This window comes from Cavia porcellus, unplaced genomic scaffold (assembly GCF_034190915.1).
Source record: "Cavia porcellus strain 051 isolate PalLab524CR breed Dunkin Hartley unplaced genomic scaffold, mCavPor4.1 scaffold_9, whole genome shotgun sequence".
Lineage (NCBI taxonomy): Eukaryota > Metazoa > Chordata > Mammalia > Rodentia > Caviidae > Cavia > Cavia porcellus.
In genome coordinates, this window is record NW_026947492.1 from 10,981,146 (window position 1) to 11,050,350 (window position 69,205).

General features: G+C 54.7%; 2 protein-coding genes and 1 long non-coding RNA gene across 7 annotated transcripts; 1 reads left to right on the forward strand and 2 right to left on the reverse strand.

Moving 5' to 3' along the window:
- The first annotated feature begins 8,208 nt into the window (after window positions 1–8,208).
- Window positions 8,209–23,710, forward strand: Cxcr5 (C-X-C motif chemokine receptor 5). Of its 3 annotated transcripts, none has more exons than XM_063255898.1 (3): window positions 8,209–8,541; window positions 9,536–9,682; window positions 19,202–23,710. In XM_063255898.1, exons 2-3 carry the CDS (start codon window positions 9,626–9,628, stop codon window positions 20,267–20,269), a joined length of 1,125 nt encoding a protein of 374 aa, XP_063111968.1. In that variant the 5' UTR covers window positions 8,209–8,541; window positions 9,536–9,625; the 3' UTR covers window positions 20,270–23,710. The 3 variants fall into 3 exon arrangements, with proteins under 3 accessions (XP_063111968.1, XP_063111969.1, XP_023421975.1); XM_063255899.1 differs by having other exon boundaries at window positions 9,560–9,682; XM_023566207.2 differs by lacking the exon at window positions 8,209–8,541 and adding an exon at window positions 8,890–9,057 and having other exon boundaries at window positions 9,560–9,682.
- On the reverse strand, window positions 21,718–50,688 carry Bcl9l (BCL9 like). 3 transcript variants are annotated; one of them, XM_005004950.3, is made up of 10 exons: window positions 50,181–50,688; window positions 44,172–44,229; window positions 35,095–35,196; window positions 33,476–33,861; window positions 32,745–32,864; window positions 28,593–28,803; window positions 28,362–28,446; window positions 25,990–28,276; window positions 25,369–25,650; window positions 21,718–25,004 (listed from the first exon to the last, which is right to left on the reverse strand). In XM_005004950.3, the coding sequence occupies exons 3-10, from the start codon at window positions 35,118–35,120 to the stop codon at window positions 23,911–23,913; spliced, it is 4,491 nt and encodes a 1,496-aa protein (XP_005005007.2). In that variant the 5' UTR covers window positions 35,121–35,196; window positions 44,172–44,229; window positions 50,181–50,688; the 3' UTR covers window positions 21,718–23,910. The 3 variants fall into 3 exon arrangements, with proteins under 3 accessions (XP_005005007.2, XP_003472836.2, XP_023421974.2); XM_003472788.5 differs by lacking the exon at window positions 44,172–44,229; XM_023566206.2 differs by lacking the exons at window positions 35,095–35,196; window positions 44,172–44,229.
- A 5,603-nt stretch (window positions 50,689–56,291) lies between these two features.
- Window positions 56,292–58,278, reverse strand: LOC134477623 (uncharacterized). Its single transcript, XR_010049665.1, has 2 exons — window positions 57,832–58,278; window positions 56,292–56,397 (listed from the first exon to the last, which is right to left on the reverse strand). It is a non-coding gene; the product is annotated as an uncharacterized LOC134477623 (long non-coding RNA).
- Window positions 58,279–69,205: the final 10,927 nt, after the last annotated feature.

Consider the following 69,205-nt stretch of genomic DNA (forward strand, 5'->3'; position numbering starts at 1 on the left):
TTGGAAAGGTTTAGAGATTTCACCTGAAAGTGTAGAGCTAGAACACGTTAGGCTGTTCTTATGGGAGACTCTAGTCAGAGCTCAGAAGACCAGAAAACCAGTAAAGACCAGGCTTGGGAGATTTCCGCTGGGAAGGACTCCATTGGGTGCTGGACTTCAGATGATGTGTGTTATAGTTTGGCAGAAAGTTTGTCTGAATTTGCAGATTGAGGGCTGCAGACTAATTAATCTGGCAGAAGAAATTTCAAGGCAGCCAAATGTCGAGGCTGTGGCATGGCTAATGTTGGGGACTTTTAGCCAGATTTATGTTGCAAATCAAGAGCAAAGAGCCCAGCAGGATGATTTAAAACATTGTGAGTTTGGTCAGAAAGGAAGCTCCAAGAAAGCTGTGGACTGCAAAGATGCAGCTCAGGAAATCTCTGTTGCTGAGAAGAAGCAGGAGAATAGAAAACATGGCCTGACTAGTATCTCTAACGGTACAAAGCATGTTTCTGTGTTTTCTCTAGCAGGACTCGGTAGACCTAAGGATGGCTTAGGTACACTGTCATCACATCACCAGGAGATCAACCAGCATCACAAGTCTCCCCTCTGTAGCCCGAAGCAAATGCATGAGAGCCATCAAAATGAGGTCCTTTAGGCATGTGGTCAAGGGGAGAGTGTGGTGACACACACTGTGATCCAGCACTCTGGGAGGCTGAGGCAGCACAGCAGCACAGCAAGTTGCCCAGCCTGGGTAAGTGAGGCTGAGGCCTGCGTTCAATCCCCTCCCTGCAAAAAAAAAAAAAACCTGGCGAGAACAGGGGAAAAATAATTCAAATTGCGGTTCTATGAGTGTGGAGTTCAGTTTGTTTGTTTGTTTTATTTTGTTTTGTTTATAGGTACCAGGAATTAAATTCATGACCTTGCATTTGCCAGGCAGGTGCTGTGCCACTGAGCTATACCCCCGGCTTGATGCTAGAGTCTGGGCCATGCCTTCCTATAGTTTGCCCTAGTTAGAGGCCATCTAGGCCATGAACCAGAAATCTTCCAAGAACAGGGTGACGAGGGACTCAGAAATCAAGTCTTTGGAGAATGGTTGAAGACATTGGAGATGTGTTGGGGAGCAGAGAAGTCCCATGGGCAGGTGACATGTGCCTGCCGAGGGCACTGACTAAAAGGGAAAACACAAGATATGGACAGAGGCCCAGCCAGGACCTGGGCCTGGGATAGAACCCAAGTAAAGTTCAAATAAAGAACTCAGAATGAATTAAGGCCTGAAAGTACATTCAAGCCATAGTCAGCCAAAGCTAAGACAGTGCCATAGAACTTAAAGATATGATCATTATTTATACTTGCTATGGTATCTGTGTTGGTGCCCCCTCAAAGCCTCATGCAGTCATGGGAGCAGGCTTCTACAGTTTGTGATTGATTCCTGGCCCAGTGCTGGGATTATGGGTGTGAGTGCTACACCCACCCTAGGGACAGTGACCTGCATACAATACGATGGCCTGACGGAGGCTTCCTCTCTCTCTTGTTGCTTTTGCTGTCTTCTGCTGCATGAACTGTTGATCCTCTGCCATGCACCACACTGCGCCGGAGCCAACTGACTATGGACTGAAACCTCCACAAACTTTGAACTAAATAAAGCTTTCCCCTTTTAACTTTAGATGTAGGGTATTTTGTCTCAGCAATGAAAAAAGTAACTGAGACAATGCTCATTAGAAGTTGATTATCTGTGGATTCTGTGGTTGTTTTTTCTCATTTATGTCACCCAAAGGAAGGCTCTGTATCAGTTCTAGGGTTCCCATGGAGGTATTCTAATTTGAGGAGCATGGTGGCACACTGCATCACTGGAGAGGGGAATTTATCATGTATGTACCCAACGGGTGAAATCATTATGGGTGCTGCTGTGGTCATTCCTCACTGCAAGAACTTCCCCTTGGCTGTGGCCAGCAACACAGAAACAAACGTTTAGAGGCACATCAGACCCATTTAAGAAAACAACAATAATGGCCTTCCATGCTAGGGCTTCCCTGGTCATAGATCCTGGCTTGCAGTACCAGTGTGACCTCCTTTCCTTGCAGCAGGTTTAAGGTCTCACTGAAAAGTGGCTGGTTGTAGCCAGGCCAGTCACACCACTTTTTCAAAATCTAATTCTGTGTCACCCTAGAAGGAGGCTTGGCCAATAGGCCTTTAAGTTAACCCTTTATTGGATCAACTTCGTATTGCTGCTAAAGCAGACTCAGGATGGCTTTTATTCATTGCATCAGTCGCTGCTTCTGCTTCCTGTAACTGGCTCCCACCCCTCTCCATGACTAGAACAAGATCCCTATCGGAAGTGTCTGTTTGGGTTGTTTCTGCTACCGCCTTCCACTGTGGCTCTCGGGGATCCTGGTAACATCTAGAACAAATGGACATTGGGGTACCAGGGAGCATAACTGTTTGACTTTTCCCAGAAGCATTAGCTGCCTCAGTAGCCTCCTGTCTCTTTTGGTCCAGTCTCCTGTGGTTCTCCTTGTCGGGTTGAATGGAGGGCAGGCAACTTGAGCAAGGGGGGGTATGAAATGTGCTGATACCCCAAGAGTCTCAGAACACCTGTGATTGCTTTGCATTTCATGGTGGCTTTGCCAGTATCACGCATGTCTTACCCAAGCATAAGACTCCCAAAACTTAACAGCAGATCCAGGCTCTCATACCTTACAGGGATTGATTTTTCCATCCCTTGTCTTTGAAGTGCCCTCGTATATCCTTCATGTGTTTTCTAAACCCATAAGACACTCAGAGGTTAGCGTGATATCACTTATGTGATGAAAATTTTTTTTTTGTTTTTTTCATTTTTATCAGTACTAGGGATCGAACTCATGACTGCCTGCTTGCAAGGCAGGCGCTTATGCCACTGAGCTAAATCCCCAGCCCCTGTGATGAAACATTTTTACAGTGGGTGGGCAAGATAACAGGTCAAGGTCCTGGGTCACCATCCACGGGCAAGTGGTGGGGCTGTGTGAGCAGCCCTAGCAGAGCACTTGAAGGTCCACTGCTGTTCATTTCAACCAAAAGCAAAATAGTCCCGAGTGCAAGATGGTTTCCAGCTAAGGGAACACTAAAGACAGAATTATCAGAGCCTAAACCAGCATATTCTAAAACTGGGCATGAGGGTGCACACTTGTAATTCCAGCACTGGAGAGGCTGAGGCAAGAGGATCATTGGGAGTTCAAGACCATCCTGGGGTACAAAGTGAGCTCAAGGCCAGCCTGAACTGCATAGCAAGACCCTGTCTCAAAGAGACAAAGAAAAAAAAAGATTCCCATATCCTGCATCAGTTGTGGACCATACGGCCACAAAGGAAGGATACCACCTAACTTAACTCTCTGAAACCCACAGTCATTCTCTACGATCCTTCTGGCTTTTTTTTTTTTTTTCTTTTCCAGCAACATAGTTCAGCTAAAAGGACTGAGCTGGGCAGATCATTTCTTCATGCCCCTCTGCAAGTCTTTATGGTGCTCGGTATTCAGCACCCTGCATGGAGCAGACAGATTTACTGGTTCCAGGTTGCTCCCCAGCACATCGCAGCCTTTGCAGTCTGCACTCTCGGGAAATTCTCTGATGGTAGTGTGCAGGGCGTGCAGGGCGCCCTCACCTACTGTAAGCTTCGTCTTCTTTACCTGTGAACATCTCAAGATCTGGGTTCACCAACGCTGTCTGTTAGGTGAGTCTCAAAGTGATTTGAGATAAACTTATGATTTCAGCAGTCTTTTTGGCAGTTTTAGTCAGACCCTTATGAAGAAGGACCTCTTTTTATAACTTCCTGCTCTCACTGGCTTTTGGTAGGACTAACACCAGTGATCCATCACAATACTCACAGCTCTCCTGATCATCTCACACTCCTCCCCTCTTGTGTTTGTGAGAGTTTCTCTGAAGGCAGTGCTGATCAATCACTATCCAGAATGGATTTCCACTATCCATTATTTCCACTATTCCAGAATGATGGTCCAGTTGTTGATCTGATCTGGTCCCATGGTGGAGAGGAGTAACTGACACTTACGTACTTGTCAGTGTCACTGGCTGTGGTGGTGCACACCTGTGATCCCAGCTTTCTGGAGGCTGAGGCAGGAGGATCATTGCAAGTTCAAGGCCAGCCTGAACTACATAGAGAGAAACTCTCTTAAAAAAAAAAAAATAGTTGAACTGGGCGTGGTGGCTCACGCCTGTAATCCCAGCACTCGAGAGGCTCAGGCAGAAGGATCATTTCGAGTTCGAGACCAGCCTGGGCTACAAAGTGAGCTCAGGTCAGCCTGAACTGCATAGGGAGACCCGGTCTCAAAAGGACAAAAAAAAAAAAAAGTCATTGTCACAGTTCCTATAGTCACACTTGAGCAACAAAGAGGTCTAGAAGTAATAGTTAGTTCTCAGGCCTAACAAAGCCAACAACAGCAAAAACTTAGAATCGCTGCACATTACAAATTCCCTTTTATTAGTCTCATCCTCTCCAAAACTTTTTTTGTGGTACCAGGAACTGAAGTCATGACCTCACGACCTCACACGAGCCAAGTGCTGCTGAACTAAATCCCTGGCCCAACAAAACTTTGTTAACTTACTTGAACTTTCTGGTTTTGTCTCTGTCCACCACCACCCCATCCTAGTGGGGCAAAAATCCGATCATATGAAATCCTTCCATACCAAAATATGTCATCATCACTACAATTTCCTCTTTGTCTTTTTCTCTGTTTACTAACTGGTTCCCTTCTCTAACAAGCCTGCTAGGGAAAATCTTACACAAAAGTTTTCCTTACTCAAAATATACCCTCACACCTTTAACTTTTGATAGGTGTTTTTTTCTATCCTACCCTCTCCCTTCTGTGACAAGCCTCCTAGCTACTTGGAATTTAAAGTGCTCTTGCTTGGCATAACCACCTGCCTGGCAAATGAAAGCTCCTGAGTTCAGTTCTCAGTACCAATGAAATGCTCCCGCCATATATTTTTCCCCTTCAGGCCCAGAGTTAACTCACAGATATTTATATTCCAATTAGGGCTGACTGGACAGCAAACTTTCAGGTAACCTTGAATAGCAAAATAATCTTAGTATGAGCAGAAAACAGAAACAAGAACAAGTTAACCCTGAAATTGTAGTTTAAGAACTATCCCAGAAAGCCAGGCGTGGTGGCACACTCCTGTAACTCCAGCACTCGGGAGGCTGAGGCAGGAGGATCCTTGCAAGTTCGAGACAAGCCCGAGCTACAAAGTGAGCCTAAGGCCAATCTGAACTGCATAGTGAGATCCTGTCTCAAAAAGACAAAATAAATAAATAAATATTTTAAAAGAATTGTCCCAAAGCCACTCACAAGAAATGTTTTAGATATGCCAGTTAGACAAAAATATCAGTTTCAGATTGGCTTTTTTTGAAGAACTGGCTGTGGGTAGGTTCCCAAGTCCCTTGGAGAAGGGTGGTTCTGACCTGAGGATTATGAGAAGTCCCAGTTGTGCAGGGTCCCAGTTGGTCCCCTGAGAGACATGCAGTGATGTAAATGGGGGGTGGGGGGACGGTCATCAACGCCATCAACATCTAGTTTGGGAGGCTTTCTAAAGTCAGTGTCTCTTGGGCCCTTACAGAGGGGTGGTTTTTAATAGCCATAAAACACTGCACATAGCCAGGTGTGGTGGTGCACGCCTGTAATCCCAGCACTTGGGAGGCTGAGGCAAGAGGATCACTGTGAGTTCAAGGCCAGCCTAGGCTACATATTGAATTGAGTCAGCCTGAACTGCACATAAGCAACTGCACCTAAGACCATTTTCCTTGCCTTGTGCAAAAGTGATCCAATTGGGCCAGGGATTTAGCTCAGCGGCATAAGCACCTACCTGGCAAGCGCGAGGTTGTGAGTTCAATCCTCGGTACCACAAAAAAAAAAAGTGATCTAATTGGAGAACAGTGCTATCACTAGGTTACTGTTTTCTGGCCATTGTCCCTTATCCCCTGGTTTATAATTGGACCCAACCCATACTGCAATAGCAAATAATCTGTTTCTTTCTTCGCTTATCAGGGTCAAATTGTTTCCATATTGTACAAAGGATACAGCCTAATTGTGAGGTCAGTGGGATCAACAAGGCATTTCTCATGGGGTTTTGTGGGTTCTATAAAAAGGAGAGAAAGAATTAAGTCTGGGGGCCCCCCTGAGGGTATCTGCATGAGGGGATGGGGACCTGCTGAGCTCTGGGATGTATTCGTAGATGTTCAAGTTTCCCACCCCTGAGCCCCGGGGTGTCCTCCTAATGGCTCCTACCAGAGGTCTCTGGTGAAGCATGTGGTCCCAGTACCTGCAACCAACCGGCCTCTCATGACCCAAGACCACAGATGATGCCCTTCAGTCCGAGGCCAAGAGCCCCAGCCGCTGCATCCCTCCAGTTTAGAAACTGGAGTTCATCTCAGCTTCCCTGAAAATATAAAACCTTTGCTATTTCTTGGCCAACCAAAGAAAGAAGACCAGGAAGGGCAGAGCCTGTGCTTCTGTGATAACTGGAAATCAGCCTCACGAGAACCCAGAAACAAAAGCCTTTATCTAAAAAAAGACCTTTGTCTGAAAAAAAAAAAAAAAAGTCTGCATGTACAAGAAGATAAGAGAGCAATTTGGCAGGCAGGATTCATAGAAGGAAAAGAGTTAAAACAACAGGAAAAAATGTGATGCATAAGATGTGATCAAGGTTGGGCATGTTGGCATTCATCTGTGATTCCAAAACTTGAGAGGCTGAGGCAGGAGGATTACCACAAGTTTGAGGCCAGCTAAGGCTATCCAGAGAGTTCAAGACCAACCTGAACTACTTAGTGAGACTCTGTTTCAAACACAAAATAAACAAACAAAAAAACAGTCACCGAGGATAGAAACCAAAAACATGCAAGGATATCTGAAAAAATATATTTATGTTTTTATCACCGATAACTATTCAGAAGGGAGACAAAAGATTACAAATGAGATACTCAAGACTGAGACCAGGCAAAATATTTGGAGCACAGGAAAAGATTATACCAGGACATGTATCTTTTTTTTTTTTCTTTTTTCTTTTTATCAGTACCGGGGATCGAACTCACGACCACCTGCTTGCAAGGCAGGTGCTTATGCTGCTGAGCTAAATCCCCAGTCCCTATTTACCTTTTTATTGCACAAATATAAAACATAAACCTGTCAGACACAGGAAAATCATCTTGCACCCCGCTGCATGCCAGGATCCACCCACTGGAGCCTTCGGGTTGTAGGGGCTCTGCTGACACCTAACTGTTCAACCCCTGCCTGGAGAGGGCAAGCAGACAGCTGAACCAATGGGACAACAGAGTATGGGGTCTCCTTACCTCCCGGCTGGCTCACCACTCCACAGCAAGCCTCAGATGGAGGGTCTTGGGGGAGCCTTTTCCAGGTTCCTGGCGTGCTGAACAAAGAAGGGATCCAGACATTCAGCCAGAGTCACAAAAGTAAGATTTATCGAAAACAAAAGAAACAAAAATATGCTCCCCAGGATGGAAGCAGGCCAGTGAGAAGTGCTCAAGACTCCGCCGGGGGCAGGGATTGGATCTCTCAAAGCAAGAGTCCCCAACCCCAGGCCACAGAGACCTTGGTCCTCGACCTGTTTAGCAATCGGGCTGCCTAGCAGGAGGTGAGCGGCAGGTGAGCCGCATTGCTTCATGGGTATTGATAGCCGCACCCCATCTGTTCTGAGCCAGCATCTTATCTGATCGGCAGCAGCATCCCGAGTATCCTAGGGGTGCAAACTACTGCAAACAGCGGGAGTTTAGCTCAGTGGTACAGGTGCCTGCCTTTGATCCCTGGTACCAATAAATAAATACATACACACATACAAACACACTACAGATTCAGTGTGCAAGGGATGGAGGTTGCATACTCCTTTGAATCATCTAAAAAAAACACCTTTCTCCTCCCCATCTCCTCCTCTCCCATGTCTTTGGCATCATTTTCTTCCATGAAACCAGTCCCTGGTACCAGAAAGTTTGGGGATCATTGTCTTAAGGTCCCGGGTTCATAGGACGTTCTATAGCTGGGGGTGGCCAGGAGTCATGGGTTGATGGGGTACCCGACTCAGCACACCCACGAGGAGGGGGAGTTTTTGACGTACAGGATTTTTAGAGGAAGTGTCATGGCGTCCAAAGGGGCCGTGGTCAAAACTGCAATGCAAATGAGGTCAGCTGCAGGCCAGGGTTCGGTGCGTGCCCGGGGTTCTGGGGGCACAGGATGACTTCTATCTGTCGATTTCGTGGTGTTTTGCTATAGTCATGGTCGCTGTCTTGTTTTTCAATACTTCCCCAGCAGCTTTCTGTTGGCTCACCATTTCTTCCTCTGCTACCTCCTCCTCTGATGGGAGAGAAAGATAAGACTTGGAGGGGAACTGGATCAACAGCAACAGGCTTCACAAAAGAAGCCCTCAGACAGGACAGAAGTAAGGGACCAGGGAGGCGTTCTGTGAGCCTGGGAGAGCGGCGGCCTGATACAGCGAAAGAACAAGATGTGAAATCAGACCCACGTGCAAGGATCAGCTCTCCTTGGCTTAGCTGCATGACCCTGGGTAAGTTGTCTCTTTCTCTACGCTACAATGAAAAAGCAAGGTTTGGAGCCAGATGTGAGGACTTACGTTTGCAATCCCAGCACTCTGGGCAGCTCAGGCAGGAGGATTCTAAATTCCCAGCCTTGATACCTTAGCAATGTACCAAGACTGTCTCAAAACAGAAAGCAAAAAAGGGTTAAGGGTGTACCCCCTGCCAAGGCCTTAGGTTCAGTCCCACCTCGATCCCAGGCACAAAAACAAAACAAAACACATTCAGAAATGATATCCAGCCTCCTCTCTAGCTGGGTAATCCATGATCATAATTTACATGTCAACAAAGTTCATTTGTAGGCGGAGCATTGTTGTTTTTGAGTCAGAAAGTGACTCTATGTTTATATCACGCTTTCCTTCAGCAATTTCATTTTTGTCTTCCAGTGCTATTTTAGGTTGTTCCCTTCAGTAAGTTCTAACCTCTCTCTTCCACACTTGAGCTGAAAAGGGAAGAGCTTTGACTCCTGCCTGAGCAAAAGGATGGCTGTAAGTAGGTTGAGCAATTGTCCCGGTTTGCCCAAGCTCGTGGGGCTTCCCAGGACAAGGGACTTTCAGTCCTGGGCAAACTGGGATGGTTTGATAACCCTAGCGGTGAGGAAGGTGAAGGTCTAGAGGCGGCTTGGAAGAGACATGGCTGGAAATGTGCTTATCTCGTCCCCTTTCTCCAGGGAGTTTCCCTTGTCAGGAGTGGTTTTTGTCCCAAGACATGGTCCCCTGAGGAGGCCTAAGTGAAGGGCTGCCTTCACACAAGGCTGGAGCCCCATTTGAGACTACAGTTGCCAGGAAAGGCACAGAAATGCTTGACTAGCTCTGATGCTATGGGGGATTTTCCCTTTTTCTTCAAAAAAAAAAAAAACAGAAAAGACCCAGTGGAAAAAAAAAAAAATGATGACTTGCGAGGTAGGCAGCAGGCTGTCCTCAGTGGCAGGAGACAGTTGCGCATCTCATTTGTTTAAATCGGCAGCTGACGCCTGCCGCCTCTCTATAGGTGCCAGTCGCACCACAGAAGCTCTCGGCACCACAGTGACCAGTCTGGGGACTCACAGCTGCAGTGATGAGCTACCCCCTCACCCTGGACATGGAACTCATGAACTACAACCTGGAGGATCTGGTGAGTAGGACCGTTGGCCCCCGTTGCCCTGGCCCTGCTTGGAATCTTTAATGCTCTACACCAGGGCCAAAGGGAGAGGGGACAGCCTGGGATCCAGACTTTTTCAGTAGGGAGCGGGTGACTTCTACCTCTTAGGGCTAAAGGGGACTAGACAGATCACTGTAGAGACTGCGCTGTCAGGAGGCTGCCACCGCTAACCAGGGGAGCACACGTAGCTGTTCATCTCTTGCTGTGTGAGCGTAGGGCTCTATTTGGATGGAGAGGTGGAAAGACTTCAACTTTGCCCTCAAATACCCGATGGTCCAACTGAGAAAAAGCTCAAGCAGGAGGAAGTGTGAGACCAGATCATAGTCAAGGAGAGGGTCCCAGTGCACCCAAGCTGGGGATCGGGGGTGCCCAGCTGTTGAGAGTGTCGTGTGTTGATACTGGAAATGTCTTAGCGCAAGTGGCAGCTCCGCAAAGAACTGAGTCTCTAGTGATAAGGAAGGGGGTTTCTTGGACTGACCAAAAACAGGCCTCAGCGCCACTCTCTGCCACCCAGCAAGGCTTTTGTGAAGCGTAGTGCTTCGGTTGACTTGGTTGTCACTGGACTCCCTAAGGGTACGTGTGGGGAGTGGCCGAACCAAGGAACCCCAGGTCTCCCTTGTGCAGGCAGCAGAGGGCTGCTAGGGAGCTTTTATTGAAAACTTTGTCATGGTCCTCTGTTCTCATCGGCGAAAGGACTTCTGTCTGAGCTGCATTCTGAGCTGTCTCGTGGAGGATCCACACCCTGGCTCCTAACAGCTCTCCCGAGGCTAAACTCACCCCGAGATGTCGTCCACCCCCCTGCAGCTCCCAGAGACAGGGTCTGCTTTATAACTCCAAAACCATCTTCCCACTTGCTTAGAGTAGCCTGGCCCCGACCCAGGCCCCAGCTGTGGAAGGGTCAGGGGAACACAGGCAGAAGCTGAGAAAGGGCTCATTTCACCGAATCTGGCCTCTTAGACTCAACCTCAGTTAAAATCAGACTGATGATCTTAGCAGTTGTTCATCAGAACCTGAGGCATGGTTTGTGGGTCCAGCCCAAAATGAAAATACAGAGTCCCTCGTTCACAAGAGTATTAAGAATTCCAAGATGGCCCTGGAAGAGCATCAAACCCAGTGTGAAGTCCTTGGAAATGCAGCCCTGGTGTGACTGTCCAAACAGCACATCCACCAAATCAGCCCTGGGTCTGATCACAGATTCTGCCCCGTACCCCAGATCAGATTAAAACCTCTCTGCCTTAAAAAGCAACACCTTCCCTCCCTGATCCCTTGTCCCTACCTCTGGCCACACCTGGCTAGGTTACTGGGCATCATCTGCCCCCAGCTTCAAACTGACCACGAGCCCTGACCCACTTGGATGTCTTAGTAACCACTGGGAGACCTGGCCATTCCTAGCTTCTGAGAAACCTCAAGAGTTTCCATTCAGTGCACACCTCGCCTAGCGGTGTGACCTACTAGAGACAGGTGGTGGCAGGGGTAGGGGGTAGCAGGACATGTTCTGTGTCATGAAGAAAACCTACATCCCAGAGAGACCTGCTAACTTGCTTCATGTCAAACCTCAAACCAGGGCCCCTGCTGGGCACCGAAATGTACCCAAGCTCCTCAGTCAGCCTCTCGCCAGGTGGCCAGAAGTGCTGGGACCTTCCTTTAACGGGCCATCAGTGTTATACCTACCTTCCATGCATCCTCTTCCCAGGCTATTCCCTTCCACCCTGCCCACTCCCCTTGGGGCCAGGAGCAGCTGGTAGACTGCCCTAGTGTCAACCCTGGGATGGCAGAAGAGTCCTCCCTGCAGTGGCTTCCTAATAAGTTTGTGTGTTCTTAGGGCATTTTGTTTCATTCTGTTTGGTGCCAGGGATGGAACCCAGGGCCTCGTGTGTGCTGGGCATTTTTTTTTTTTTTTACGTGCTGGGCAATTGCTCTGCCACTGAAATACATCTCCAGCCCCAAAAAGTGTTTCTTTGGCAGGAGGAATTTGAAACAGGGCTTCATTATGTGGTTCAGGCTGGCCTTGAACTTGAGGCTTGCCTCCTGCCTCAGCCTCCTGAGTGCTGGGATTACAGGCGTGCGCCCCCACACCTGGCTCTCCAGTAAGTATTTCTTGACTGGTGGTGCAGTTGAAATCAGCTCACCACTTATCTCTAGAGTCTGTCCAGTTTTTTCCATTCCTTTGGTTCCCTACGCTCCTCCCTGCCTTTATCTAAACCAAGCACTGGTCCCTTTCCCAGATCACCAGATTCTGTACTCCAGCGCTGGGTTTCACGGCTACAAGCCAAGTGTGGGCCATTCTGTGTTCCCTTCCTCCTCTTGAACTCTAAGATGAACTCTGGTGCCTTAAAATACATGCTTTCCTAACATGGGCTGCTAACTCTCGTGAGTAGAGAACTCAAGCAGAAAAATCCCAGATGGGTAAGAACCAGGAAAAAGGAGCCAGGTCCCCAAGTGGGCGCCAGGGAGCCACCCCGCAGGGAAACCAGGTCTGCATAGACCTAGAGAAAACTTGGCCTATGGGAACCATGCTTGGAGAGAGATTCTCTTCCAGACAGAACCGGGGACTAGAATGGGCCCCTACCCTACCCTGGCTTGTCACGCACTGCACCTGCAGTCCCGCTCCGCACACCAGCCTGGAGGAGAAGCTGCTAAAGAGCAGGAGCAAGCGGCACCAAGCTGGGGTAAACCCCAGGCCCAGCTTCCCTGATCCCTTCCCGTTGATGAAGACCTCGGGTGAACAGAGTATCACAGGCTACACAGCCCGGCTCCACGCACACGTTTCATTTCACCAGGGAAGTGTGAAGAAGAGGAAGCAAAACCGGCTCAGGCTGCTTCTGGGGTTCACCTAGGGGAAGGGGAGGATCCCCTCACCCCAGTCAGCTCAAATGTCCCGGAGGAGCCCACCAGAGGAGGAGCCAACTGGGATTTGGCTGCAAGGATCGGGAATGAGGGAGAGAGGCCAGGGTCAGGGGAGCGGGCGTGAGGGAGCCCAGGACATTCACCACAAAGACGCCCTCGGGAGCGCTTGCCTTCCATGGGGACCCAGGCGGCTTGCTCCCCCTCCTCTGGCAGGATGGCCTTTAAAAGTGGCCTTGTGTTTGGAACAGAGAATTAGGCCAGAAGAATGAGCATTCTTCTAGGAAGGATGAGGCAAAATATTTCAGATCAATACTATCCTAGGCGACAGGCTGAGCTAGAAAACATGTCTACACGAGCTTTACCTATTTATTTATCTATTTATTGGGTACTGGGAATTGAACTCAGGACCTCACGCTTGCCAGGCAGGTGCTGTGCCACTGAGCTAAATCCCCAGCCCTGACATGTGCTTTAGACTGCGTGACTGTGTCACCAAAGTGCAAACAAATGTTGGGGTACAAGGTGGGGAATCCCTGTACGCTTAAAAGACTCAGTGTAGAAACGGGGCTCCCTCCCCAAAACCACATGCAGAGTAGTATCATGCTCTTCATGGCCAAAATCCTCAGGCAGAAACAACAGAGGCCTGGCACACTTGCTCCTTGAAGGGATAGAGAGGGAAAGGACAGGACAGATGGCGGCCAGAGTCTCAGATGATCTCTGGGAGTGCAGGGCTTGGGGGGGGGGGGGATGGACACAAGGCACATATCCACGCCTTTGCCTGTAGTCCAATAGCCTTCCTAAAGACCCCACTGAAGGAGGACAGGACATGTCCAGAGGCCCCACCGCAAGCCCCTGCCTTATGGCTGGGAATCCCTACACAGGGATAGATAAGGAGATGGAGCCTGTGTGGCCAGAGCGACACCTGACATCTGTATGTAGCTGCATCACGTGGCCAGCATGACCTGGGCCTGGGGCCTGGGGGCCTGGGGGCCTGCGGTGGGGCCTGTGTGAGTCACTTACCCCCACCTCAGGGTGGGAAACAAGGTCAGGCCTCTGAATGCACTGCTTCCAGGGCAGCAAAGATTCTCAGCTGCTGCGCTAGACAAAGATCATAGACAGCCGGCTCGGCCCTGGAGGACAGGACAGACGGCGAATCAGGGTACTGGACAAGGAGCAAGAGGCATTTGCGGGCGAGCTCACCTCAGCCTTCCTGCTCCCTGGCCCACAGCTCCCATCCGTGAAGTCAGTCCCGTGGACTCCACTTCTCCTACAACCCTAGTACAGGAAAACTTCCTTCCAAATCTGGTTTCTCAAACCCCTCAGCCCAGCGGCCACCTTTGTCCAGTCACCCAAGGCGGGTTGGTGGGAGCGCCCTCTGCAGGCTTCTGCACAGAGAAAGGCACCCGGAGCCCTCCAGCGGCCACCTCACTCTGGTGACTCATCTCCTGCTTTCAGTCAACAAACTCTCAAGTCTTATTTCTCATGACTGCATCACCAGGTCTTTCCCATCTCGTCCCTGACCAGTTAGACTCCAGTCCAGGTCTCTATTTTTCCCTATGTGAATCTGTCTGGTTAGTTTGAGCCCCTAGTTCTAGCTGATAGAGAACTCTGTGTTGTCTTCACACTGAGCTACAGCCCCAGCCTTTTTTATATTTAATTTTGAGAGAGTCCCATGAAGTCACTGAGTTGTCCAGGCTGGGCTCAAACTTGTGATCCTCTTGTTTCAGCCTTCATCACCACACCAGGGTCAGCCCTGTTTGGTCTGAAAGTGTCTCCCAGGCACATCCCCCAGCCAAGGCAGGGCTGAGTGCTAAGAAGGAGGGACCCAGAGCGGATCCCTGAGGAATGCCCCAGACGCCCCCACACACACTTGCTGCCGCTCCATAGATGCCCCTGGAGCCTCCTCACTGGAGGAGTCCCATGGGGCGTGGTGACCTCAGTGGTCTAGGGAGGGGCTCCAGGCCTAAGTGGAGGGAAGGAAAAGAACCTTTGTAGAATACACTGTGGGCTGAGAACCTGGCTTCTCTGTCCCTCCTTTCCCTCCCCCTGCAAGGCCCAGGATGCTGAGCTCTGCCCTACCCCCTGCCCCAGGGCTGGAAGCTCTCTGCTCCTGCTTGGCTCCAGTTACATGTTTTCTGGCCTCTGGGACATGAATCCCTGGCCTATGCATTGGTGGTGGTCTGCTGGGTACCTGCTGATAGCACGTACTGGTGTGGCTCTTCTGGTGTATGCAGGTCCGTGTCTACAGGTGTCATTAGAGTTGTACACAGGAGGTCTTTGGGTTTACGTTTTGTGTGTGTGTGTGTGTGTGTGTGTGTGTGTGTGTGTGTGTGTCTGTGTGTGAACTGAACCCAGAGATGCCCTACCGCTGAGCTACATGCTCAGACCTTTTGTATTTTGGGTTTTTTGGGACAGGATCTTGCTAAATTGACGGAGCTGGGCTAGAACTTGTGGCCCTCCTGCCTCAGCCTCTTGTGTAGCTGGGATTACAGGCCTGTACCACCACATCCAGCTCAATTGCTTTTTGTGGCAAGGAGGAACGGCCCTCTCATTCCAGTGCCTGCAGCATGCTCCCTCTGGTGTGAGCCTCCGACCCTTCAGTGCCCCATGACCTGACTCCCCTCCGGCCCTCCAGGCCAGGACCAGTCTCATTGTATTACCTTTCACCCCATGGTTTGCAGGTGGAGAGAGCCAGAAACCCTAACCGTGGGAAGTGGCTTTGACATATGCCACTCCTGAACTAAGGTGTCTGTTTGACACCTCTTTTAATGTATATTGCAACTCCCAGCAACAGGCTTCCTCCCGTCCGCCCCTCTCTGAGCGCTGTGCTAACCCAATGCCTCTTGCCAGGAGGAAGAAACAACCCCCTCCCCTAAACCTGAGTTATAAGGGGAGAAAAGAAGCAGGATATACCAAGGACAGGCACAAATTCCCCGTGATGAATGTAATCATTATGTATAGCTAAAAAGTACCACTAACATTTTTTAAAATACAAAATAAAAAACCACCCTGCGTGTTGGGAGATGGGGTCCCCAGAGAGGTCCCACTATGATGGCTTTAAGTAGACAAGAAGCCAATCAGCATACATGCTTTGATTTTGGGTTTTTTGTTTTTCAGAATTTGATTTTATTGTTTGGTTTGGTTTTGGTTTTTTTTTGTCCTTTGGTGTTTTGGTTTTGGTTTGGTTTTTCAAGACAGGGTCTTGCTATGTGGATCAGATTAGCCCCAGACTCATGGCAGTCCTCCTCCCTCAGCCTCCTGGGTGCTGGGTTATAAGTGTTCAACATCATGCTCAGTCTGAGTGCTTCGGAGGATGACAACTTGAGCGGTCTTGTGGGAAGGCCTTTGGGCCACCGAAGGCTTCCCGTGGGCCGTGGAGCAGGAGGCTCCAGCCTCTGCCGGGCCCTGCACCCCTCCTCTTCTGTCTGAAGCCTGTGCTCTGCAGGGGGACTGCGTGCCTCAGTGGCTCCTTTATGTCCTGCTGAATGGCAGTAGAATCACATGGCGGGGCTGGATGGCTCTTAGAAGTAGCTCCCTTTTCAGAGCGTGATCACAAGATGAGCAACAGCGGTAGGAACTGCAGATACAAATGGGGTCTGTGTCCTGCTGAGCCCAGAAAAGCTGTGATTCTAAGTGGGAAGACGGTGGATTTGAGTTGGTCCTTGAAGGAAGGGCAGGACTGAAGAGGCACACTTGAGAAAAGTCTGGTGAGCCAAGGGAAGAGCTTGATCGAAGGCTGGGTGACAGGGATGTGTCCCGAGAAGCTGGCAGGATGGTACTCCTGGTCTACCTGGAGGACAGGGTGCCTCAAGCAATCACCTAAAAGACAACGCTGGACGTGGGGGCTCACACCTATAATCCCAGCACTCTGGGAGGCTGAGGCAGGGGAAATCACAAGTTGGAGTCCAGCCTGTACAACTTAGTGACTCAGCAAAACCTGGCCTCAAAAAATTAACAAGGAGCCGGGGATATAGCTCCGTGCAAAGGTCCTGTGTTCAGTCCCCAATACTGCAAAAGATAAAAAGAGAGCCGGGCGGGGTAGCTCATGCCTGTAATCCCAGCACTCGGGAGGCTGAGGCAGGAGGATCATTGTGAGTTTGAAACCAGCCTGGGCTACAAAGTGAGCTCAAGGCCAGCCTGAACTGCATAGAGAGGCCCTGTCTCAAAAATAAATAAATAAGAAAAATAATAAAAAAGAAAAAAGAAGGCATGATCTGATAGATCAAAGGAATATGCATTTTGGAGAAATTGAAATCTCCACTTAAGAGTTTACACTGTACCCTCCAGGTCCGTGGTTTTCACATGAAAACAGACCGTTTTATTAAACACAAGCCTGTGTATTTTTGACTACACAAAGTGAAGAGCTCTTGTTTTATTTTTTGTTTTGTTTTGTTTTTTTGGTACCGGAGGTTGAACTCACAACCTCACACTTGCCTGGCAAGCACTTGAGCCGCAGAGCTAAATCCCCGGCCAAGAGCTATTGTTTACAAGTGAGATGGGGAGCCTGTACCCTGGTCCTGGGGCCGCTGTGATGCAGACACGACTGTGGGCCCTCCTGAAGGCTGTAGAATTATGCTGCAAGGATGCCCCACAACTGGTTCTGAAATTCAGCGCTGTGCGTTAAACATCTCCCCTAAGAGGATGCGCAAAGACAGGCCCGTGAGCGAGAGAGAGAGAGAGAGAGAGAGAGAGAGAGAGAGAGAGAGAGAGAGGATGAGGATTTCAGGAAGAAGCTGGCGTGGTGGTGCACGCTTTTAATCCTGGTGCTTGGGAGGCTGTGAATTTGTGGCCACCCTGAGTTACAGAGTGAGCTCAAACTCAGCCTGAATGACACAGTGAGACTTTGTCTGAAAGCAAACAAAAAAGGATTAAAATAAAAGAAAATCGCCGTCTGCCAGTACTAGGAAGTAGTAAAGGACATTGTGCCGGACACTTACGTGATTCTGTGTTTTGGTTTTTTGCTTTTGTTTTTGAGATAGGTTCTCACTATGTTACCCAAGTTGGTCTCAAATTTGTGGGCTCACACAACTGGACCTCCTCCCTCAGCCTGCCAAGTAGCTGAACTCTAGGTGCTTGTCATCTGGGATTTGTGGCGAGAACTCTGGCCACCACACGCACAATTTTCCATGCAGGAAGTGGGCAGGAGTGGAACAGGTGCGAGGAAAGGGACCAATGGAGAGAGAGTCCTAAGCATTAAGGTGACAGCGGCCTGAAACAGACCATGGTGAGGGGACAATGCGGCAGAGTCGGTAAATGGCTTTGCCACTCACCAGTGCAACCTCCAAACCCTTCTGACCTCAGTCACCTGCTCTGGGGGCCGAAGGGAAGACCCCAGTGGGGAGTGGGTTTGCCCACTATTGAGAGTCAATGTGGGACCCGCACCTGGGGCCTCTGGTTGCAAAAAAGCCCTGTAGTAGCCAGTGAACCACCCACCTCCAGGTTCCCGAAAGGAGGGTTAGAGTACCCCACCCCATTCCCTGCCTCCTCGGGCTAGTCATTTACAGAGTTGCCTTTTGAACCACAGAGGTTGGGCACCCTCAGTTTTGCATTGCACGGGAAGGGGGCTGGCCAGGGGAGGGTGGGAAGAACAGAGCTGGGAGGAGAGGAGCAGGTGCAGGGCAGCTGTGAGTGAAAGGTATGAAAACAGGCACCATGTCTTCCTCTGTGGTTAGCGGTAAACAACCTGAGCTCTGGGGCGATGGTGGGAGGTGATGGAGAGGAGGGCAGGGGGGAGGAGGGAACTTCCGGGAGGCACCACAGGCCCGCCCCCTTTGCTCAGAGCTGCCTTCCTCCCTCCCCTCTGCCTGGTCTCCTTCACTTCCTCTGCCTCTCTTTTCTGTTTCTGGGCTTTCTGCTTCCTGTCCGCCTTGGCCTGGGGAAATCTGCAAAGGACGGGAAGTAGTCCTGGGAGCTGTGCCTGCAAAGCCTCCCCAAAGCCTTTAGAAGAATCCCAGGCACCCTGCTCTGTGGAGCAAGTGTTAGCTCTAGAGAGAGGCAAAAGTGATCTTTAACAAGACGCCTCGCTGTCCATCCCTTGAGCTGGTTGCATGGATCACAGCAGGTGGGAGAGATCATGACCACAGTGTCAGCATTAATGATGTCAGTGAGCACTAGGGGGACAAATTAAGAGGGAGCCTGCAGGCTATATCAGCACCCCCTGCCCCTTTCCTGCAGCCCAGTCCTAGGTTTGATGGATTGGTGCTCTGTTCAGAATTAGAGCAGATGGCCCTCGTCCCCACCAGATCCAGTCCCCAAGCCTGCAGTCGTCTGTGCCTGCAGACGGCGTAAGACACAGGCACACAGCCTGTCGGTTTGCAAGCATGCCCACGCCGCACACCTCCCTCCCGCCATCCTCATCACTGTGCTGTGAAGAATTAGTGCCTTTCACAAAGGCAAAGCTGAGGTTGCAGGCTGGGATGCAGAACACTTTTCTAGCCCACAAGAGGCCCTGGTTTGAGTCTCAGCATCCCACAAAAGAGAAGAGAAAGAAAATTAGAAAAGACAAAATGATTTATTCCAGGGAACACCACGGAAATTTCAAATACAGAGAGTGGAACACACTGGAGTGCTGTTAGCCTGGGGGATAGAAAAATCTAGATGGGAGGCGGGGTTCCTCAGTTCTCATACTCCTGTCTCCTGTCCGTGCAGTACAAGGAACTGGCCAGCTACAATGACAGCACAGAGAGCCCTTTCCTCGAGAGCCACTTCTGTTCCACAGCCGAAGGGCCCCTCCTGACCTCCTTCAAGGCCGTGTTCATGCCAGTGGCCTACAGCTTCATCTTCCTCCTGGGCATGATGGGCAACATCCTGGTGCTGGTGATCCTGGAGCGGCACCGGCAGACACGCAGCTCCACCGAGACCTTTCTGTTCCACTTGGCGGTGGCTGACCTCCTCCTGGTCTTCATCCTGCCCTTTGCTGTGGCTGAGGGCTCGGTGGGCTGGGTCCTGGGGACCTTCCTGTGCAAGACTGTGATTGCCCTGCACAAGATCAACTTCTACTGCAGCAGTCTGCTGCTGGCCTGCATCGCCGTGGACCGCTACCTGGCCATCGTCCATGCTGTCCACGCCTACCGCCACCGCCGCCTCCTCTCCATCCACATCACCTGCGCGGCCATCTGGCTGGCGGGCTTCCTCTTTGCATTGCCAGAGATCCTCTTCGCCAAGGTCAGCCAACCCCATCACAACGACTCTCTGCCACGCTGCACCTTCTCCCAAGAGAATCAAGCCGAAACCAATGCCTGGTTCACCTCCCGCTTCCTGTACCATGTTGGGGGCTTCCTGCTGCCGATGCTGGTGATGGGCTGGTGCTACGTAGGGGTGATTCACAGACTTTGCCAGGCCCAGCGGCGCCCTCAACGGCAGAAGGCAGTCAGGGTGGCCATCCTGGTGACCAGCATCTTCTTTCTCTGCTGGTCACCCTACCATATTGTCATCTTCCTGGACACCCTGGCAAGGCTGAAGGCCGTGGACAATAGCTGCGAGCTGAACGGCTACCTCCCCGTGGCTATCACCATGTGTGAGTTCCTGGGCCTGGCTCACTGCTGCCTCAATCCCATGCTCTACACCTTCGCTGGCGTGAAGTTTCGCAGTGACCTCTCTCGGCTTCTGACCAAGCTGGGCTGTGCTGGCCCTGCCACCCTGTGCCAGCTCCTCCCAAGCTGGCGCAGGAACAGTCTCTCCGAATCAGAGAATGCCACCTCTCTCACCACCTTCTAGACCCCGATGCCCCCCTTTATTTCTGCTTCCCTTGGGGCATTCGGGAATGCAGACCATGGAGGTCAGTGTCCCGTGGGGCAGTGAGATGAACCAGCTCCCCTTAAGGATGTCTCTGCAGCTCTTCTGATGGCCTTGGGGCTGGGCTGAAGCCCAACGAGGGAAAGGAGCCAAAAGGCAAAGCAAAGGCTGTCTGTACCCCATCTGCATCTCCCTGAGCCGAGAGGACCCCACCCACCTTCAGCCAGCCTCACCAGCCAAAGCACAAGAACCAACTTTTACTTCTACCTTGGCTAAGGAGGAAAGCCAGTCCCCCACCAGAACGCACGGCATCACCTTTGGGCTGTTCACTGCCACAGCTGCCCACCTTGCCTCCGATGCCATTTGCTGAACCAAGCCAGGAGAAGCTGGGCGCCACAGGATGAGCCAAGATGAAGGCCAAGGAACAGCCAGCTGGCAGCCGTGTGGTCTTAATGCATCTCGGGCCCTTAAACTCAGACATTCTGCCAGGACCCCAGCCCTTCAGCCATCTTAACCGAGTAGGAAGGTTGGATTGATTCACTTTAAGTAGCTGCCTTGGCTGTGACCAAGCACTAGGTCAGCCCAGTGTCACTACTGACCTAGTAACATGGGCTGCAGAGTGAGAACAGACTCTAAGTACCCACAGAGGGCTGCCAGTGCCCTGGTCGGGAAGAACTAGGAGAGGACTCCAGTGGAGGAGTGGAACATCTCCTTCCCCGGCCCCCAGAGGGAACACTCATCAAACTCTGCCCAGGGCCTAGGTGGAGGCGGTGGAGAGTTCCCAGGATGGATGTTAAGACGCGGAATCCAGGGCCCTGGTGGGTTCTGGGTACTGACAGAGGGGAGGATATACCTGGCACCTTTTCCACAGTCTACAAGGCCTATAAAAACTGAAGAGCAGAGGGGTGCAGGCCGCAGCAGAAGGCACACTTAGCTAAAAATCAGAATGGATTAAAACCCGCCAGGGAGAAAGACACAGTGAAGAGGTTCCTGTGGAAGGCCTCCCGTCCAGCCCCCCACCCCCCACGTCACCTGAGGTAGGACAGTGTGAAAACTAAACTGGGCAGGGAATTCCCCAGACCCCAGGAAGCCCGCCCGGCCCTAGAGGATACCACTCAGATGGAACCGGAGGAAGCTGCTCCATGCTTAGGGAGGCCTGTCAGTCACTTCCGGGCCCTCCTTCCCCATCTCAGCCTAGACCGGGGTGTGGGTCAGAGCCCCTGTACCTGCTGAGGGCCCATCTGGGCTCCCTACTCCTCAAGCCCATCAACCAAACTCCTTGGGGAGATCAGGGCTGTGACCCCAGAGGAGACCATGCCCTTACTGTGAAATGACGGGGAAGCCCTGTGATCCCCTTTTTTCCTCTCTGGCACTTTAATAAGCAAGCTGGGTAGTGGAGAAACCAGACACAGAAGCAAGAAAGCCACAGGTTGGATTTTGAATTTTCTTTTTAATAAAAAGGCACCTATAAAACAGGTCAATACAGTACAGGCAGCACAGAGACCCCCCGGAACAAGCCTAAAAATTGTTTCAAAATAAAAACCAAGATGTCTTCACATATTGTATTTATATATTTATATTTATATATATATATTTATATAATGGTACAAAATGGCTGGGGGTATGGCCGTGGATGGAGGAGAAAGGCTGGCCGGTAGAGCTCACCTGGGTAAACTAGTGGCGGCGATGGGAGCAGAGGGGACCAGGAGGCCGCAGGCCCTTTGTGGTCTAGGCCCGCTCCTGGGGCAGGGAACACTTAGACAGTTTGAGCAGTCTCGGGGCGGGGGCAGGGCTTGGGGGCACAGGACCCCGGGCAGAGGCGGGCAGCCTGGCAGGATGGAAGGCAAGTGCTCCCCCAACAGAGACCCTGCCACGGCCCCGAGGGCACTGGGGGAGTCAGGAGCCCACAGCCAGCCCAACAGGAGGAAGTGGCGCTTAGCCTGGCTGACTTGGACCAAGAGGTCAGCACCAGACTGGGAGAAGTGGGCACAAATTCCCTTTGTATCACAGCTGCCAAGGTGAGACCAGGCCCTGCAGACAGGAGGGCTGGGAACGGGATTCTGGTAGAAGACACCCTGTCTAGAGTGGCCCTTGGCCCTACAGGCGGGGCACAAGAGGGCTGGGGCAGCTGCCCCGCCACCTCACAGGGCAGGAAAGGAAGTGAGAAAAAAGAGGTTTCTTACTGCTAGGGCCAGTGGGGTCCAAACACCCAGTCCCTTATGGCTTCAGCTCTGGCCAGTGGCAGGTGAGGAGCCCTCCAGGGAAAGGAGGAGGGGCCTGAGGGGAAAGCAGTGGCTGCACCTGGGCGAGCACAGACAGATGGCACACAGCCCTGAGCCCTGGGCAGAGGGACCCAGCCAGCGAGGGGGCAGGCAGGGAAGAGCGGCCAGGAAGTTCCAGCCCCTTGGTGCTTCCTCGGCTCCATCCTGAGGGTTGCGGGCTGGAGGAGGTGGACTAACCCAGCCGAACCCTGCTCCTTCCTTCTTTGGTAAGAAGTAGGTGGCCGCCTCTGGAAGAGCCGGAGCCCCTGGCCATTTCCTGGTCCAGGGCTAGGGCAGCCGGGCTCCTGCACCATCAGGCCCTCCCTGGCTCCGCTCAGACTCTGCCTCTTCCTCTTTTCCTTCATCCCACACTGGAGACAAAGGGCTTCAAGTTCTGGCTAAGACATAGCAGCAGGGGCACCCAGACCTCTCCAGCGGGAAGCCACCACCCAGTGTGACTGGTGTGATGAACACGTGTACACGTTCCTCAGGAGTCACTCAGCAGCAGGCAGGCCACTGCCCTGGCGGGGGGGGGGGGTGGTGTCTCAGCCTTGCTGGGCTCACAGGTGGAAGCCTTGGTGGCCTGACCTCAGCTTAGGTGTGGGGCACCTATGTCATCTTACCACTTGGAGAGGGTACAGAAATGGTGTCCTCTATGGACTCAGAGACACTGCACAGTGGGTGGGTGGGTAAGACCGAATGTCCCTGGGTCCACGGGAATGAAGGGGGCAATCATCTGGAGAGAGGGAAGGGTTTCATTTATCTTTTTTTCTATGACTTCTATCAAAACACAGAAATACAGCACACGCACAAACCGGCACGAAAGCGCAGGGCTCTATTTACAGCTCTGGCTGGCACCTGCCCACCTGGCCAGCCGCCTGCAAGGGGTGTTGGGAGAGGGTCAGCCACGTCGGCAGCAAGAGGGAATGAGACAGGAGAAAACAGAAGGGAAAACGGGTAGGAGCACAGGAAGGAGAGAACAGGAGCTCGGAGTTCAAGCGATGGGGAGACAGCGGCAGGAAGGGTCTAGGGGACACCTTCTTCTCTCCCCCCAGGACCCAGAGCATAGCTAGAGAGAGGCGGGAGCTGCAGAGAAGAGAAAGGGGGAAAGAGTCTCCATAGGAACAGGGAGGGCAGGGAAGGGGTATACTGGTGGCCAAAATGGAACAAACCCCAACCCTGAACCCCCCACCCCACTCTGCCACTTCCCCCTAAGATGCCAGCACATCTGGTTTCCACAAATGCCACTTCCCACACCAGCCCTCCCACCCCTCCAACCCACCCCTGGACCCAGGCCGTCCCAAACTCTCGTAAGGTTAGCAGGTTTGCAGCGGTGCCCTGCTCGAGCCCCCTCAGAAGCTGCTAAAAGGGCAAGTTGGCCATGCTGCCCGGCGCCGGGAGGTAGCCCATCTGGCTGTCCAGAGACACGCTGCGCTGCCGCAGCGGGTGGGACACCATCAGGTTCTGCTGGGATGGGGGGCCCATGAGAGAGCCCTGTGGGGAGAGCATGTGGGGGGGCTGGCTGTAGACCTCACCCCCCACACCCCGCTGCTTCATCAGCATGAAATTCTGCTGGGTCATGAGGCCTTGTGGTGGGGACATGACTCCCTGGTGCAGGCCGTGGGGCACCATGCCCTGTTGTGGGGGCACACCTGTCCTGCCCAGCAAGGACATCTGTCCAGGGTGGCACATGGACATGTTGAGCCCCCGCTGGACGCCCTGCTGGCCTGGCAGGTTGGGGGGCCGAGAGGGGGTCTGCTCCGCCATCATGTTCTGCAGGTTCATGAGATGCAGGTTGGGGGGCTGGGCCTTGGGGGGCTGGTTCTCGCTCTTGGGGAAGTACTGGAGGGTGCTGCTTGGCTTCTCAGAGGGGATGATCCTTGATAAGTCAAACTCGGGGATCCCGGTCGGGGTAGGTCGGATCACCTCGCTCAGCTCTGGGTCGTTCAGCACTGATGCTACCCCAGGGAGCACCCCAGGCGGGTACGCGTCACCCATGCGCCCAGCCATGCCTTTGCCCATCAGGTGCTGCTGGGGGGGCATGGGGCCTGGGGGCTGGCTGGGCATGTCCTCTGGGGGCAGGGGTATGCCTGAAGGGTAGTGCTGCTGCAGGCCAGGCCCCCCACCACCACCTCCAGCAGGGGTCATGGCACCATGGGGCTGCTGCAGCCGAGGTGGGAAGGGCATCATCTGGGAAGAGCTGGGCACAGGGCCACAGGGGGCATTCAGGGAGTCTGGGCCCCCTGGGGCCAACATCATTGAGTTCTGAGGAGGCCCTCCTGCCCCCTGTGCATTAGGGTGTAGTGGAATGTTGGAGCCCAGGGGAGTAGGGGAGGGCAACATGGTAGGGGGGGGCTCATGGGACAGGGGCTGCTGGCCTGGAAGGTTCATGCCCATGGGACTCTGGGCAGCTGCGGAGTTCAGGTGCATCTGGTTGGGCTGGTTGTTGCTGATACCTGCGAGGAGAGGACAGAGGCATCAGGTGCTGGGTGCACTCAGCCTGGGAGGTGGGAACCATCCCCCCCACTCCCACCAGGTGGTGCTAGGGCGCCAGCTCTCACCACCACCACCCTTAGCTTTGAGGGCAGGGACTTTTGAGCCAGAAGCCAAGAACCCACATTCTGGCAGTTTGCTATGGGTGTGTAAGGGACCCTGAAAAGACCATTCAAGTGCTGACTGGGTTTTGTGGACACAGGTCCTAGACCTCACACCCCATTCCCGATGCCCTGGGGAAGCATGGAAAAGCTAGGGTGACCACAGGGCTGTTGTTGGCCGTGGGTGCCCCTTCCCATTTCCGGTGCCCCCTGCCTGTCCTCACACCTGGCCCTGAGCCCTGCGGTGGCGGTGGGGGAGGCAGCAGGGGCCGGTCAGGCAGCAGCTCGTCATCTGAGGTGGCGATGGTCTTGATGGCATTGTGGTAGAGCGGGGTAGAGCTGGGCATGGCGTACTTGGACATCTGGGACATCATCAGTGACAGGGGGTTCTGGGAAGGCGTGGGGTCAGGGGAGGAGGTGAACGGTAGGCTGGGGTTCATGAGGCTGCTGGGAGGATTGGCAGGAGGTGCTGAGGAGCTGTTCCGGGGACCGCTGGCTGGGAGGGCACCTACAGAAACCAAGGAGACAGAAAGAAAACAGGGGTGACTGGGGAGGGACAGTGTGGCTGCTCATATTGGGGCATCTAGAAAGGGGCCCAACCCAGATCTCCAACCAACTCAGATTCCTCCAGGAACACCCCATTCCCCCACCCCCATGTTCACCACAGCCGCCCTGCAGTCTCAGGACCGCAGGCAGAGGGGAGATCCCAAGTTCAAGTGTGGGATGCAGGCCGACACACCCACCAGCCCGAGCTACCCCTAAGGAAATCCAGCCAGCTGACCCCACCTGTCCCACCAGACACACCCAACCCCAGTCCAGCACCCACGTGCCCACCCAGCCTACTCACCCTGCTCCATGTTGCCCATAGTAGAAGAGTTCATACTGAGAGGCGGCTGCTTATTCTGGGAGACCCCAGGGCTGGGCATGGCTGTCTTGGGAGAGGCAGCCCAGCCCGGAGAGGGCACCGCCATGGAGGGAGACTTGAGTCTGCTGGGTGAACCGGTGGGTGAGCGCACATTGAGGGAGGAACTGAGAACCTGGGGTGACTTGAGAGGTCCTGGAGGGTTGGCAGAAGGCAAGGGAACCATCTGCGATGGAGTCTGGGGCGACTTGAGGTTGGCAGAGGGTGAGGTGACCAGGGGTGAGTGCACCTGGTTAAGGGTTGGTGACTTCAGGTGCCCCATGCCCGGTGAGCCCATCTGATTAATACTGATGGTGAGGTCTGAAGGCCGTCTGCCCAGTCCCCGGTTTGGGGCTGAATGCACAGACCCAGGAGGATTAGACGCAGCTGGCAGAGGCATGTGGCTGAGCCGGGTGGTGCCCACAGAACCCATGGGTATCGAGCCCTGGTCAGGGCTGAACATGTCTTGGGCATTGCCCATGTCCTGAGGCATGGCTTGGTAGGGTCCTTGGCCCCCCGAGAATCCCTGCTGGCCCTGGTTGGGAAACTGAGAAGGCATAAGCATCTTCTGAGGGCCACTCATCATGCCGCTGCTGTTCTGGGCCCGAACGCGTGCCATCTCCTCAGGACTGAGGCCCTGCGGTCCCATCATGTCGCCAGGGCCCCGCATCTTCTGTGACATCAGCATCTGCTGCTGCGGGGTCATCTGCACATTCAGGTTCATGTTCATGTTCATGTTCACATTCATGTTCATGTTGAGGTTGCCTGGCCCCATAGGTGCATCCACCTCCCTCAGCCCAGACTGCCCCATGGGAGGGCTCAGGAGGCCCCGGCCACCACCAAACTCCATGCCCATGGGAGTCCCTGCCAGGCCTTCGCCACCAGCCATCTGCCCAGGGAACATGGTGGGATCCATCTGTCGGTGTGCCTGCATCATCCGCTCCATCTCCATGCTCTGCCCCATGCTGCTGCCCGCCATGCCCAGGGGGCGCTGCATGCCCATGGATCGCTTCTCTAGCAGCTGGTGTCGCAGCAACTCCTCCCGGACCCGTGGGGTCATGAATCGCTCTGCCTCACCCTGCCCACCTGGGTAGGGCACAGCATTCTGGGCAAAATTGCTAGGGCCCCCCATGGGGGGCAAGTCTTCTGTCCAGCCCATGCCTGGCCTCACAGGCCTCTGCATGGCATTCATGGGCACCTCCATTGGCATACTCTGCATGCCCCCAAACCCAGGTACCCGCTGCATCTGGTTGCCTGGGAAGCGGGGGCCAGGGAAAGGAGGTCCACCCCGGAGCTGCATGGCATCTTGGACATCCATGGGCCCCCGCAACTGCGCGCCCATTCCGGGTGGCCACTGATCCCCAGGCTTGCTGTGGTAGGGAGGCGGGGGCCCCCTCACCATCATGCCACCCATGCCCATCATGTCCTGCAGAGGGCGGCCCCCGTGCAGCCCAATCTGCTCCTCTTTCCGGCGCTTCTCCTCATAGTACTCCTCCTGCAGCTTGCGCCAGGCCACCTGCTCGGGCGTCAGGCTGTCCTGGCCCAGCCTTTGCATCATCATATTCATCTGCTGCCCCATGTCCCCTCCCGGGGGGTGCCCAGGCACTTCATGCTCCAGCGGGGGCCCCCCTAGGCTCTGCGTCTGTGAAATCATGGACTGCAAGGGTTCCTCGTACTTCTTCAGCCCACCGGGAGGAGCCGTGGGAGGCTGCTGAGAGGCAGATGGAGCTTGTGCTGGTGGGCCCCCCTCGCCTGCTCCTCCAGGGGGCCCCTTGAGGAAGGGTTCCGTCTCCCCACTGCGAAGTAGCAGCCGTTCAATGTCTCGAAGCGTCTGGAGGGAACGCTCCCGGTGCTCCAGCTGCTCTTTGGACAGGCCTTCAGAGCCCACCAGGTTGCGCTGCCCATTTCCTGTAGGGGTGGCCTCCCCCAGCAGCCCAGGGCCAGAGGCACTACCAGGGTCTCCTCCAGGAGGCAGAGGGTTGTTAGCAGTGGCAGCCGTTGGGGTATTAGGGTGGGTGCCCCCAGTCCCACCACCTGTGCTGGCAGCGCCCACCGAGTTGGGGGCCAGGTCCTGACTGGTGTCCTCAGGAGGCCCTTCCGGGGGTAGTGCAGGGGGGGCACTGCCAGGGGCAGGGGCCGGTGGTGGAGGCAGTGGAGGTGGCTGGGACTGCGGCGTGCCTGCGGATGGTGTGCTCAGGGGTAGCGGTTCTGGGGTGGGTGGCACTTTGGGAGCCTGCAGGAAGACAAAGGCAGAACATGAGACTGCTAAGGGGACTTCCCAACCCAGCTCAGAGCCAGATGCGGACCACCCTACTCACCTGGTCCAGCTTGGCCCGGGGCACATTCTGCTGGTGATAGGCGAGGATGGAGTCCGCCCGGCCCTGCAGCACTGCATCCGCAGCCCTGCACCGAGGACCAGGCAAGGACAGCTCAGAGAGGCGGGCAGGAAGGAGCCCCAGCCTCACCCACCCTACCCTGTCCCCTGCTCATATTCACCCCTGAGGGGCACCGGGAAGACAGAGCCACCTAGCCTCTCCCAAGGCACTTACGTGTTGGCCAGGTGGGTGGTGAAGACATACACAAACTGTGAGGGGGGCTTTCCAGAGACACCTCCGGCCCCAGCCCCGGGGCCATCAGGCCGAAGCCCCGGCGGGGGCCCATGTTGGGCGCCTGGTGCACTGCTCTCATTGAGGGGCAGTTGGGCAGTTTGGCCAGGACCCAGCTGTGGGGCCGCCATAGCTGGGTCTGCTACATTACAATCTGCAGAAAGAGAGGGAAAGGGGGTGAGCAGCCCAGATGCAAGACAATCAGTGGGCACCTCCACCCAGGGGTGCTCACTGCCTCAGAGGCAGCACCCACAGGCCCTTCAATGGTACAGTCTGGTTTTCACACTGAGCTGCCCCAGCCCAGTCTTTGCCCAGAATGGCAAGAGTGACAGCCAGTGGAGGACAGAAACAAAAGTGTGGCCCTCACTACCGTGTTACAGTGTGCCTGGCACGCTGTGGGATTTTTGCAGGTCTGAGGGTGTGAAATCAACACCCCCCCCCCCAGGAGAAAAGCACACACTCATTTATAGAGGAACAAACACCTACATTTACAGAGGAAGTCAGTGCAGAGTCAGGATTTGAACCCACAGTGGTCAAACAAAGCCTGCTGGCTCTGCTCTGACCCCTCCCACTAAGGCCTGTCCATGCGCAGTGTCCAGTGACCCCAGCAGGGAGAGGCCAGAGGCTGCACAAATTGGTGATTCATACAACGGTTAGGTTTTTCACCCTAACCCCACCACTAAGGCGCTTTGTGATGAATAAGACACATCTCTCTAGCCTCCATTTCTTCATCTGAGAAATGGAAATGCTGGCTCCCTGCCTTGCATGGGAGGCAGGTCAAAAAAATACATTTACTAAGTCACAAAGTAAAAAATCAGTCTAAAAAGAGAGGGAGGGCATGGTGGTGCACACCTACAATCCCAGGTACTCAAGACTAAGGCAGGAAGGTCTCAACTTTAATGCCGGCCCATCTCCAAATAGTACAAACAGGCCTGGGATGTAACTTTGCCATCCCTGGGCTCGGTTCCCTGGTACCACCACCATCACCATCATCATCATCATCATCATCATCATCATCATCATCATCATCATCATCATCACCATCGAATCAGAAAATCTACAAAGGAAAAAATGGTTTTCATGGGCTCTCAAACAACCAACACAGAAGACTTCTTGGAGTTTGTTTTGAGACAAGGTCTCACTATGTAGTTCAGGCTGGCCTTATAATGACAGTCCTCCTGCCTCAGTCTCCCAGAGTGTGGGAATTACAGAGGTGTGCCAACATGTCTGGCAACTTCTTGGTTTTTTGTTTTGTTTTGTTCTTCCAATACAAAGGATTGAACTGAGGGTCTTCACATTGAGCTACAATTCAGTCTCATTTTTTATTTTGAAACAGTCTTGGGCTGGGGATATAGCTCAGCAGTACAGCATCTGCCTAGCAAATGCAAGGTCCTGAGTTTGATTTCTGACACCAAAGTTGGGGGTGGGGGCATCTTGTTAAATCACAAAGTCGCCCAAGCAGGCTCGAATTTGCAATCCTCCTGCCTCATTCTCTGAGCACTGGGGTTGCAGGTGTTTCCCTAACACAGACGTCAGTGACCCATGGCCACCAAGAAGTGCATGGGGATTTCTACCTGCCAGCAACCAATCAAACAAGTCTACAGCACAGAACTCCAGTTGAGTAACCTCCAATTTAACTCTGCCGTTATCTGCTGGAGAAGGTGCCTGGTCTCCCAGGTTAGGGACTAAACCCAATCACTGCCTCCCACTTCAAGGCTGACGGCAAATCCAGGCTGTTTTATCTGTGAATGACCCTCAATCGGGACTCCAGGGATCCACTCTTCAATTCTTCTCGCTTGCTGAAACAGTTCACAGACCCAAGAAATAATGCTAATTACCCGCTTTTCCTAAAGGATCTCCGCACGGGCAGAGGCGAAGAGATGCATAGGGACAGGCATTTGGGAAGGAGTTTGGGGCTCCCATGCCCTCTCTGGTCATCCTGCCCTCTAGGAGCCTTCACATGTTCGACTACCTGGAAATTCTAGAAAGCCGGGGCTTTTTAGGGGGTAGACCTCGCTAGGTATCACTGATTGAATCATTGGCCACACGTGATCAACTCAACCTCCGCCTCTTCCCAGAGATCAGGGGTGAGACCAGACTGAAAGTCCTAACCCTCCATTCCTGCCCTGCTCTTTCCAGGAACCAGTCCCCATCCAGAAGCTCCCTAAGCGCTGCCAGCCAGCAGCCAACTCATTAGCATACAAGACACTTATCACTTTGAAGATTCCAAGGATTTGGGGAGTTGAATGCCAGGGAACAGGACAAAACCAAATATATATTTCACAAAATCCCAGTGACACACTGGGAACGCTCCCAGAATAGACCAGCCACCCTCCGCACTAAGGGAAAGTTTGTTCCACGGTCACAAACTTGATTCACTCAGTCCTGGCCTACAAAAGATCCACAGCTGGTCATCAAGGACTCCAGGTGAGAGGGCTGACCCACTCCCATGCCAACAACAAGTCGCAGTGCCTGGCAGGCAGACAGGAAATAACAGCGCCCTCAGATAATACAAGACCACTGCCAGAGCACCCCCAATGGCCCTGTCAGAGAAGCACAGCCAGGAGTAAACTCAGTATGCAACAGGCTTTTGGGGGCGAGCTACAGGGAAAAAGGACTTATGGTAGTGCAAACTTTCCCATACAATGATACAAGCTCATGTACTCCTCTACCAACCCTGGGAGATAAAGATTAGTAGTATGAGTGTACTTTTATTTTTGGCTTTTTAAGACAAGACCTCGCTAAGTGGTTCAGGCTGGCCTTGGGCTCTTTGTAGCTCAGGCTGGTCTTGAACTTGCAGCGACCCTCTTGCCTCAGCCTCCCGAGTGCTGGGATTATAGGAGTGCACCATCACGTCCAGCCCAAATAGAGATTATTCTTATAGAAGAGAAAACTGAAATCCTTTCCCTCAGTCTACATGAACAATAGAGTCCCTGGGACGCAAATCCAGGCCGACGGATCTCGGAGACTGGGCCATCAGCGTCTATGTCACCTTGCCCCATCATGAAGAGCTCTTCGGGACTGGAATGGCAGTTCAGCTGAAACAGTCACAGTTGTTGGATATGGAAGCTTAACAACGTCTTCTTTATGCATCTCTGTGCCTTTCGAGCGTCCTACCGGGGTGTATTCTAATGTTACAAAAGTGAATCTGGGGTGCCCAGGTGGGGTGCAGAGTCTTGATCCAGGAAGCAGTTCTCCCACTGAAGGGTTCTGCCTAAGCCTACGGACCACCACTCGGTCCCGTGGTGGCAAGGGACCTGGCAACGGACGGCCTTTGAAGTCCCAGCCAGCTATACGGCTTCCTCCACCGTGGCGGGCATAATACCTACCCCCAGGCCACTACAAAGATTCACCAGAGCATTCTGTTTTTTCTACCTCTCTTTATTTTTCTTTGCCTTTAATAAACTCACAAATTAACATGCTCTAGCTGTTTCTTTACACATTCAAGTTGTCTCCCTTTCCCCTAAAGCAGACGCAAGCTTTTAGGGAAAACATCAAATAAATGTGTACAGGCCTCAAGGCAAAAGTTACACCTGGCTCTCTACCATCACCCTCGGAAGGCCCAGATATACACTGATCACTAACAGAATGACAACAATGCGCTTCTATCCACCCCCAAAACCCCAGCCACCTGCTGGGAGTCGATCAGAGGTTAGGAAGAGCACTTAAGACAGCCAAGTGTCAGCTCACACCTGGCTGAGTACAGCTTTGCACCTGGGAGCCAACCTCTCAGAAAGCTCGCTGAGGCTTCACCACCCTCCCAATGCCGACCAGTAGGTGGTAGCATAGACCAGGAATTCACCGTAGAGGTATAGGTGAGGGCCAGGAAAGGGGCCACCAAAGGGAACCCCACCCCAGCTAAGTACCTGCCAGCCAGCAGGGAGCACCTAGAAGGCAGGGACTGGGCTGCCACAGCTTCAGGAAGGGACAGAGTGAGGGAGGCAAGACAGGAGAGATGGAACCTGGGCTCCTGGCACTTGCCACTTCTTGCCCAGTCTCAGTCCTCTGAAGCTAGATGAAGAGACGGAGCATCCTCAGGGCACCACCCCCCAGGGCACCACGGGCCACAGCGTCCTGGCATCATCGGGTACTCACTGTGGGCAGCCCCAATGGGCTTGTCGTCCTCCTCACTGTCGGGGCCGGAGCACCACTCATCCCCGCTGTACGGCTGCTTCCGCTCCAGCACACACCGCCGTTTACTCCGGGGTGCCACCTCTGCCCAGGCAGGATGCAGGCAAGGGTGACAGTGTGAGTGCCCAGAGGCCCTGTCCCCGAACCCTGGGTCCCTTCACCAAGACGCCTCCACCCAGATCACGGTGGGCACTTTGTCCTTGGTCCCCACCACACCACCATTTGTTTCTGATTTTTCTCTTCAACCGTGATTTTTTTCTTCAGGCTGCCTGTCTCCCCTTCCACACACCCCCCACCCCGCACCAACACCAAGCACAGCATAATCTCCAACCACAACTGGTTCTAATTAGGGCCTGGGGGAGGGGGAACCGCTGTCTCTTTAGGCCCCAGTCCCTGTTCCTAAAAGGCTCCCTCCAGCCAGATACCAGGAGCTGCGGGAGGTGTGTGGGTCTTCTCACCCCAGGGCACCTGGGGTGCTGCAGTGGGATGGCACAGGGGCAATGAGTCCAGAAACCCCATCTCTCTGTGTGGCCCTTCATGGGTGGTGGAGGGCTGAGAGAAGGGTGCCCGTGTATGGGCACATGGATGGAGAGCAACACGGGAGGTTAGGTAAGGAGGGCAGAGATGTCCCCGGGCTAGCTTGCAATTCGGACTATGGAAGGTGATATGGTCTCAGGGATAATCAAATGGGGTACCTTTGGCCTCGGAATCCAAGGATGGGGTCCCAGCCTCCCGTTGTTCTCCAGAGTCCACAGACACGCTCCGTTCTCGCTTCACCTTGCCCTTCAGGGAGCCGAAGGAGGGCACCCCTGCCTGGGGGTTCTTCAGACTTGAGTTGCTGGGTGAGATCTGGTTGGCCTTGACCCCATGGCTCCCCGCCCCCACGCCCTTCGAGCCCAGGTTGCAGGTAGGTCCTTGGTTCACATTCTGGTGCTGGGATTGGGCCCCACCGTTCCCTGTCTTGCCATGATTGGTCAATTTATTTTCTGGGTGCATTGGCTTGGCTGGGGCAGGGGGGCAGTGGCCGCGGGGGGACAGCGGCGGGCTCCCTGGAGCTTCTCTCCTCCTGGGGTGGGGTAACCTGGGAGAAGGCGGGAGAGATGTGAAAAGTTAATCCTTCAAGGGGCTAGACATGCCTGAACTTTAACCACCCCATCCTGTCTTGCCTAGTGGGGTAGGGTTGCTGAGTGACATCTCAAGACCACTTGCTATTCCCTAAACAAGCGGGATGCTCTCTGACACTTTGGGGAACAGGGATGGGGCAGCTTCCCCTGTGCCCCAACCCCAATTCGAACTGAAAGCAGGGCGTTGAGTTGGCAGAGTTCGCCCATCTCCAGCACCCAATACCCATTAAACTGCGAGGTTCCCCTAAAATCCCTTTCCTCCAGCACCTGGCCGGTACTTAAACACCCTGTCTTCCAGGGTTTGCTTCCTCCAGACTCCTCAAGGTCCCAAACCTCAATCCCCCTGGTCCCCACACCAATGGAGAAGGGCCACCGGACACTGAATCACTGCTCATGCCCCAGCCCCATTCCCCAGGGAACATGAGGAAATACATAGCCAAGAATGACACCCACTGTCCTCACAGCTCCCCAGAGCCAGAGGGGCAGGCCAGAGGAGGGTGGGCCGGCAGGCCGCAGGCAGGCAGGAGCAGGAGGGGGAGGGGAGCGGTGTGTCAGGCCGACTGGAGTGCAGCTGGAAGCCAAGGAATCCTGCAGCCTAGGCTGCGGGCCCTTTAAGCTCCAGCCCGCTTCCCCCATAGCCTCCCCCTCCCCGGAGACCTATTAATAGCCGCTGGAAAGATCACATCACGGGAGAGGATATTTATCCCCCCTCATTCCACACCAGCTCAGATTTATTTCAGCTCTGCTGTCCTGCTGCTGCCGCCTGGCCCTGTCTGCCGGCTTCTCTTGGGGAGGAGGAGGGAGGCAGGCATCCCCTCTCCACGAACACGCACACCCAGCTCCCATCCTCAGCTAGTCCGAGGCCAGTGGGTGCCATCGGACCCCACAGTTGGGTGGGTGGGGGTGTTCTGTTGTATCGGTTTAGGAGCTAAGAGCTAGAAGGGACCAGAAGCAGTAGCCTTTGCAGGCTGCCAGTTCCCTCTTGCCTGCTCGGCCCAAGCACTAGCTGTCTGCGGCTCCTGCCTGGGCCAAGTATTCCCACCGTACCCCTTTTAGCGGGGTGCTCGGGGAGCCAGGTGCCTGGGAAGGGCTTGGTCTCCAAGCCAGCACCTCTTGGCCCGGTCCACCGCTGGGCCCGTCCCTTCCCCGCTCTCCACACACACGTCCCGCCCTCCACAACACCCACACACCTTGTCTTGTTAGCCAGGATCCTCATGGCTCCCACACACAGTGGGGCTACGGCCCCTGTGCGTGCCCCGGGCCCAGCCAGGTACTCGGTACTGGAGCACGGACTGCAGCAACAAGCCCCAAAGAGAAAACTTGTGACTTGGGGAGGGGGTGGGAGAAGGGGAAGGGAGACGGGAAGCCCCAGCAGCCCTGAGCCTAGGGAACTGGATAGGGTAGGATGGGACTGGAAAGGGAAGACTAGGAGACGGGGTCTTGATCCCCGTGACCAGTCTAATCCCCATGCCTCCCGCACCTTGCCCTCGGGGAGCTTGCAGTCTGCAGCAAGCCCCTCCCCGCCCCCCCCAAGGGGCTGCAGACGCAGAGGTCACTAATAGGCTGGGCCGCCAAGGTGCCGCGTGGGGCGGCAGCGAGGTCGGTCCGCTCGGCCCCAGGCGACTCCAGCTCCTGCCACGCCCCTCACCCAGGGCACGGGAATCCCTCTCGCCCCGCCCCGCGCAGCGCCCGGCCCCAGGGCTCTCCAGCCGCGAGGGGGCAGGGGTGGGGGCCCCGGCCCGCCCCGCCCCCAGCTCGAGGCCTAGCCCGTGCCCATCCCAGCAGGCCCGGGCGGGCAGCGCGAGGCCTGGCGGGGCCCCGGGGCTGCAGCTGGGCTCTTCTGGAGACCAGTAACGCTGGCTCAGATTCCTCCCAGACCGCAAGAATGCAGGAGCCTCCCCTCCCCCCCCCGCCCTGCACCCCACCCCGCCCCCCTCGGCAGAGCCAGAGCGAGAGGCAGCGCGAGCGAGCGAGCGAGCAGCGACAGAGACAGCGAGGCAGCGAGCGAGGAGCGAGGCCGGCAGGGCTGCAGCGTGGCTCTCGGGCGGCGTGCAGGGTAGACACGCCGGGCAGAGGCTCGACGGCCCCCGGGCGTCGCGGGGCCCGGGCGCAGAGACCCACAAGTACCAGCACCCTGACTCATACACACTCACAGCTCACACGTGGACAGGGAGACAAAAGACACGCAGGGCGCCCAGGAAGCTGGAGGCAGCCTGCAGAGGAGTGCGGAGCCCAGGGAGGCGCGAGCACCCAGGGGTGCACAGTCCCTGGGGCTCCTGGTGGAGCGGGAGCTGGCTGGTGCGTGGAGCGGAGAAGAAGACTGAGGTCTGGCCACGAGGGAGCCATAGAAAGTTGATGAGCCTGATAGTCACAAAGAAACCACACCGGGCCCTAGGTGTGCCGACAGACAAACTTACACAAACACAGACGCCTCGCCCAACCACCCTACGCTTACCACCCGCAGCAGCCGATCTTGGTAAAGGGCGGAGGGAAGGGGAGGATGACTGGGCCCAGGAGCTGCCAGCGTCTGGTGACAAGCCCTGCCAGACACACCTGGAGGCTACCCTGGGACCTTGGGGTGAGGGAGCCAGACCTGGCACCCTGTAGGAGTCTAAACCTAACCTAACCCAAGAGCACATAGGCTTTTCCCACTGCAGCTCAGTCATGGGGGAGGAAGGCTGCTCAAGGGAAGTTCCAAAGTTCGGGCCTGGCTTGTTGCCCCCACCTCCTACATCACAATCAGGAAATAGCAAGGAAGGAAGCAAGGACACCCAGGCTTAGAAGTGGGCTTAAGGCTATCACCTTCACCCCTGGGTGATTCTCAAAACTACCACCATTTCACTATGAGGAAACCGAGGCCTGGAGAAAGGCAGATGTAGTACCAGGCCACCCATGCCAGGCACCGTGGCATCACCTGGGAGCCATGACTGCTCATTTGAACCTATGCCAGTTAGGTGGGCTTCTCATATTCCAGCCGATTCAAGGAAAGGGGTGGACGACAGAGCCAACACCTGTCTTCTGTTTACAATCTTAAAGGTTGAGGGCCTAGCTGACCAGGTCCAGTGGCTCATATTCTGTAATTCTAGCACTCATCAGGAGGCTGAGGCAGGAGTAACTACAAATCCACACACACACAAAAAAATAGCAAGGTGATAAGGATATAGCTCAGTATGAATGCTCTGGGTTCAAGCCCTGGTACAGAAAAAAAAACAAAAACAAAACAGGACCTCTAATAATTTGGAGAGAGAGTGTTAAAACAATTACTCCCGTTAGGGTCCCCAGTGAAGTCAAGACTTCTCAGAAGAATCTTGAGTCCGCTCCCATCTAGGACTCCACCCCCTGCTCCCACCCAGCCGCAGGGTGCAGGGCAGGCTGAGTCAAGCACCAGTGAGTCAGGACTTTCCCATCTCACATCTCCTACTCTGCCCCTCAGGAGCCCCCAGCTCCCAAAGGCCCCTTCGTCTGCACTCAGTCCAGAAGACACCTGGACAGTCTGGCCACAAGAGGAAGGAGGGTTGATGCACACCAGGGTAGCTTTTAAACAGTGATGAGCCCCCGTGCTGGAAGGACAGGCCAGGGACTGTGGGCGCTCTTAGAAGGTGGGGTGGGGAGTGCTGATGTGAGGAGCAGGTGCCAGTCACCTGAGTGAAAGGCCAGGCCCTTACCCAGGAGAATGTGCCCTGGGGCAAGGTGGCTGAGGCAAAAAGTCTGAGATCATTTGCCCCCTGCTGTGTGACACAGGGCCAGGGAGCCCGAATCTACCCAAAGCAACCTACAGGTTAAAGTGGGCTGGACCCAGGCAGCAAGAGAGAAACCAGGAAGGCTCCAGTGCCCAGAGCCTCCAGTATGATGGTTAGCTCTGCCCCCTGGCCCGCCCCTGACTGCCACCGGTAGGGCAGACCTTCCCACACTTGTTTCCAAGTTGGGAGCTCCTGCTTAGTTGACCAACTGGCCCATAAGTCTCAGCACTGCTCAAAACCAGAGCCGGGGATATAGCTCAGTGGTAAGAGTACTTGCACTTGAGTGAGGCCCTGGGTTCCTTTCCTACCTCTGGGGAAGGGGGAGACCAACAAGGCTGTCAGAGAAATGCTTTGGAAATCAAGAGTGGTGGTACAGGGCTGGGGACTTAGCTCAGAGGCATAAGCGCCTGCCCGCAAGCTTGAGCTCAATCCCTGGTAACAACGAAGAGTGGTGGTACACACCCATAACCCCAGCACTCTAGAAGGCCAAAGCAGGAGAATCACAAATTTAAACTTACAGAGATCCTATCTCAAAAAAAGGAGGTGGGGCTCTAAGGATGTAGCTCAATTCAAAAACCTGGGTTTAACTCCCAATACTGCAAAAGTGCTTTGGAGGGTCCACGTGCCCCCATGCAAGTGAGGCCTGCTTGTGTCCCCAGTAAGGGACAGGGCCCTTCTGGAGACAACAGAGATGAGATCCTCAGCCTCTGGCTCAGAGAGGCACAGTCCCTGATAAAACGAGGTCCCAAGTCCCCTTTCTCCTGGGTGTCAGAACCCTGTTCCTTAGCCGCTGGGTCACTTCCTCTTCCTGAGGTGGTGACTCAGTCAGCCGGTGAGGTTAAGGATTCACAGCCCAGCAGGAAATCTGCTCAGGGACAAAGGTGTTGTTTGGGACCCTCAATATGGGGACTTCCCCTGCCTGGGTTCCTAGCAGCTCTCCACTCTCCCCCTTCCCCCCACCCCTGCCAAAGGAGACCATGCAAATCAACCAGTTTGCTCAGGAGGTTTTGCCTGGAGTTTCCAGCCCCACCCCACCTGTAGCCTGAGGGTAAGGTCAGGTAAAATCAGCCCCACAGGACACAGAAACTCCCAGTCCTAGACCCTTGTGGTCTAGGACCTCTGAAAGGCCCGGGCAATGGTGGGGGTGGAGGGGTTGGCCTTTCTGGCCCACTGTCCCTTCTGTGGTAGCCTGAACAGACCTGGGGTCACCTCACTTGTCTTGGTTCCTTAGCCAATACCAGCGTGGTCAGCCCTTAGGAAATAGAATCATGCTCTGGCAGTGGGTGCCCCCAAGCTGGGGGAGCTGCCCAATCCCTGGCTGCTCCCTCCCCGTTGGGAAGGGCTGAGGAGGGGGTGGGGGGCACAAGGAAACAAGACAGGGCAGGAAGCCCAGGCAGGCGGCGGGCACTCTGGGCCAGGCACAAACAGCCAACACAGGAAACCACAGCCCACCCCCGCCCACCCCACCCACCCAAGGCTCTGGGAGAAAAGAGGGCCAAAAGCCTGGTACCCCAGCAGAAGCCAGGGCCAGGGGTTAGCCCAGGGCGACCGAGGGAGGAGCTTGAAACTCCAGCCCTCTCTGAGCCCTAGACGCTACCTGGGGAGGGGGAGAAGGAAGCCTGGCAGGCAGAGAGGGTGCTGCCTCTTTAAATCCACCGAAATCCTGAGCTAGGCCCAACCCAGCTCTGGTTTCACAGGAAGGAAAGGAGCTCAGGAGCCAGTAGGGCAGGCGGTGGTGGCTGGAATTAGCCCCACCGGCCCAAATATATCTGGTCTCCGCCTGCCACCCCACTGGCACTTCCTGCCCCTGGCACCTGCACCACAGTGGGGGTGGGAGAGGGTGTAGGTGCTACTCGTATTCTGTGGGAGACCCCTCGCTTAGGAGATGGCCTGTTGCTGCGTACACGTGGGTAGGAGGTGACTTGCAGAGCCTGCTTCCTAGAGCAGGCAGGGAGAGATGACAGGGCAGTGCCCCTTCGACCATCACCTGGCCTTGGTCCTCCAAGGGGTTAATCTGGTCCCTGTTTAGGGGGGCAGGGGTGGCCTAGGAACCTCCTTCAAACTGCCTGGCTGCTGGGAACAATGGGATCATTGTGGTGGGAGGAGCGGAGTGCGGGCAGGCTGCTGGCACGGCCTGTGCACGGCAGCAGCGGGGCGGGACCTCACCCAGTGCCCGCCGGCCTGCCTGCAAACCCTGTCTCCCAGGTATATCCCCCCCCCACCCTTGCCTTGTCTGCCTGGCCTGAACTCTTGGCATCAGCAGCAACTGGGGGCCATGGCGCTCTGCCCACACTGACATCCAGACTGCCGTGGCCCTCCAGGAAGTAGGGGCCTGTGGGCCAGGACAGGGTGGGGGTGATGAGACAGGATGTGTGCCTGTGAGCCTCCTGCAGGGGAGACAGGAAGGCCAAATGGGGTTTCTGGTGTCAGTCTTGGCACCCTCAGAAGAGAAGGGCTTAGGGGACTCTGAGGGCAGTGACAGGCAGGGTCCCTTGCTTCTAGGCATTTTTCACACTCATCCAATGGAGGAGCTCCCTGAGGAGCCCTGGTGCTCAGGGCAGCCTCCTAGGGACTGGGTTTGGTACCTGGCAGGCACTGTGGTACAGTGGAGTAAGATCTGGCTTTCAGTCAGGCAAACGGTGTCAAGCACACTGTCCCTTCTGAGCTATGGGCCCTTGTCCATGCCTTTGTCCCTCTCAGGGACATCTGTAAATGAGGATACATCCGTAAAATGAGGATAATTACTGGGCATGGTGGTACATGCCTGTAATTCCAGCACTTGGGAGGCTGGAGCAGGAGGATCACTGCAAGTTCAATGCCAGCTTGGGCTATATAGTGAATTCAAGGCCAGCCTGAACTACCTCAAAAAAAAAAAAAAAAAAAAAAAAAAAAAAAAAGGATATTTCTACAGAATAAGATACCTGTAGTGAAACTAACAATGCCTAAGATCTACTAGCTCTCAGAACCCTACTTCAGGCCTTGACGTCCCCTTCTTTATCCCTTGCCGTAGCACCCCAATACATGGGTGTGTAGTAGAGATGCATTTGGTGAAGGTAGGCATCACCCAGATATCTGCCCTTACAGTGCCCAGGTCATACTAGTTCAGCTCTCCCCCACTTCCTTGAGGCCAGTCCCTGTGCTGGCTCTGCAGGGCATCCCTGGACTCCCTGACACACTCAAAGGAGGAGCAAGAGATGCTGTCCACCTGTTAGCCTCAGGGCCATGTCTCAAAACCCCAGCAGGCAAGCAAAGCGGGGGATGCCCTTCCACGTGGCACATCCCCTCCACTAGATACCTGTCCGCTGCCCAACCTGCAGCAGCTGCCTTGGGGTATGGGCTGGAGGAAGCTCATGCTACTGTCTCAACAGGGACCTCTTTAAAGATGGGGGTGTTTCTAGAAGAGGAAGAAGGGCAACTGACGAGTGGTTTTGGAAAGTAGGGAGTTCAGGAAGAAGACCTGTTCTCTTTTCGATTACAGAGCCCTGTACCTCTTAGGGTGGCCCCACAAGCCCCCAAAGGGTTAACAAAGCCCTAAAAATAACCTGCTCCCAGCAGGACCCGCTGATCAGAACCCTCCAGCCATCTGTTCCCATTTTCTCCTGTTCATACTGGAACATCTGAAACCAGCCCCAGAGCCCCAGCCCTATCCCAAAAATAGCCCCAGCCTGCCCAAGGAACAGGCCCTAGACGCTGGGCACAGGCGGTATGGTCAGCCTAGCAGGGAGCGTGGCTCAGGTAGACGAAGAACCCTTAAGCTCCATCCCCAAGAGAGAGAACATCCTCTCTGTCTCAGAAAGGTGGGCAGCAGAGCCAGGGCCTCTTGGACCAGGCAGGAGAGGGGATCTGCTTGTTGGGCTCAGGCCTCAGACCCAGGAGCCCCAGGGTCCAGAGAGCTTTTCCACATGTTAAGCCCCGGAGGATCCCAAACACCTATCTGCCTGACTCCTTCGCTTTGGGTCCACCCCAGCCCTGCAGGCTCCTCTGGGATTCCTTAGCCCTTCCACCCTACTCCCTTCCCCATGGAACTCACCATCTCCCGGGCCCAGGACACACAGTGCTAAGGCTGGACTCTGCAGCCCTGCAGCCCCAGGAAGGGTTCCTGCCTTCTGACACTGCAGATACTGACTGCTCTGCCCCAGCTCGGGGTGGTCCCTCCCTGCCCAACGTGCTGGGCATGCCCACCCGGCTTCTCCATGGAGCACAGGCCCAGGCACTGCCCTGCACACTCAGGGAGCTGCCCACACAGGGCATCCAGGTCCTGCGTGTTAGGCCTGTCTCGGAACCCTGAGACCCGAGGCAGGCCTAACAGATGCCACCCACAGCACAGCCCTGCATCACCACTTTTTTCTTCTCAAGGAAGGTCCCTGACCCCTAGGCCAGGAAGAAGAGGGGGCCATCCAACGGTGAACAACGCAGAAATGGGGTGGCGGTGGGAGGGGTGCAGAAGCTGAAGGAGCAAACAATCCGGTTTGGGTGGGGTGCCCAGGGAGCTGGGGAGGGAGAGGTATCCTCAGCCCCCTCCCCCAGTCCTTCTCCAGGCCCACGGCTAGTTATCTGGAAAACCTGCAGTCAGGGCTCAGCTATCATTAGCAGTAGGGAAACTGAGGCAGCAAAAGGGGGATCTGGAAAGGTAATAGAATCGAGGAGTCCAACGTGCTACACTGCCTCTCCCTGCCCATACTGCCTCCCCTACCACCACTGCTGCCCTGGCCCTGGGAGCTCTGGGAGCTCCTGGGAAGAGCTCTGACTTCTAACAGTGAGGAAGATTTCTAACACTTGCTGAGCGTTTACTTAAACCCTTGGTGAGCATTTTCTAATTTAATCATCGGGCTGGCTCTACTAAAAAAAGCACTTTTGAGGCTGGGGATTTAGCTCAGTGGCATACGCGCCTGCCTGGCAAGCTCGAGGTCGTGAGTTCGATCCCCAGTACCAAAAAAAAAGATATCTAGGGTTGGGGATGTAGCTCAGTGGCACAGCGAGTTTGATTCTTAGTACTAAAAAATAAAAATTAAAAAAGTAAACAGCACTTCTATTTATGTATTTATTTTGAGCCAGGGTCTCTCTCTCTCTCTCCTTGTGTTACTGAGGCTGGCCTTAAACCCCTGGGCTCAGTCATCCTGCTGCAGCCTCCAGAGTTGGGGCCTCAGACGTGTGCTCCCTGGACAGCCCTGGGAAGTGATTTCATTATTCCCAATTTACAGGTAAGAAAAGGAACAGGAGAGTTAAGAATCCTACCCAAGGTGCATAGTCCATAGTCCCAAGAGCCAGGATTTGAACCCAGACAACCCAGCAGTTGGGATCTTAACCCTTGCACAATGCAGACGCACCAGTCTCAGCCCTGCTATGACGAAAGAATGTCTGGGCCTCACGCCCTCATCCCCCATGCCCTCCCTCAGTGCCTGATGGGTACCAGGTCCTGCACTGGAAGCCAGTTCCCGCCTGGAACAGAACAGATCAAAAGACAGCACCGCTCCCAACCCCCTCTACACAGGTGGCCCGCCTGGCCTGAGCTCCAGGGAGCAAAGTTCTTGGTCCACCCCCAGTCCACCACCGGGCCCAGTCTTGTACCTCCTCTCCCATCCAGGTCCCCAACAGCAAGGTCACAAGGCAAGTTTCCAGGACAACAGCACAGAACTCCTGCTGAGAGATGCCCTAGGCTAGAGGAGCTGGCTGCCCCTCTCACCCCCAAATGGGGGTCAAAGGTCAAGTGGGACCTGCCGGCAGAGGGTGGAGTCCAATCCTCGCTCCCAACCCACCTGCCCAGCCACACCTGTCCACTGCTACCTACTTTTTTCATTGCAGAGTTGGAAGCAGGTCCACTTCCTCCCTATCCCTGAGGGGGCAGTTGTCTCCAGCGGGGGAGGGTGGGGACAGCAGAAGAAGGGACTGCGAGCCCCTCCCTCTGGGACAGCCCAGGAGAAGCACCTCCTCCCTGTCCCTGGCTTCCTCCAGCTCTCCCTAGTCAGACAGGAGCCCACAGGAGTGTTTGTTGTGAATTCAGGGAGTTGTTGCTAAGTAAGGAAGGACGGCAGGGAGACTGCGTTGTGTGCGTCTGTGTGAGTGTGTGTGAGCCAAGTCTATGGGGCCGGGGCAGCAAGAACCATACTACTGTGGCTGGTAGCCACCCTGGCTTGGACTCAGCCAGCAGAGGCCAAAGCCATTAATGGTACAACCAAGACGTCTACCTCGCCCTCCAGGACAGGCGACTGGGCTCAGGCTTCCCGGCTCCCACCCAGAGAAAGATCCAGTTTAGAAAGGGCCTTAACCCTGGCCATGCCAGCCCCGCCCCCACTCCCTCCCTGGGTCCTAAATGGAAGGCGGTTTGCACCCCAGGAGATAGAGGCGGCTTCCCTCCTCCAGGGGGAGGGAGGCGCAAGGAGAAGTGGGGGCAGAAAGCCAGGAGGAGGGACCAAAAGACAAAAGCCAGGCAGAAGGCTAAGCCAGGATGATGCGGCCACGGCCATGGCCACTGCGGACAGAGATCAGGGAGGCTGAGAAGGACACACACGAGCACATGGACCTCTCACCTCTGGAATAGTGTGTGCTGGGCTCAGGCTCAAGGGTGTGGTCTGGGATGGGGGCTCCCTGTGGAGAGAGGTCACAGCTAGAAGCCCCAGGCCAGCAATCTACACCCCTCTCCTCCCACAGCCCCCCCATAAACATGTACACAGGCACACAGCCTGCAGCTCCAGGAAGTGTCTGAGCTACGCCCCCCCCCCTCCAGGACTTCTGTGGACTGGCTGGAAGCCAGGCCGGACCCAGCTGCCCCACAAGGCCACTCCCCCTCCTGGAAGAGGAAAGAAGGCCCTGGAAGCCCGCAGAGTTCCCAGAGAGCTTGGCCTCACAGGCAGAGAGGAGGGGTGGCTCCTGGGACCTGACCAGGCCGGAGGACCTGGGGGAGGGGGCACGTGGGAGGCAGAGGATCCCAGCTCGCAGCAGCAGTCACCCCCAGTCATCTATCAGGGAGAAGAGTGGCTGTGAGTGTGTGTCCCTGTGTGATCTCCTGGCTACAGCCCTCGCCCAGGAAATACAAAGTCCTGGGGACCTGGTCTGGGCAGGAGGGTTGGGGTGCGGGAGTCCACTTGAGCATTTCAGTAAGAGGGGCTGCATGAAGCTCCCACAGCAGGCGGGAGGCTGGTGGCTGGGCTCAGTTTGTACTGGGGGTCAAAGGGGAGTTCTTTTCCGAAGAATTCTGGGAGAGGCGCCAACTAGAGCAAGCTGCTAACCACCCCTCCCTCTCTCTCCCTGCACTGGGGGGGGGGGGTGTCCCTGCCAACCAGACTTAACCCTCTCTAGCCTGTGTTGCTCCCAGGACTGGGGCAGGGTTTGGGGGGGGGGTCCTCTGGCTGAGCTCTGCGTCCAAAGCTAAAAGGTGGGTGGTACAGGACACCCACCTGAATGCACCTGGCTCCCCAGGACCCCGTCTGACACCACCCTGCCCTACCACCACCTGGTGACTTTTCAGGGCTCATCTCCTGTAGGTGTCTCTACAGTGACGTGTGCGTACGTGTCTCAAGACGGAGATTGAGAAACAAACTGAAAACTCCTTGCCAAGGCCCTCCCCGTGCTGGGTCACTGAGAGCTGTACCAACCTGTGCCTCCAGCCTCCCTTCTTCCCACTGTTACTCATGAGACCAGAGGCCACTGGGGGCGGGTAAAAGGGACAGCGAATCTGCCTATCTACCTCCCGCCCCTCTATCTCTCCAACTTGCCACATGTACTCCTAGAGGAAAGCATTCAATCACAGCTTGAGATCCTAGAAGGGAAACTGAGTCACGGCACAGTATCAGCGCCTCGAGCGCCTGAATCCCAAACCTAACTTAAGTCCATAACCACTACCCTAACTTTAACCAAAAGAAACAACCAACAAAATGCTTGGACCCTCTTCTCCACAGAACATGTCTAACTGCAGAGGGTAAGGAGCAAGATTAAACCTCAGGAAGGGCATCCAAGGGAAGGCTGCTCGGGCAGCTGGCCCCACCCACCAAGCCTGAGCTCCAGACCCTTCTCGGTCTTCTCCTTGTGCAGGAAATGTGAGTGTCTTATTCTGTTATTCACCCCTAGCCAAAGAAGTCAACTCTTCTGAACCTTCGATTTGTCACCAAGCACCCAGATGTGATGTGATTGGCTGTTCCTTGTCCCCAGTGAAGCAAGTGACCCCAGGGACAGAGGAGTCACTTTTCTTTCCCCCAGCTCTTCCTTCAGAGCACTGACCCTCCCTTAACAGCCACCACTGCATCCTTAGGACAAGAAGGTGGGCTGGGGGTGCAGCCACCTTATGGTGCTGAATCTCCCTCAGAGGCAGAGGGGAGGGTCCACCCTCAGAGACAGTTTATCCCGAAGTGTCCCCACTCTGCCTCTCTCTCCAAGGACCACAGAGTTGCCAGAAGCCTCGGCCCTGCTCCAGGAAACCTCCCTATCAAAGAGCAGAGGACTCCACGTCCCAGGGCCGCAGGAGACCTGTGACTACACACCCCAGATATGTTTCCAGGGAGCCGAGGAGGCGGGGAGGGACACAAAGCGCACGCGTGGACTCGTGCATACGCGCACATACACATCAGAGACACACCCCCAGCACACTCCTCAGAGATACCCCACCATGTGTGGCCTTGAGACAGACCCACATTCAAGGTACTTCAGAAATGACTCCTAACTCCAAATAGTGGCCCCTTAAGACCCCCTAGAAGCTTGCATATTGAGAGCCAGCTCAGGAGAGCCTGGGAATGTCCACATCGGCCAGTCACACAAAACCACCACCAGAAGGTACATCCACTTGGGGACTGCCCCACCACCACCACCACCACCACCACCGACATGCATGACGTTAGTACCTGGCCACGTGCTAGCACACAAACTCAAACACACCACCTCCAAGTGCACAGGGTGAAGTCGGATTAGAGGACGATGTCCCTCTCCTAATGGGGAGGGGAGCTAGAGGGGCGTGGAGAAGCTCTCAGGGATTTCAAAACAATCCTGGTTTCGAAATGCTGGAAATGCTGGATTCAGGGCCATTCCCAGTTGGGGGGAGGGGAGGGCAGGCCTGAGCAACCAGTTCATGGCAGGAAGAGGGATGCACAGACAGTCCCAGCCCGTGAGGAAGGGGCCGGCGAGAAGCGACAAGCTTAGGAGGGGCAGCCAGCCCAGGGCCAAGTGGGCAGGGCTGCTGCGGGGAGCAGAGGATGGGGAGGCTTTGGCTTTTGCCACTGACAGGAAGAGCAAGGAGGCAGAAGCCTCCAGCCTCCTCAGCTCTGAGTGAGGGCACACCTACCTGTGCGTGCCCCTGCCCCACTCCCAGACAGTGGGGAGCTCCTTCTCCCCACAGAGAACTCTCTGGTTCTGCTCCCTGCCAACTAGCACAGCCCCAAGCTCCCCCAAGATCGGGATCAGAGGGTGGGAGACTGCAAAACCTGCGGTGCTGAGGTCTTTCCAGACTCCCCAACTCAGGACTCAGCCCTGGCCTCCCTTCTAGGAGGAGGGGGACCTTCAGGGTAACTGAGGCAATGCACACCACATACTCCCACACCCAGGAAATCATCCCCTCCCACAGCAGGCAGCTGGAATGCCCTTACTCCCCACCCCCACCCACCGAGGATGGCCAAGAGTGCACCCAGGGAGAGGTGAGAGAGGAGGTCAGACCAGGCTGGAGGTGGGGCTCTGGAGGCCTGGCCCTGGCACCCGGCAGAGACACCAGGCTGCCTACCCGATGCACATCTAGGTGACATGCAGCAGAGCGAGCTCCAGGGATGCAGCTTCTTCACCTAGCCTCTCAGCTCTTGGCCCTGGTCACCCAAGGATGGGACTTGGGAACTTAGCAGTCCAGGGAAGAAATCTCCAGCCTTGGCGGGAACCCCCACCTGGTCCTTCAGGCTGATCTGAGCTTCCTTCCCACATCCCTGGGAGTAAAGCCCCCCACTCCATGTGGCTGTGGTGGGCAGCTGTTGGGGCTGGAAGGCAGGGGTACAAATGTCAAGCTACAGCAGCCAGGTGCTCGACAGGTTGAGCCAGTCCCTGGAACACGGCCCCACCCCAGGGAGAGCGGACTTGGCAGAGGCTCCCTGCCCACGGCACCCAGCCTGTACCCGCTTTGCTCCCACGGCTGCCCACTTTCCCACGGTGCCGTGCCCCTTCTGTCCCCTCCCGCCCAGGTCAACACCTGGACAGTGCCCAGGGCTCTGCTACAAGGAAGCAAAGGATGCCATTTCCCTGTCACCCTTGGGTGCCCAGGCTCTTAAGGTACCTCACTATCTGCTACGAAGAGGCCCGGGAAGAATAATCATGACATCAGGGGAGCAGGAACTCCAAAGTGCTCCCATCTCCTTGGAGGCCTCTTTTGATGCTGAGAAAACTGGACAGAGACACCCTGGCTCCCTGGAGCTGCCCTAAGGCACTGGGACAGAACTTCAGCCTGCGGTGCTGGCGCCAGAGGCAGTATGCAGGCGCCCCCAGCTTCTCCTCTCAGGCTCCCTGAGGACAGGCTGCAGGTCTGGGTGACTGTTGGTTCCCTCCAGGCTTGCCAGAGTTGCTGCCACTCACAACCCTAGTGTCCTCACCAGGCTCCTGGGCTCCCTGGAGCTCCATCCCAGCCATGGGTCCCCCACAGACAGGCAGCCCCCCTTTACACAGCATCTCCTTTAATCTAAAGCAGGTGCCAGGCATTCCAGCCCTCGCTGAGTCGACACTGCCACCCGCTAGGCCTCTGCCCAGAAGGCGACTACCCTGCCTGGTTAAAGAAGTTCACCCCAGCCTAGGCTCCCACTTAAGCCAGGTACCAGGAATCCAAAGTGGAGTCATGGGTGCTCAGTGCACTTTCAACAAGCAAGATCAATGGTTCCCAAATTATCAATGATAGGCTAGCCCCAGATTGCTGTGGCCCACCAATTGTTCTCTGGGACCCTGTAATAATCTGCCCCTTCCCTGGACTCTCCACTGTAGTACTGACTCATCCTGAGCCTTCAGAACCCATCTCCAGCTGCAGAGATCCTGCTACCCTGGGACACAAGAGTCAGTCTGGATGCAAGATAATATTCACCTCTCCCAACAGAAACCCCAGCTCACCTCGGTGAAGAGCAACACAGAGAAACCCCTAGAGGGAGATAGGACACTGGCCCTCCAGCCTGGTCCTCTGAAGCCAAGGAGGCACATGGGGTCGGGGGGCAGTGCCTTCCTGGTACCAGATCCAGCCTCCCTTCCTGCCCCTCACCTTCCACTCTCCCCCAGGCTTAAGGCTTCTGTTAGCAGGGCCCCACAGCTGACACCAGGAAGACGAGGCCTGAGCATGCTCATCCCCTGGGGCCATGAAATCATGGTCCTGACCCAGAGAAGGCAACCAACCCTGTGCTGGGGAGCAGTAGAGGAACCCCTGCCCCAGGAAATAGCCGTTCCCAGGAGAGGCTAAGGAGAAGGGGAGAATGGACCTCCTCCCCCAGGTCGCCTTCAGAAATGCTGCTACCAGGCTCCTTGGGTAGAGACAGTAGAGACAGCCTTCCCAGGTAAGGCAGTACCCCAAGCTAGGAGGAAGCGAGATCCCGGGAGCCTCGGAGCTCCTTTCCCAGGGCTCAGGCAAGGGCCCTGCTCACCTCTGTCAGAACAGCACTTTTCCTCCAGCAGCAGAGCCCTCCCCCCCAGGGGACACAGACACACACCCCAAGCAGCAGGCAGACAGGAGGAGGAGGGAGGCAGGGGGTGTCAGAAAAACCCGGAAGGAAGGAAGCCGGACAGACAGACAGAAGCTGATACTGATTTCACTACTCAAGACACCCTCCAGGCTCCCAGACTTTTAGGGATACTCTCCTTCTCATCCCCCAAAAAGGAAAAGGGCAGAACAGACTTCAGCTCTTCTGAAACCAAATTCCAGTAGCCCTGGGGTAGCACATACCCCAGGCAGACAGGAGGCCTACGTCTCACTTCTCTCCCTCAAACACTTCACACAGGGTTCCTCTGGACCAAGACAGGGGCCACCTCCCCTCCTGCAGGGACACCTCCAAGAACTGTGTGGCTGCCCCACCCCCAGCCAAGCCCACAACACTCAGGATCCTTGGCGGGGGAGGCTCCTCCACTCCTACTCCTACTGCTCAAAAGCAGCGCCTGCGGGCAGAGGGTGACCCCAGCTCTCCCCGGTCCCTATCCACCTCCTTCAGGAGGTCCCATCAGCCTACGAAGGAGTGCTGGGGTACGGGTACCCACTGTTCTGGTGAGCCTGGGAGGGGGACTACATCTCCCAGAAGCCCCCAGGGCAGGGTTCGCTGCTCCAGCTGGCCCAAGGCCGGCCTTGTTCTCTGCGCTAGGGTGGCAGGGTCCCCTGGCTACCCCTAAGCCCTTCTGCCCGTGCTCTGGGGCTGCCAACCAGACGGGGGGCCTAGGCATAACCTCCACTGACCCTGCGGGCATCCTCCATCCCTTAAACAGCCTGGAGGTGCGTGCCAGAGGGCAGGAGACAATCAGAACGTGTTCCCCTCCCCAATTTGAACTGGATCTCCCTTCTCAACCTCCCGCTGGCCTGACATGACTTTCGCCCTCGCCCCCAGCCCAACCCTCACCTCGCGCGGGTCGGGGTCCTCACGCCAGGCCGGAGCTGGACGCCATGACCAGGTCAGGGTCGCTGAGTGGGTTGGGGTCCTCCTGCTCTCCAGCCGGAGGTGCGGAGAGGGCGGGCAGGCGGTGATCTTTTGATCCTGGAAGCCTTGATCTCAACACCAGCCCGGCCCGGGAGAGGGTGTCCGGGGACCGCTGGGCACCGGGCTTCCTGCCTGCCCACCGTGGAGCATGGTGGTGGGCGCCGGGCCGCGGCAGCGAGCGCGCACCCCCGGGCCGGGGCTCGGGACTGGGGTCTCGGCCCCGGACCGCACGGCTCGGGCTCCCGCTCCTCCTCCCTTCCTTCCTTCCTCCGCCTCCTCCTTTCACTTTCCCCGAGGCCCGCGGGGACGCCGGGCGCGGGGCGGGAGGGGGCTGCCGGCGCTTATTGTGGCTCGGACGCCGCCGAGGGTGCGGGTCGCAGCCCCCGCGCGGGGCGGCGCGGGGGGACCCAGGCGTGCGGGCGTCCGGCCGGCTGGCTCCGGGCGGCGGCGGTGGTGCAGCGGCCCCGGGCCCGGGGCATGTCCGGCCACTGGCTCCGCCGCGCGCCGCCGCCTCCCCGGGCTCCCCCGCGCTGCCGGAGCCTCGCGCGCCCCTCCGCTCGGCGCCGCTCCCCAGCCTGAATAAGCATCGGGGCTCTCTGGCTGCCTCCTTCTGCCTTCATACCAGAGCCCGGAGAGGCCCCTGTCAAAATAAGAGCTCCCCCATCTCGCTCGACTCCTCGCCCAACCCGGCTCCCCCAGCCTCCCAGTGGTCTGACTCGGTAAGGCGCCCGGCCGGCCGGTGGGAGGCAGGTTGGCCCGAGGGCGGGGAGGGGAGCTTCTAGGCTGCTCTCTTCCCCATTCCTGAGGACTGGGGAGGAGACGCGCCAGCAGCATCACAGGCTAGAGAAGTCTGACAAACCTACCCTATCTGCAGGGATTGGAAGGAATGGGAGTTTCACACACACACACACATACACACACACACACACCACACGCACGCACACGCACACAGCGCTGGGTCCCCTCTTCATTGTAACCACCCACATCCATTATGCACTGAGCATCTCTTTATTCATCTTTCTCTCCTAGTAGACCGTGAGGTCTTTCAGGACACAGACAGAAATTTTTCATCTTAATCGTCAGCAGCTCCAGGGGATGCTATGAAAATATTTCTGAAAGTGAAACCTTTGTCTTCTCAAAAGAACTCTCTCCTAACCTCAAAAACTACACACATACACACACACACACACACACACACACACACACACACTGCTCTATGGGCAGTAAATGCATTAAAAAATACATTGTAAAAAAAAGAATTGTAATTTTTAAAAAGTATTTCACATGTTATTTCAGTGTTTTCCACAAACCTGCAAAAAAGCTGTTATGGTCCCATTCTACAGCTGAGAAAACTAAGACCTGCATTACCTAAGCCATACTCAGGAATGGCTAAAATGCCCAGGATACATTTCCTCTGCCAGGATACATTCCTTGCATGTTAGGAGCAACAAGCATTGACTGCTTTGGAAAGGAAGGACTCCTTTTCGTTTCCCATACTCTCATCTCACAGATGGCCTCTGCACAGTTCCCCACCCTGTGTCCCTCTTCTGACCATGTATCAGTTCTGCACAACCACCTCCCCACTCGTGTACAGGCTTTGTCTCATCTCTCCTGTGTGTACATCTGACGGACCCCCAAAGACTCCTGAGGCCAGCCTATGCCTGTGTCCTCTGTGTTCCCCACAAGACTGATTCAACAGCTAGCTGTGTTCATAGAAGGACTTCAGTCAATGCTGACTTGATGGGTTGATGGTACCAGAAACTGGACACTGGGCAAGAGGGACAACATACAGGTAACATGCTAGCACTGTGGCCATCATGTGCACCCCACACATCACAGTTTACAAAGCATTTCATGTACCTCATCTCTTGAGAGAGCTTTAACCCAATCAACAAACCTTTCCCAAGGATAGTACCTACTAACCGCTGGGCAAGCCGCCTTTGGAGTTAGAATCATCAATGCTATGAAATGGGTCTTATCTTCAGTGAGAGGGAAGAAAATTGAAGCTCAAAGAGGCCGAACTCTGTTGTGAAAAGCTAGTGCTAGGACCTACAAAAACAAGGTTTGATTTCTTCTCTGAGTCCAAGGCACAGAATGGGCCACAAGGCAGCCGGCCAGCTCTCAGAGGGCGTTTGTTAGAACGGTCCACTCCGTTTAGATGGGTCGGTCATAGGTATCAAGCTACATGATCCCTTTGGCACACGCCCCATTCATAGTAGGTCCGGGAAGCAATGTTTGTAGGGGTGAGTGGCAGCAGAGCTGCGGAGGATCGCGAATATGTTGCACAGTAAAGTTCAGGAGTGTTCGGTATGTCCTTTGGAGCAGCCTGCGGAGCGCTCCCCTGGGCGGAGCAGTGACTCACTCCCCGAGCGCAGCTTCCAGGTCGGGATGCCGAGCCGGAGCTCGGGGCGGGCGGCCACGAGTTCTGGGTGGATCCCTGGAGCGAGAGCGCAGGAGGGAGAGAGGCGAGCGGCCCGTTGCGGGAATCGAGCGGCGCCCTCTACTGGCCAACTCGGGGAAGTACCGTGTGTTTCCGTGTGTGCACGGCACTGTGTCGCAGGGCTGTCACAGGTGTGTCCGCGCGCCGCGGGGTCGGCGTTGGTCAGTGGAAGTGCCGGTATGGGTATGGATGTGTGAACACGACTGTTTGTGTCCCACTGTGGGTATGCCAGTGCCGCTCGGGCACACAACCTTATCTTGTCATGCGATTTACTTTGGGGCTGGGGGGCGGAGAAGGGGCGGCCCTAGAGCTGCCTTTCACCCGAGATCACAGCATCCTCCTGTTTCTGGGGTGACTAGAATGCACGGATCTTCCAGTTGGTGCTCTTCACTAGCTCCTGCATTAGCTGAAGACGGTAGGAGCGGTTCTGGCCGGGAGAGCTCCGGAGAAGAGACTCTATCCCCTAAATGAGCTGGGACCCAGGAACGGGTTAACCTGGAGCCCCACAGTGACTTCAATCATTGGCTCAGGACGCTGTCAGTCAGCGTTTGGGGGTGGGGCGTGCGGGCCGCAGTTGGATTGCCCAGCGCCCCTCACTTGCCCCTAGACCCCCCACATCATTCCACTGCTGCGCCCACACCCCCATCCTGGTGGAGACTCCTGCTCGGGCCCTGGAGGAGGAGCAGATCTGGGCATCTTGGCTTCCCCACTCACTCCAGCAGCCTGGCTTCCTGATAGATGGTGATTATTATATAATAGACTTGCTGGACAGATCCGTGCCAACCCTGGGAACACTTTGCCCCTCAAAGCCTGCCCTAAGGCCTGGCACCTGCCGCACAGAGCCTGCAGCCCGCTCTGCCGGCGTCCCCAGCACCACCTCCGTCCCGGGGAGGGAGACCCCACAGGCACCTTCCCTGGTGGGACTGGGTGGGCGCCGGACCGGTAGTCGCGCCGGCGCCCCGCAGGTCTCCCTGTCGGCCAGCGTTGTGTGGCTCTACCAGCGCTGATCTAAGATTATGGGAACGTCCTGGCCCCCCTACACCCTGAACTTGGAACCCAGAAGCCCACAGAGGTGGGGCTAGGGGGCTCAAGGACCAGGGTCGGAAAGGGAAATGAGTTTGGAGAAGGTGCGGGGCCTGGAAAACCTGAGACTGGGAGAGGGGGCCGATAGGGGCAGGGGGGAGGGACTCTTATCCTGACAGGGCTCCCGCCTTCCCCGACTGGAGGGTTTGGAAAAACTGAGCAGGCAGCCAAGGCTTGGCTGGAGATCCTGCAGCCCACCCTCCTGGGGACACAAAGCTGGAGGGCGGGGGCAAGGCGGAGGAAGGGAGCACGACCCCGGGGAGGGCAGGGCCTCTTTTGGGGCTGGGGGCCGGGGGCCAGGCCCCTGGGGAGGGGGTTCCTGGCGCTGTCTCCCTGCAGTCTGCTTCCCCCTTCGCCGCCGCTCCCCCGCCTCTCCCCTCCACCCGCGCCGGCTCCAGTCTTGCAGATTGCGGGCAGACTTAACTCCTTACGTGCCAGCCCGGCGAACTCCGAGGTGGTGACGCCGGGAGGAGGGGGGGATTCCAGACCCCATTCCCACCCACAGTTTAACACCTTGTGGCCCGGAATGCAACCTCAGAGCCTGGACTGGTCAGATCCCTGAAAAGCTGCGGGGCCCCGGAGGAGGAGCGACCCGCAAAGCCGGCACCTGGCGGCGGCATCCAGCCTGCTCCCCTGCCCAGTGTCGCTGGCCCCCTCTCCTTTCCCACGCTCTGCGCCTCTCCTGCACTTTGCTACCCTCCCAGCCCCTTCTAGATGGGCCCGAAGCCCTGACGGACTCGAGCAGCCAGGAGGCTGGGCTCTGCAGCCGCCCGAGCGCCTCCTCTGTGTGCAGCCTCCGAGGCCCCAGAGCAAGTGACTGCAGCCTTTGCCTGCTTGCAGCCAGAGGAGCTGTCACCCATCTCAGAGAAATGCTACCCGTCCCAGCTAGGACCGGGACCTGAGCTCCTGGAAACCCTGACTTAACCCCTATCCTAGAGCCTCCGCCAGGCGACGTTGCGCTCCCTGGCAGATTTGCCCAATCCCGCTGTGAACGACTGCCCGAGGAAGGCACTCCAGACTTGGCAGGAATGGGTTAACGGAGCCAGGCTTCTACGTGGGAGCCAGGTGAGGCACCGCCCATCCTGGCCTCAGGTGCGAGTAGATGGGAGGGAGGGACCCTGACCTTAAGGGAGGCCTTTTTTTTTGCCCCCTCGTGGTCGGATCTGGCTTAGCAACCGCTGGCAAAAAGTACGTTTCTGTAAGGGTTCGCGGAAGAAGCCTTGCGCGCTCCTCCCGAGGGAACAGCACCTCCCGAGGGGTGGAAGCCCTCTAGGGGCAAAGAGGGAGCACCACGATCCCTGCCAAGCTGCCCTCCCCTCAGCGGGGTGCCTCAGTTGCTGCCAGATCTTCGCCTTAGGGCCTCTACTTATGAGCCCCAAAGGCCTTGGCACCTGGAGGGCCGTCTCCCGGGTGCATCTGGGTTAAACAGAGGGGTTCCCTGGGGGAAGCTGGCTCTCCCCTTGCTCTCCGTGCTCCAGGCCTTCCCAGGCTCCCATTCCAGCTGGACCCCAATCGGATGCTAACCAGGTTCAAAGCTTTGACCAGCTACCTGGTCCCTTCTGCTTCCCGCGCCTGTAGCCAAACGTTTCTCTCCGTCCAAATAAATTGCTTGAGACTCTAGAAACTCACAGTCGCTTCCTTTTATATCCAGCACTGCTGTAAGCTCTTTTGCCATCTACTCAGAAGCCCTCCCGGGTTAGCAAAGCCAGTGAGCTAAAAGGCCTCCCTCCACCCCCGAGGCCTTACTTCTTGTCGTCAGCTTTGCGCTAAGATTTCCCTTTGCACAGGTAGTTTACTGGCAGGAGACCTTTCCTCACGTAGTGATACCCAATTTGCCACTTGTCTTGTTTTCCAGGACCTTTCTCTGCCCAACTCCAACTATTTATTCATTCAACAAATATTTATTGTGGACCTATTATGTGCCATGCACTGGACTAGCCACTAATTATAAGTTGGGGACAGAATAACTACAGTCCTGGAGCTGGGGATTTAGCTTAGCGGCATAAGCATCTGCTTTAGAAGCAGGCAGTCGTAAGTTCGGTACCGATAAAAAGGAAAAAGACACCCACACACAAAAAGAATAACTACGGTCCTGGCATAAGCACCTGCCTGGCAAGCACAAGGTCACAAGTTCGATCCCCGGTACCAAAAGAAAAAAAAAAGGATAACTACGGTCCTCCTCACAGAGCTGCCGACAGCCTAGTTGGGGACAGACATGGAGATAGGACTTCGAGTCAGAGTGATAAGAGCTTGAGGGACACTTAGGAGAGACCCAGCCATCAGCACCTGAACTGAAAGTTCTGCCACCTTGGAGCTGTTCTATCCAGGCACGAGTGCAAAGCTTGTACCAGGTGCCACAGAAAGATACATCTCCCTGTAAAAAGGTAACCAGATCTGAGCAAGAGCGCACAGCCAGATGTTGTAAGAGGTCTCTAAGCTGTGTTCCCATACAACCCTTCTAGTGAGTCCTCCAGTCCCACAGGAAAGAAGACTGGTCTACGAGTCCAGAATATGTGTTTCCCACTCTGTGGGCCTCAGTTTCTTCAAATTTTAGAATAATTGGATACAGTTAGCTCGGAATAATTGAATACAGTTAGCTCCGTGATCTTCTTTATCCTGCAAACAGAGACAGAAAGAGTGGGCTTTATGAGAGAAAAACACTAAGTTCTGAGCCACATAAAAACAGAGTTTTGTTTGTTTGTGGGGTTTTTGTTTGATACCAGGGACCGAACTCACGACCTCACATTTGCCAGGCAGGCACTTATGCCACTGAGCTAAATCCCCAGCCCAAGGACAGAGCTTTTAAACCCAGGAGGAGGACTGGGGTAGGGCTCAGCAGTAGAGCACATGCTGATCAAGTCCAGGGTTCTGGCTTTGATCCCCACTGCCACTAAATGAGCAGAAGCCCAGAAGAAGCTGTCAGAGGCAGGGCACCATAAAAAGTCACAACCAGTCAGTCACCTCCCACTTCTTGTGTGGTCCAAGACAGTTGAGTCCTGGGGGCGGAGGGGTACATAATTCTTGCCATTTAATTTTTTTTGTTTGTTTTGTTTTCTGAAACTCACTGTGTAGCTCCAACTGGCCTCGAACTTGTGATCCTCTTGCCTCAGCCTCCCACATGCTGGGATTATAATGACTACCACACACCAGGCTTCTTTCCCTCTAAATCTTGTACTAAAGGCAGGGGCCTATCTCAGCCCATGCTGAGCCAGGAGCACTGGGGGCAGCACTCACAGAATATACTTAGTTACTGCACTAATAAGCTCTTACAAGTAGCGCTATGGGACTGTTATTTTTAAGAGGTGGAAGATTAACATGGTGGTGAAAGGCCTTGCTTAAAATCACGTGGCTGGCGAGTGATCGCTGGAAGAGGGACCCAAGCCATCTAATCCCCATCCAGACTCTTTCCAGAATACCACTGCAGTGCTTGTTTCCAACTTTCCATTGGACTTCTTCCTGTTTCTGGCTCATTTCCCTGTGAGGCCAAAAGATGGAGAAAGGCAGGCTTGGCCTCCTTATCTGGACATCCCCAGAGCCCAAAGGGTGGCTGAGAACTGCCGGTCTCCTGGGCCGCCCTTTCTCTCTGCATGACCCTATTTATATCCATGTAGCTCTCTGGCTCATTCTCAAAAGTCATCCTTGAGTTGCGGGTGAAGCCCTGGGCCAGGCAGAGTCAAAGTCTCAGCCAGGCCTAAAACCTGCTCAAGGGTTTCAAGCAAATGGATTCACCTCCCTAAGCCTCCCATTCTTCAGGTTAAGACTCATAACCTATTCTAACTCCTGGGGCATTTGCAACTTGAAATCCCAGTTTAGAGAGCCTGTTAAAGGCACAGCTCTAATGAAGGGAATGGGTGTAATGTCTGTCCCTGCAGGACCTCACCGCTTTAAGACTATGTGCACTCCATCCGCAGGAACTAAGGGGCTGCTTCCTGGAGCCCCCAATCCCTGTGACCATACTGGGTCCTATGACAGTGCCAGGACACGCGAGCTAAATACATTCTGGACCCCTTAGTCCAAATACTAGCAATAAACAGGTAAAGTGGCGCTTACCTGTAATCCCAGCACACGGAAGGCTGAAGCAGGAGGAGCACTGTGAGTGTGGGGCCATCCTGGTCTACACAGTGAGCTCAAGGCCAGCCTGGATGACATAGTAAAACCCTGTCTCAAAACAGAAACAAAAACAAGACAAAACCCAAAACTAAAGAATTGAGAAAAAGGGGCTGGGGGTTTAGCTCAGCGGCATAAGCACCTGCCTTGCAAGCAGGCGGTCGTGAGTTCAATCCCTGGTACCGATAAAAAGGAAAAAAAAAAAAAAGAAAAAGAATTGAGAAAAAAAGGAATTTCAGGGTTCCCTTTCATCTCTAGGTGGTTTAGTCAGAACCCACGGCCGGCCGCACTGCACGCACACCCCTCACCCTGCTGCTCTGTCTCTCCCTGTGTTAAGTGGGTACAGTCAGCTCGTGGGCTCCCAGCAGCCCCTCTGCCTTCTGTGGTCCACACAGCTTCTCTGTCTCTTGTGTCACTGTGTCTCCCTGTGAGAGGGTTGGTGCAGCCCCTTGGGGTTTGTTGTTTTCTCTTTTTTTCTCCCATTCTGGAGAAAGTTGCCTGTCTCCTCCCTCCCTAGGAACTGATTTGTTTGTTTGCTTTGAGACAGGGCCTTGCCATGCAGTTTGGGCTGGCCTTGAGCTCACTCTATAACCCAGGCTGGTCTCGAATTTGCAATGATCCTCCTGCCTCAGCCTCCCGAGTGCTGGGATTACAGGCATGCACCACCACGCCCAGCTAGGAACTGATTTTCTGAACCTTATTCCACCTTTTTTTTTTTTTGTCTTTTTCCTTTTTATCGGTACCGGAGATCGAACTCATAACTGCCTGCTTGCAAGGCAGGCGCTTATGCTGCTGAGCTAAATGCCCAGCCCCTTTATTCTACCTTTTAATGGCAAGATTTTAATATCTGTGATTTTTACTTCGCTCCAGGCTTGTATGTTATTTGAATCTTTATATAAGCTGTTAACACTATTTAACAGGACTAAACTATAAAGCACAATATGTCCTTCTGGTCAACATCAAATCATGTCACATGGAGAAGAATCGTAGGGTCAGATCGCCAGGACCCTAAAGAGGCAGAGTGAGAGACAAAGGAAATCAGAAGGCTCAGAGTTTGAGCCTTGGTCTCGGGGCCCTATGAGGACTACTCTGGACCCTGTTGTGCTAGGGATCCTGGCCTCCTGGGGGCCTAAGCAGGCTCAAGGGACACTCAGGGAGTTGCACCCAGGGAGCCTGGTTTAGGGCTCCAACTGCTTCCAACAGTTCCCAGAGGCTGTGGCCTGCCAGCCCTGTGTCTGACCTCCCTTTAGTGACCGAGTCATAATGGTGTGCATGATGCTCTTGAAAGCCAGATCCTTACAGGCCCTGCTACAAAGTCATCGTCTGGGCTGGGCACGGTGGTGTGCACCTGTAACCCCAGTGCTCAGGAGCCTGAGGCAGGAAGATTATTTCAAATTTCAGGCCACCCTAGGCTACACAAGCAAGACCTTGTCTCAAAATAAACAAATAAAAGCCAACAACAACAAAAGTCATCATGCAGCCTCTAACTGTGATGTTAAAGCACGGTTACATCAGTGACTTTGAAATCATTAAGGGTCACAGGGCTGGAAAAATTGTGAACTTCACAGGCTGGTTAAACAAGTGGGGAGTAATCAGCCCAAAGTTTGATGCAGAGCTGAATGAGCCAGAAAATACAGAACAATCCGCTTCCATCCCATCAGTCCTATGTCCTGGTGTTGACAACCTCAGCTGGCATCATGGACCACAAAGAAGCAAAATGAAAACAGAAGGGAAAATCCGAGGATTCTTTTTCTAGGGATATAAAACATATATACAAATCAAATTCCTCAGTTGACTCTGGTGGGAAAAAAAAGGCTCAAAAAGCTTTTTTTGTTGTTTTTTGTGGTGACAGGGTCTCTCTATGCAGTTCAGGTTGGCCTTGAGCTCACTTTGCAGCCCAGGCTGGTCTCAAACTCATAATGATCCTCCTGCCTCAGCCTCTTGAGTGCTGGGATTACAGATGTGAGCCACCATACCCAGATCTCAAAAAGTTTTTGACTGTAAAAGCCATACTGGAATCTGGTATAGCAAAAACAAAACAAAAACAAACAAAAAAAACCCCAACACTTTGGGCAAATTAACCACTCCGAGCACCAATTTCCTCTTAGGTAAAATGCAATACTATCTCCATTATTATGAAGATTAAATCAGACTCCATGTGTTTTTGAGACGGGGCAGTTCAGGCTGGCCTTGAACTTGCAGCAACCCTCCCACCTCGGGTTCCCGAGCACTGGGATTACACATGTGTGCCACCACGCCTGGCTGAAAGGCTGCGTGTTGCTGAGCCTAGAATATAGTAGGGGCTCAGTCAGTGAAGAAAATGAAAGGGGGTGAAGAGGATGGGAAGAACGTGTGTTTCAGACAGGTCTAGTTTCTGGATGGGGACTCCCCTGTGGAAGTGGATGCACTTGCTGGGTGCCTGCTCTGGGTGATGTATATGAAATTGCAGGGGGACAGAAGCAGGTATGAATGACATTTTGCAAGGAGAATGAGCACATGTTGGGGTCTAGCTAGATGTGGAGGGTGGCAGAGACGCACCTGCTCCCTCAGAGACGTCCTGGTACCACCGTGCCAGGGCCTATGAAACAGGAAACGTATTCTGAGCCCCCACAGGTCACTACCAACAGGCAGCACCAAAGCTTTTACACCGTGTGGTGACAGGGAGGTGCCAAGGCCCAGGATGGCTTGAGGAAGCCCGTGCATGTCGAGGCCCCTTGAACTGAGCATGCCAGGGGACGTGACAGCAGGGAGGTAGATTTCACGAGGACTTGTAAGAGGGAGTCAGAGCCAAAGTTGGGTTTTGGGGAAGAACCGGCACCTGTGGTAGCTGTGAGCACTGGCTGCGGTCCCCGAGTATACGCTGGGAAGTGAACCGAGGGAAGTGCCCTGCAGGACCCCCCAGAACCAGGCTGGCTCTGATGATGCCCAGAGAAGCTGCTGCTCAGTACTAAGGCCCCTGCCCATCCTCACCTGCCCCAGGCAGACCCAGATCAGCCAGAGCTGACTCCCACCTGCTCACCCTGCAATGTACACAGGCCTTGGTCAGGACCTTTGGGGGCCCACGCCCTGTCCCCCGGGAGTCCTCCCTCTCTATCCTGATCCCAAAAAGGGGCACAAGACGTCGCTGACCAGCAGATCCCAGCTGGTTGCTTCAGTCATGAGCTTGAGAAGCGAGAGGCAGGTGGGCCGGCTGCAGAGAGAGGATCTGGCTAGAGGAGGGAGCGAGGCCTTGAGGGACAGAGAGAGAAGAATCGGAGGAGCGAAAGAAACAGGTGAGCCTGTGAGCCTGGGGGAAAGCAGGCTGCCGGAGGAGGAGAAAAGAGGGACTGAGGAGGGGGCAGGAAAAAAGATTTGCAGAGAAGCTGATGAAACTGAGAAAGCTGTTGCCATGGTGACGGGTCCAGAGGCGGGCATAGGAATATAAATCGGATTATGAGTTGGGGGAGTCTGCGTGAAGAGGGGTGCTGCAGGCCCACAGGCAGCCCCCCTACATCCAGCCTTCCCCACCAGACAGCCCACCCTCCACCGTGAGGGATCCTATCCCTGCCCAGGCTAGGAACAGGGGTGCAGCAGCACCACAGGGGCCCTGGGGCTTGGCACGAGCTCCCTTCCCATCCGCCTGGAGAAATAGAATTGCCCTGAACCCTGCCTCAGCCTCCCAGTGCTGGGATCACAGGTGTGTGCCATCACGCCCAGCGGCCCCTTGCCTCTGGAAAGCTATTTCCATGGATCCCGGTCTGTCTTTTTTTTCTATTTATTTATTTATTTTATTTTATTTTTGAGGGGAGATGTTACTGGGAATCGAACTCAGGACCTCAGACTTGCAGGCAGGCCCTGTGCCATTGAGCTAAATCCCTGCAGGACCCTGGTTTCTCATGCCACCTCTTCTTTAGGGCCCCAAAGAGGAGAGCGGAAAGGAACTTAATTTAAGCAGCTACTTCATGCCAGCCATTGTGCTGGGCTCTCCCGTGACTCCAGTCACTCAGCATCACCACCACCCTGTGAGGTCAGCATCCCTGCCTCTGTTTAGAGACAGGAAACCACCATCAAAGTCCCAGGCTGGAAGGTGGCAGACCTGCAGCTGGAGCCCTGATGCCAAAGCCACTCACCTTCCTCCCAGCCCTCTGCCCCCCACACAGGGCAGAGCCACTGTGTGGGAGCTGCTCAGGGGATGGGATACTTTGCCGTTCTGCTTCCATTCTTGGAAAAGAAATGGGGAAGACCAGAGCAATTGTGTCCTAGCACACAGCCGAAGAGGCTCTGGGCTCACAGAGAGGTACAGGGGAGATGAGCTCAGGGCTGAGGGACCCTGGAAGAGGGCTTGGGGTCCAGAGCGGGCCCCACAGCGGGCAGCAGGAAGCTCAGAGGCCAGGCCACCTCTGGCAGAGCTGAGGAGCAACTCAGACAAGGATGAGGCCATGCCACATGTGGCACTGGGGAGGCACTGGGTTCTTGTTTGCCCACCTGAAGCCAGGGAGCCGGCAAGGACCTAGGCTGGCATTTGCCTACGAGTCCCAGCAAGGGCCAGTGGCGGGAGGGAAGCAGGCACCTTTCCTCACCCACCCCACCTCCCTGGGGCTCCTTTGCAAATAACACTTTGCAAAGGGCACCAGGATCTGATGTGCATATCAAGAAGGGACGGGAGAGCAGGGAGAAGGCTTGGCTGTAGGCTGGGCAGTTGTGTCAAGACCACCCACCTGCATAGGGCAGGACAGCATGCCAGCCCCCCAGGGATGGTACTCAAAGGCATTCCTGGCCCCTTCCCATCATACCTTGCTGTTCCTGCTGGTGGCCCCCTTGAAGCATCTCCTGGTTCTCTTTGGTGGCTGGCTCTGGCCACACCCTAACCTGGAGGTTCTTGTGGGGGAGGGGATTAGACTCTAGAAGGGGCTATGTGTCACAGTTCTGCCCCTGGGCCATTGGGTTGGAGACCCTAGGACACAGCCCCTGAATCTTCTGGAAAGGAACTCTGGGGTCAGCTTACCTCCCCTGAGTCATTCCAGCCTCCATGCTCCCCTCATTCCCAGGAAACCTTCCCCACCCTCTGCCCTAGGCCCATCACCAGGACCTGCAGACAATCCATGAGGGGTCTCAGCAGGGGCCAAGAGGGCATTGGGACCTGCAAGAGAGGAGCAGGGGGAAAGCTCTCCTCTGTGCTACCCAGGCTGTCTGGCCTCGGCCTCTCATGGGATGGGTTCCACCCCAGCTCCATGCAGCCTCTCAGTGTCCTCTCGTCCACCCCAGCCTCCTTTACACCTCACCCCCGCCAGTCTGAAGGGCTCTCTCCAGGCTGCCACTTGCCAAGGCCCAAAAGCAGCTATGAAAGCTGTCTGAGTCCCTGCAGTCCCCCAGCACCTGCACAAGCCCCCTCCCCTCCCTGCATGCTTTCCTCTCTGGGCACGGGGGACCCCTCTCTCTCCTGGCTTTTCTTTCACTTCTCCATCTCCTGTGCTGTCCGGCTTGCGCGCTGGCCACAGTGTTGGAGCTCCCCGGCTCTGCCCGTGACCTTGGCTTCTCCCTGGCATGCATTCCTCCTCTCCGCGGCTTCAGCTGTCAGCACCTGCACTGATGGCCTGTCCTGTGCTCGGATCGCAGGTCCACTCACTGCACATCCTGCACCTCAGTGTCCTTCAGGCCTCTCAGCTAGCAAGGCTCAGGACTGAATCTTCTGTGCCAGCACCTCCTCACGAGTCTGTTCCCCAGTGAGTGAGTAACAGTGCCACCCTCTGCCCAGCCACCCAAGCCAGGACCGTGGAGCCTCCAGCTTGGCCATCACAGGCCCTGTCAGTTTTGCCCTCCCCTCAAATCTCTTCCGATATCTTCAGCCTCTAAAGTGTCTTCTAGCTGCTCACCCAACACACGTCTCTCCATTGTAGCAGGAGCCGCTTTTATAAAATAATCAATCTGATCATCAGACTCTCCATTTTATTTTATTTTATGTACCAGGGATCAAACTCATGACCTCACATTTATGTACCAGCCAGGTGCTTATGCTGCTGTGCTAAATCCCTGGCTCCAGCCTCTCCATTTTAAAAACCCTGTGCCAGGCATGGTGGCACACACCTGAAGTCCCAGTACTTGGGAGGCTGAGGCAGGAGGATTGCCATGAGTTCAAGGCCATCCTGGGCTACACAGTGAGTTCAAAGCCAGCCTGAACTAACTACATGACAAGAGCTTGCCTCAAAAAAAAAAAATTCTAGAATATCATTAAATAGAAGAAGATCTCCATTAAAAAATAATAATAATAGGGCCAGGGATTTAGCTCAGCAGCATAGGTGTCTGCTTGGCAAGCGTGAGGTTGTGAGTTCAACCCCTGGTACCAAAATAATAATAGTAATAATAATAATAATAACAACAACAACAAATAAGGCTATCACAGCTTTCCTCACAAAGCTGCCTTCCTCTTCCAGAGTGTATGTTTATCTTGCTTTCTCCTCTTTTCTTCTGCAGTCAGTTTCTCTCTCACTCTTCTTTTTTACTTTTCTTTTTTTGTTGCTGTTTTTTTGGTTTTTATCGGTACCAGGGATCAAACTCACGACTGCCTGCTTGCAAGGCAGGCGCTTATGCCACTGAGCTAAATCCCCAGCCCCTACTTTTCTTTTTTTTTTTTCCTTTTCAAATAAATATTTTCACAGCTCTTTGCTCATTTCATTCAATTCTTAGTTCAAGACAAGAACAATCTGGAATCCAACTCCAGAAGGAGAGGCAAAACTGGCATTGTTTAATTGGCCAGCTGATCCAGTGGGAAGCCCTCTGGCCCTCACTGCCACCCAGCATTCACAGACTTCACCCCTGGGCCACAGATGAGCAGGAGCGGTTTGATCCTGATTGTCTAAAACAGACAGAGCTTGGGTTCAGTATGAACTGAAGGTGGCCAAAAATGGGTACAGGCCAGCACTCTAAACTGTGAGACTAGGTGGATGTGGTGGCGCATGCCTGTAATCCCAGCACTCAGAGGAGGCAGAGGCAGGAGGATTGCTGTGAGTTCAAGGCCAGCTTGAACTACATAGCAAGACCCTGTCTCAAAGAATAAATAAGTAAATAAATAATTGAACTATGAAACTATTCTCCAGTTATAGCATTTCCGTATGAAATCCCCATGTGCAGACTTTTATGACTTTTGATCACAGGCAAGGCTCAAAAACCAAGAGCACAGCCTGTCCCGGAGCCCCCACTTCTCGCAGGGGGATGTGGGTCTCTGGTCTGTTTGTTGATACTGTGTGTTCTACCTCCTTACAGTCACGGGCCAGTAAATCAGGCCCTTTTCCTCAGTTACAGACGTACAAGAGGCTGGGACCTATGCGAACAACACTGCTTTAAAAAGGGAAAGAAACCACCTTGGAAATCTTATTCCCTCTTCAAGAGAAGCCAACCGGGACTAATCATAGTGGGGGGTCAGCGGTCAGCGGAGTCTGACAAGCTTGCTGCTCTCAGCAGGGGTGTCCAGTCTTTCATAAATCTGCTAACATAGAGTCATCTCGGGGAAAGGAGACTCTGTAGTGGGACATCATTCCATCTGTCAATAGCACCAGGTACCTGGTGTAAGCTACAAAAACTTCAGACAGACCCACAGACGCCTACGGCCCAATTGCATGGTTTTTTCTATGTTCAACAGTCAGGACCCAGAGGATACGCAAAAGAAAAAGGCTCAAATTACAGCTGTCACAACTTTAAGCCTGCCTGGGTCACCTGGAGAAAAACCCAAGGACACCTGAACCCTGGGTACCCTCAAACATCACGGGTGAGCTGATTCAATCACTTCCTCCTGTTCTCACTTCTCTAGAAAACTCTGCTCCAGCTCTGTAGCCAGCCTCATCAGAGAGTCACTGCAACTGTACTAACAGAGGAAGCTGAAAGTTAACTTCCGGACAGGACTAGGAGTCCCCACCAGGTCACAGCTGTTCTGGAGACAAAGGTTACTTGTGGCTAACAGCAGAACAGCTTACCAAGCATCAGGCTCTGCTCCTGAGGTTACCAGAAAACCTTGCACAAGGATCAAACCTGCTCCCTTAGGGCCTACTGGCCGGGAAGTAACCACGCTTGTGAACAGGTGGTCTCCCAGACCTTCCCAAGCAGTCAGGGCCTCAGGGACCTGCGCCTCTGAGACCTTGAGGCGATGGAAGTGGCCTTGACGGTCACCTATAAAGCACAGGCAGGAAATTCTGCAACTCCTAGAGGTGGTCGGTCTTCCCAGGCAGGTTGCAGTTACGTATTGTAAAGAGCTCCAAAGAGACGGTGTCTGACATCTCCTGGGGAAATCAAAAGGCGGACAGGGGAGCAAGAAACACAGCCACTTCTATCCTCTGATAGGACCAAGACCCAGAGGCCACAAGGCTCTGAGACTATTTCAGCCAACTGCGACCGGCTATGCAAACCAGGGGGACCTGGACCTGCCAGCACCTGGCCCAAGGGGACTGTGTGGAGACCAAGTGCTTATAAAAACTTGGAAAGAGGGCACTGCTGAAGAATTAAAGCCAACATGGAAGGCCCCTTCCCAGTGCCCTTTGCCACACCACTGCCGTCAAGGTGGCAGAGATGCATAATTGGATCATCTTTCTAGAATAAAGCCTGTCTCATCTGAACTGTCTGAGGAAGAAAATCACCCAAAAGGAGAAAGCTGCTCCCATGAGCCTCTGGAAGACTTAGGACTTCTCTTCAAAAAGCAAACATCAGGCCAGGCATGTTGGTGCACACCTGCAATTCCAGCACTTGGGAGGCTGAGGCAGGAGGATTGCTGTGAGTTCCAGGCCAGCCTGAGCTACCAAGTGAATTCAAGCCCAGCCTGAACTGTCTAGTGAAAACCTGTCTCAAAAAGACCAAAAAAAAAAAAAAAAAAAAAAGCCTCTGGGGCAGCTACAGAAAGCATGGAAATCTGACCTCCTCCTATTTAGGTTTGATGATTGTTAACTCTTTATTTTTTTGTCTTTTTGAGACAGGGCCTCACTATGCAGTTCAGGCTGGCCTTGAGCTCACTTTGTAGCCCAGGCTGGTCTCGAACTCACAATGATCCTCCTGCCTCAGTCTCCCAAGTGCTGGGATTACAGGCATGAGCCACCACGCCAGGCTCTTTTATTATTTTCTAACAGGGTTTTCTTTCTTCAACCCATCCAGGGACCCACAGCACCCCAAGGTAGTTGGACAGTACGCAGTCTCCTGCAGGGTAGGGTCTATAGCCCCTACCAGCTTGAAAAAGCCATAAAAGACAGAGTCAACTCTCAGCCCCACATAAAAAATTATGAGAATTTGTGACTCTCACAGGGAAATGAGATAAGAGGCTAGGACATGACAAAACTGGCTGGGGAAGTACACAGGATCTGTTATTGTTTGTTTTTTTGAGGCGAAGTCTTGCTATGTACTCCAGGCTGGCCTGGACTCATGGTGATCCTCCTGCCTCAGCCTCCTGAGCGCTGCGCTAACAGGCACGCCCCACCGTACGCAGTGATGGGCAGGGCCTGTTAATAAGATCCCAAAACACATGCACCAAACGGCTCCCACTGCCCGGCACAGGGCTTCCTGAGATTTGGACTGGACAAAAGGACGCAGATGCCAAGAAGCGGATGCTACTGTGGCTTTCCTCACGACTGCCTGCCTTCCTCCCCCACAGCGCACTTTATCCTGTGTTTCCCACCCTCGCTCTGTCCAAGCTCGCTCTGCAGAGCCAGTCCCCCCCCCCCACTTCGCTCTTTACTTACTAATTTTTAATTTTTTCGGTGCTTGTTTTTGAGACTCTAAGCCCTCAAGCCCACATAAGCTGCCCCTTTGCTACAGAGCCTCTTTGCCAAGTCGTTTAACTTCTCTCTCTCTGTTTAGTTTCCTTATTGAGAAAATGAGAACCACCATCCCCGCTCGGATGCTGTCATGTTGGTTAAGCAAGAAATTCCACGTACTGGGCAGGCGCATGGTAAGCACTCCATAGAGAACTGTGCTGTTAGTGTTACACTCCTGATGCAGTGTGGTAGCGGGGGATCCTCCCCAGTGTGTTCCCCACTAGACCCTAACTTCACGGAGATGTATACAGCTGAGTGTCCACTGGTTAGCTAAACACAGTGGCTGTACATTAATTTGTGTTAATTCAGGTCCCCCTCCCACTTTTTTATTTTGAGACAGGGTCTCACCATGTAGTTCAGGCTGATCTTGAACCTACTATGTAGCCCAGGCTGGCCTCCACCTCCCAGAGATCCTCCTGCCTCAGCCTCCTATGTGCCGGGATTAAGGATGTGGCCACCATTCCTGGCAGACCCTTCACCTTTTTGTGGTAGTAGGGATAAAACCGAAGGCCGCTCACATGCTAGACAAGTGCTCTACCACTGAGCTACATTCCCACCCCTCTTTATTTTGGGACATGATCTCACTAAATTGCTCACGCTGGACTCAGATGTGGAATCCTTCTGCCTCGGCCTCCTGATTAGCTGGGATGACAGGTATGTGCCACAACTCCTGAAACCCACTTAGCTTTAGAGAAATTTTTCTGTAACCGAACTTGGTCACTCCCTGGGGAGCCCTGTCAGGGACTCCCTACAGGCGGCAAGCGTGGGGTCAGGCTTCTCCACAGCTCCTCAGCCCCATTCCCATCCTGTCCTCCACGATCCCGGGGCTCAGGGCTCTGCCTACTGCTGCACTAAATCCTTTACAGATTCTACGACCTCCAGGCCACTCTCCCTGTAACCCCAAACAGCCACCTTCTCACCACAGCTTGTGTGCTGGAAGCCTGGTCCCCATTGTAGCCATACTGAGAGCGCGGAGGGATCTTTTAAAGGTGGAGCCTAGGAGGACGTGAGCAGGGCACTGGAGTGAGATTTTAGGGGAAAAAAAATTATCCTCTGCCTAGCAAGAACTGCTTAGGTATCTCAGGAATGAATCAGCGCTCTCAAGAATGCTTTGTTAGCAGGGCGTGGTGGTGCACCATGATAATCCCGGCACTACGGAAGCTGAAGCAAGATCACCCTGAGTTCAAAACTAGCATGGCTCCATAGTGAGCTCAAGGCCAGCCTGAACTACAGAGTGAGACCTTGCCAAAAAAAAAAAAAAATGTAGTTACCTGGGCATGGTGGTGTCTGCCTGCAACCCTAGCTAGTCAGGAGGCTGAGGCAGGAAGATTGCAAGTTTTAAGGCCAGCATGGGAATTTTAGCAAGATCCTGCCTCAAAATAAAAAAGAATGGAGATATGGCTCAGTAGTAGGGCCCTTGACTAGCTGGAGAGCTTCAATCCCAAGCATTTACCAAAAAGGGGTGGGGGGGGGGAATGATAGGTTGAAAGGGTTTTGGCCCAGATAGGACTCTGTAGCCAGGAAAGCCACAACCGGAAGCAGGAAGCCCC

Excerpts from the sequence above, each read along its gene's own strand:
- Cxcr5 (XM_063255898.1), top strand. The coding sequence starts at position 9,626 with ATGAGCTACCCCCTCACCCTGGACATGGAACTCATGAACTACAACCTG. Across the intron at positions 9,683-19,201 it reads ACTACAACCTGGAGGATCTG|TACAAGGAACTGGCCAGCTA; the intron begins GTGAGTAGGACC and ends CTGTCCGTGCAG.
- Bcl9l (XM_003472788.5), bottom strand. The coding sequence starts at position 35,120 with ATGAGGATCCTGGCTAACAAGACAAG. Across the intron at positions 28,447-28,592 it reads ACCACCCACCTGGCCAACAC|GGCTGCGGATGCAGTGCTGC; the intron begins GTAAGTGCCTTG and ends TCCTCGGTGCAG. Across the intron at positions 28,277-28,361 it reads CCCGGGCCAAGCTGGACCAG|GCTCCCAAAGTGCCACCCAC; the intron begins GTGAGTAGGGTG and ends GTCTTCCTGCAG.